General features: G+C 50.2%; 2 protein-coding genes across 2 annotated transcripts; one reads left to right on the top strand and one right to left on the bottom strand.

Annotated features, from left to right (window-relative positions):
• Positions 1–16,458: 16,458 nt before the first annotated feature.
• On the top strand, positions 16,459–27,699 carry SDS (serine dehydratase). Its single transcript, XM_023204069.1, has 8 exons — positions 16,459–16,571; positions 20,425–20,579; positions 20,983–21,022; positions 21,288–21,427; positions 21,519–21,610; positions 22,742–22,969; positions 26,130–26,254; positions 26,992–27,699. Exons 2-8 carry the CDS (start codon positions 20,427–20,429, stop codon positions 27,198–27,200), a joined length of 987 nt encoding a protein of 328 aa, XP_023059837.1. The 5' UTR covers positions 16,459–16,571; positions 20,425–20,426; the 3' UTR covers positions 27,201–27,699.
• Positions 27,700–31,800: 4,101 nt separating this feature from the next.
• Positions 31,801–59,148, bottom strand: PLBD2 (phospholipase B domain containing 2). The gene is made up of 12 exons (XM_023204054.2): positions 58,827–59,148; positions 50,825–50,918; positions 46,931–47,089; positions 45,015–45,115; positions 44,591–44,805; positions 39,070–39,167; positions 36,581–36,741; positions 35,901–35,996; positions 35,563–35,634; positions 34,119–34,271; positions 33,304–33,466; positions 31,801–32,734 (listed from the first exon to the last, which is right to left on the bottom strand). The coding sequence occupies exons 1-12, from the start codon at positions 59,114–59,116 to the stop codon at positions 32,567–32,569; spliced, it is 1,770 nt and encodes a 589-aa protein (XP_023059822.2). The 5' UTR covers positions 59,117–59,148; the 3' UTR covers positions 31,801–32,566.
• Between the last annotated feature and the right edge of the window lie 5,918 nt (positions 59,149–65,066).

Here is a 65,066-nt window from a genome sequence, read left to right as displayed (position 1 = left end):
GTAGGTATATATGTGTGTATACACATGTGTGTATGTATGTAGGTATATATATGTGTGTGTATACATATGTGTGTGTGTATGTATATGTAAAATATCAGACCCATAGTTTCATGGGTATGATGGCTTAGGAAGAAGCTAAGGTAGGTATTAAAGTTTAAAAATGGAGCCTCCTTAAAAAATACATTAATTGGCCAGGCGCGGTGGCTCACGCCTGTAATCCCAGCACTTTGAGATGCCAAGGCGGGTTGGATCACCTGAGGTCACGAGTTCAAGACCAGCATGGCCAACGTGGTGAAACCCCATTTCTACTAAAAAGACAAAAAGTTAGCTGGACGTGGTGACGGGCACCTGTAATCCGAACTACTCAGGAGGCTGAGGCAGGAGAATCACTTGAACCGGGCAGGTGGAGTTTGCAGTGAGCCAAGGTCGTGCCATTGCACTCCAACCTGGGCAACAAGAGCGAAACTTTGTCTTAAAAATATAGATATAAATATGTATTTTTTTATGTAGAGATATAAATATATATAAATTATTAGTAGTAATAATAGTAGTAGTAGTTTCTGGCATGAACAAGCAGCATGCCTAGTAGTTAAAACACAGATCTACAGCCAGGCTCTGATACAAGTACTTGCTCTGCCACATTCTGATTGTGTGACCTTGTGACCTTGAGTAAGTCACTTAACCTCTCTGTGCCTTGTTCCCTCAAATGTAAGATGGAGATAAAATGCTACTTCCCTAGTACAGTCAATGTGAGGATCAAATGCATTAATGCAGGTAAAATATTAGAACAGTAGTTAGTGCTCTGTGTTTGCTGCTCTTGCTTTTGTTTTATTTTGTTTTGTTTTTTGAGACAGAGTCTCACTCTGTCACCCAGGCTGGAGTGCAATGGCGCAATCTCGGCTCACCGCAACCTCCGCCTCACTGGTTCAAGGAATTCTTCTGCCTCAGCCTCCCAAGTAGCTGGGATTACAGGCTTGCACCATCACACCTGGCTAATTTTTGTAATTTTAGTAGAAACAGGGTTTCACCATGTTGGCCAGGCTGCTTTCAAACTCCTGACCTCAAGTGATCTGCCCACCTCGGCCTCCCAGAGTGGTGGGATTATAGGCGTGAGCTACCGCGCCCAGCTGCTATTGTTTTGTATTACTATTATAAAAGAGGTGACGGGACAATATGGCAAAAGTTGCAAAGGTGGTATATGAATGTTCGAAGTACCATGATGTCATTATGTCACAGAATGTTAACAACTCCCTGGAAAAGTAAGTATTATAATAAACCCTCCATTGTGGAAATAGGGCCAGAGAGGCCAAGTGGCTTTTCCAAGGTCACACAGCAGTGGCAGAGCCAGGGCTCAGACCCAGAGGGACCAGGCTCCAGAGATCCTGGCTTGGGTGAGGAAGAGGATGGGCTGCAGAAGCCACATGGCTGCATCAGAGAGCAGATGAGGCTGGAGAGGTGGGCCAGGTCACTGATCCGTCCCCACCAGAGCCATGTTCGTCAGCCAGCCCCTGTCCCTGACACCTTGGGCCGCCAAACACCCACCCTGGCGAGTCTCCTGGGTTATTCATTAAGCTTCATTACACCATCCTCAGCCCCGGCTGACCTTCCTGTTCCCAGGGCAAGGGAATTGCGTGGAGAAGAGGGACGAAGTCTCTGACGCCTGAGATTAGCCTTTCCCGATTTGCGGATTTAACCCTGGACTCTTCGTCATACGCTTCCCAAGGCCGAAGGCTCAGTTCCACTAAATGGCGAAAGAGCTGAAGCTCAGGCAGCCCCAGCTAGTGAGTAATAACTGTGCCAGAATTTGGGTGCAGGTCTCCCAACACCCAATACAACAGAGCATCTCAGCTAAGCTCTCAGACTTATCGACCCTGGCCAAGATGACACATCACTGGAGACCAGAGATGGTCTCACACTGGGAGGTCACACTCCCCTTGGCTGGAGCTGGGGCACACCGTCCTCTGTAGAGGCTCTACATGTCTCACTGTCCTGACCTCTCCCTACTGCAGCCCCATCACCTAACTGCCCCTTGGTCAGCCCCTTGTCAGTGTTTACGTTTGAAACCTTTATACAGAGGAACTTGCCCTCTGTCCTCTTGCCCTTGAAAAGGAAAGGAACCGGTGATCAAGGGAGAAGCTGAGGCACAGAAAGGTTAAGTAACTTGCTCCAGTTTGTCCAGCAAACAGGCCATGGGACCAATCTTCCAGGGACCCCACCTCCAACCTGGATGCTCTTGTCCCAGGAGACAGAAATTCATAGCCACAGCGTCTGAGCTGAAAGAATTCACAGAGGCTGAAACTGCCTTTGCAAAGAGTATGACAGTGAGAAGTCCAGCCCAGCAGACTCCAGCCTGCTTCTAGCCCCACGGGCTGCGGACTCCAGCCTGCTTCTAGCCCCACGGGCTGTGGACTCCAGCCTGCTTCTAGCCTCACAGACTGGCCATCCTCATTCAGGTGTAGGCCAAGCCAACCATGGGAGGAATTCTTTTTCTTCCAGACAGGGTCTCACTCTTTCACCCAGGCTGGAGTGCAGTGGCACGATCCCAGCTCACTGCAGCCTCAATCTCCTGGATTCAAGGAATCCTCCCACCTCAGCCTCCAGAGTGTCTGGGACTACTGGTGCGTGCCAGCTAATTTTATTTTGATTTTTATTTTTTAGAGACAGAGTCTCCCCGCTATGTTGCCCAGGCTGGTCTCGAACTCCTGGCCTCAAGCAGTCCTCCCACCTTGGCCTCCCAAAATGCTGAGATTACAGGCGTGAGCCACCATGCCTGGCCCACCATGAGAATTTAATTTATAGTTTAACTTTGAAGCAAAGTCAGTCACAGTGGTTCACACCTGTAATCCCAGCACTTTGGGAGGCTGAGATGGAAGGATTGCTTGGGCCAGGAGTTCAAGACAAGCCTGGGCAACATAGTGAGACCTTGTCTCTACAAAAAATAAAAATTAGCCAGGCATGATGCACACCTGTAGTCCCAACTCTTAAGGAGGCTAAGGTGGGAGGCTCACTTGAGCCCACAAGGTGGAGGCTACAGTGCGCCGTGATCATGCCACTGCGCTCCAGCCTGGGCAACACAGTAAGACTCTGTCTCAAAAAAAAACAAACAAATAAAAAAAAAAAAAAAACAAGCAAAGTTAACCCCCTCCTTGCTCAGGGACTGAAATTACTTTTGTAAAACTAATAAAAGATCATGAAATGAAGATTATGAAAGGGGCTTGAATTCTGCTAAAATCTAAATGTAATCTCTGTTTAACAGTCATGTGAGGTTGAGAGTGGTGGCTCACGACTATAACTTTAGCACATTGGGAGGCTGAGGTGGGAGGACTGCTTGAGCCCAGGAGTTCAAAGCCAGCCTGGGCACCATACTGAGACTCCATCTCTATTAACAAAAAAAAAAAAACATTAGCCGGGTGTGGCGGCACAGCTGTAGTCCCAGATACTCAGGAGGCTGAGGCAGGAGGATCCTTTGAGCTCAGGACTTCAAGCCTGCGGTGATCTGTGACTGCACCACTGCACTCTAGCCTGGACAACAGAGTGAGACCCTGTCTCAAAAAGAAAAAAAAAAGGGGGGGAGTCATATGACCAGAGGTCACAAGATTTGTGACTTCCCCAATTACTCCCTTAGAAACATTGCTGTTATAGAACCTTAGATTGGTCTTTTGAGATGTTTTTCAGACTTTCGCATTCTGGTAACTGACTGACCCCCGGCCCTCCAGACCCAGGACTCATGACTCTACTGGTATCTGATGACAAGTGCCCCACCTGGAGGTGGACTCACCCCGTATTCCCCAACCTCGGCGCTACTGACATTTGGGGCCAGATCATTCTTTGGTGTGAGGGGCAGTTGTGTGCACTGCAGGAGATCACGTTACATCTTCCAGTCCTGTGCATAGCAGCATCCCTGGCCTCCACCCACCAGATACTAATAGCACCCTCCATCCCAGGTTTGACACCCCAAAATGTCTCCAGACATTGGCCAACACCCACACGCAGGTTGCAAAATTGCCCCACTTTGAGAACCACTGTCCTTGAGTAGGGAGTTTGGGGTGGAGCCTTACTTGCACAGGGACTGGAAAAAGTGGAGTGTGTGCAGAAAGCACAGGTCCTGCAAAAGGAAGGATAGGAGGCAAAAAACATCCCAGGGGCCTTATCAAGCACTGGGTCTTTAGAACATTCAGGATGCTTTTGCATTTAGAATGATGAATGTGTGAAAACTGGGTAGTAAGAAAGCTGAGCAGGTGGTGGAAACAGAGACTGGCTTAGAGCAGGCATGAGGGGCTAGCAGAAAGATATCAGGGGGCCCTTCCTCTGGAAGAGAGGGGCTCTATGCCCGAATACACTTTTTTTTTTTTTTTTTGAGACTGAGTCTCGCTGTGTCACCCAGGTTGGAGTGCAGTGGTGTGATCTCGGCTCACTGCAGCCTCCGCCTCCCGAGTTCAAGCAATTCTCCTGCCTCAGCCTTTTGAGTAGCTGGGATTACAGGCATGTGGCACCACGCCCAGGTAATTTTTGTATTTTTAGTAGAAAAAGATTTTCACCATGTTGGCCAGGCAGGTCTCGAACTCCTGACCTCAGGTGATCCACCTTCCTCCGCCTCCCAAAGTGCTGGGATTACAGGCATGAGCCACCACCCCCAGCCACTGTATGCACTTTGAGCAAGGTCTCCCGGGGCTCATCAGTCACAATCATTACAAGAGCCCACTCTCAGAGCTACTGCAATGCTTCCCAGCCCCATGCCTGCACAGCAGGGGGGATCATTTAGCATTTTCCCTCTTCTTCTTATGCTTCTCAGATATTTTGTTTGTTCATTTCACTTGGTAATGAATTAACCGATGTTTATTGAAGCACTTACCTTATGCCAGGCACTATTCTAGGCACTGGGAATTCAGCAGGAAACAAAACAGGCAAAAACCCTGTCCTCCTGGAGCTCACAGTCCAATGGGGTGCAGCTGGAGGTGGGGAACAGGCACTAACCAGGGAAATGGTAGGTAAGATAATGACAAGTGCTATCGAAAAAAACAAAAACAGGCTGTGTGGTTTTTGATAGAGGGGCCAGGGAAGTCCTCTCTGTGAAAGTGACATGTAAGTAAACATTTACAGGAGGTAAGGAGGTGAGACACCCTGATATCTAGGGGAAGACGGAGACAGGCAGGAAAGGGCAGTTGCAAAGGCCCTGAAGCAGGAGGGTACCCCGAGTGCAGCAGGAACAGCAGAGAGGCCAGTGTGACTGCAGCAGAATGAAGGGAGGGGATGGTCAGGGAGGAAAAAGACAGAGAGAGAATGGAGCCACAGGGCCGGGCGTGGTGGCTCAAGCCTGTAATCCCAGCACTTTGGGAGGCCGAGACGGGCGGATCACGAGGTCAGGAGATCGAGACCATCCTGGCTAACACGGTGAAACTCCGTCTCTACTAAAAAATACAAAAAAAAAAAAAAAAAAAAAAGAAAAAAGAGAATGGAGCCACATCACACGGAGCCTTGGAGGCTACCGTCAGGATATCAGCTTTTTTTCCAAGTAAGGTGGGAGCCATGGGAGGCTCTTGAGCAGAGCAGCAACATGACCCGACTCCAGATGAATAGGATGCCTCCAGCTGCTGTGTGGGGAATCAGCAGCCAGGGACCCCAATGCAGAACCACTGCAAGGGTGCAGGCACAGGACTCAGGGGCTTGAAGCAGGGTGGCAGCAGCTGACCTTGGTGAGAAGTGGTCAGATTCTGGATATTTTGAAGGTCAGGTCACCTGGCCTTCCTGCTGCAGCAGCTGCAGTGCATATGAGAGAGAAAGAGACATCAAGACGTTTGGGGACGGGTACGCTGGCCCACACCTGTAATCCCAGCACTTTGGGAGGCTGAGGTGGGTGGATCACCTGAGGTCAGGAGTTCGAAACCAGCCTGGCCAACATGGTGAAACTTTAATCTCTTAATCTCTACTTAAAATACAAAAATTAGCCGGGTATGGTGGTATGCACCTGTAATTCCCAGCTACTTGGGAGGCTGAGGCAGGAGAATCGCTTGAACCTGGGAGGCAGAGGCTGCAGTGAGCCAAGATCGCGGCACTGCACTCCAGCCTGGGCAACAGACTGAGACTCCATCTCAAAAAAATTAATTAATTAAATTTAATTTTAAAATAGCAGCTGTTATTCTTTGAGTCCTTACTCAGTGCCTGGCCCTAGGCTGCCATTATCTCTAAGCCTCGCAATACCTAGCAGGTATCATCGTTCCCATCTCTCCAGGCAGGAAACTGAGGCTAAGGGAACTTAGGTGACCACCACCCCAAGGTCACACAGGAGGGTGGCAGTTTCAGCCTGAGGTCTGAGACCTTAGTTAACCAGGAGACTCAGGAGCTGGCTGCACTGGCCAGGGAGGCAAACAGAGGTGAGAGCTGCCTGTCCTCCTGAGCTATGAAAACAACCGTCAGAATCCCCACCTCCTGCCACCAAGAACACGCTGATCTGGCCAGCCCCCAGGACACTTCCCTGGACGGCGTGATGTAACTGATCCAGGAAGTGGAAATGACAGGGGCACTTGACAAAGCTCCCTGGCGGGAATCTACCATCCTTCTCCTAGGATTTCAGGTTTGTTTTAGATGGAGCTGGGCCTCAGTTTGTCCATCTGCGAAATGAGAAGAAGGTGACTTGCACTTTCCTTCTTGCTTCCCAAGACTTTTTTCTTTTTCTTTCTTTCTTTTTTTTTTTTTTGAGATGGAGTCTCGCTCTGTCACCCAGGCTGGAGTGCAGTGGTGCGATCTCGGCTCACAGCAACCTCCGCCTCCCAGGTTCAAGGGATTCTCCTGTCTCAGCCTCCTGAGTAGCCGGGACTACAGGCATGAGCCACCACACCCGGCTAATTTTTTGTGTTTTTAGTAGAGATGGGGTTTCAGCATATTGGTCAGGCTCATCCTGAACTCCCAACCTCAGGTGATCCACCCGCCTCAGCCTCCCAAAGTGCTGGGATTACAGGCTCACCCAGTCATCTAAAACCCTTTAAAGGAAAACTAGGTGAGAGAATTGCACCCCTGTGCTCCAGCACCCAGAGCTACAGACATGAATGCCCTAATGCCCTCTTAAGCACTAGAAAATAAAAATGACCATATCTATTTTTTTTTTTTTTTTTTCCGAGACAGAGCCTCTTGCTCTGTTCCCCAGGCTGGAGTGCAGTGGTACAGTTTTAACTCACTGCAGCCTCAACCTCCTGGGCTCAAGCGATCCTCCTACCTCAGCCCCCCAAGTAGCAGGGCTACAGGCACTTGCCACCAAGCCCGGCTAATTTTTTTTGTATTTTTTGTAGAGACAGGGTCTTGCCATGTTGCCAAGTCTGGTCTCCAACTCCTGGGCTCAAGTGATCCACCCGCCTCGGCCTCCCAAAGTGCTGGGATTACAGGCATGAGTTACCGCGCCTGGTCTGGCCATCGCCTCCTGAGTGCTGACTATGTGTTGGGAACTGTCCTTACAGCTTTACATCAATTAAGCTACTCAAGCCTCACAACAGGTGGAAACTACTCTTAGTTGAAGAAACCAAAGCACAGAAAGGTTAAGTGACTTGTCCAAGGTCACACAGCAAGTTGATGGCAGAGGTTGGATTTGAACTTGGGCCTATCTGACTGCACAGCCCATGCTGTTCACCACAAGGTTACACAGCCTCTCAGGAAAGTGACTTGCTTCCTGTCTGGAAATGAACAAGCCTGGGATGCTACAGTCACAGGTATGAACTAATCCCTCTGAGGTTCGAGCCTTTCCCTGAGACCCCTCCAGCAGCTGATGGACTGGTCAGAATGCCCCTGTCACGTGGCCACTCTGGCTGGTGCTGCCCCCATTCTCCCCAGCGTGACCTAGGGCAAGTCCCTAGCCCTCTTAGGTTCTCGATCAGCCCATCCACGTAACGGGACAAAGAAACACATATGTATGGCATGTGTAGGGTTTTTTTGTTGTTATTGTTGTATATGTAAAAATTAAGATGTTTCCAGACTCAGTGGCTCATGCCTGTAATCCCAGCACTTTGGGAGGCCAAGGCAGGTGGATTCGTGGAGCCCAGGAGTTCAAGGCCAGCCTGGGCAACACAGTGAAACCCCGTCTCTACAAAAACAAACAAAAATTAGCCGGGCGTGGTGGTGCGCACCTGTAGTCCCAGCTACTTGAGAGGCTGAGGCAGGAGGATCACTTGAGCCTGGGAAGCTGAGGTTGCAGTGAGCCGTGATCATGCCACTGCACTCCAGCCTGGGGAATAGAGTGACCTTGTCTCAAAAAGAAAAAATTAATATGTACTCAGACAGCAAATGTCCATGAATTGCTAAACAGATAATCAACATGTGGCTTATCCATAGGACGGAATAATATTGATTCAAGAGAAGGAATGGAGGACTGGTACATGCTGCGATGTGGATGAATCGTGAAAACGTGACACCAGTGAAAGCAGCTGGACACAAAAGACCACACATTGTGTGATTCCATTTACACCAAAAAGACAAAAGAACAGGGCAGCTGAGCACGGTGGCTCATGCCTGTAATACCAGCACTTGGGAGGCCAACGTGGAAGGATCACTTGAAGTCAGGAGTTCGAGACCAGCCTGGCCAACATGGTGAAACCCTGTCTCTACCAAAAATAAAAAATTACCTTGGCATGGTGGCGCACACCTGTAATCCCAGCTATTCGGGAGGCTGAGGCAGGAGAATCACTTGAACCTGGGAAGTGGAGGCTGCAGTGGGCCAAGATTGCACCACTGCACTGCAGCCTAGGTGATAGAGCAAGACTCCATTTCAAAAAAAAAAGGAACAGGGCAGATCCACAGAGACAGAAAACAGACTGGTTGCCAGGGTCCTGGGGTGGGGAGAGAAGGATAAGGAGAGACTTTTTGGGGTGATGAAAAAGTTCTGAAATTAATACTCTAAATGGGTGCATTGTATTGGTACATGATTTATATCTCAATCAAGTTGTTATTTTAAAAAGCATATTCTCAGACAGGATATCAAAGATAGTGATATGTATTTTGTCTTTTTCCCCACTTTTGGTCGTTATATCATCCATTTTCTTAATTTGATGTTTTTCAGATCACAACACTGATGCTTTCTCTTTTTTTCTTTTAAGACAGAGTCTTGCTATGTTGCCCAGGTTGATCTTGAACTCCTGAGGTCAAGCGATCCTCCCACCTCAGCCTCCTGAGTAGACAGGCGCACACCACCACACTCAGCTCTGATACTTTTTTTTTAAATTGACACAGGGTCTTGCTCTGTCACCCAGGCTGGAGTACAGTGGTGCAGTCTCGGCTCACTGCAGCCTCCACTTCCCAGGCTCAAGTGATCCTCCCACTTCAGCCTCCCAAGTAGCTGGGACTACAGGTGCACACCACCACACCAGCTAATTTTTGTATTTTTTGTAGAGACAGGGTTTCACATGTTGCCTAAGCTGGTCTCGAACTCCTGGGCACAAATGATCCTCCCACCTTGGCCTCCCACAGTGCTGGGATTATAGGTGTGAGCCACCACGCCCAGCCTGATACATTCTTGATGAAGCAAACGGAACAATATGCAGAGGTCTAGAGAGTTCGTCATCTTGTCCCTGCCACTTGCAACTCCAAATCCATCTCCTCCCCTATATTCAATCATGACACTGGAGTGTAAATTAACGTGGCGTTGTAAGATAGCGAATTGCTGTCTTCCTTCAGTCTGAACTCCCTGACTTTGTGGGTAACCTCATGTGGAGATATCATCAAAACCCTAAATCTGGGACCTCTGAATGTGACCAGGCAGGCAAGCTCTCCCACCCTCTGCCTGCTCAACCCTTTCCACAGGCCCTGTGTCCTCAAAGGACTCAGGATTCCTGAGCTGACCTTCCTGCACTGCCACTCGCCACCTGCTGCTCCCGGGGACACTTTCACCCACCCTCTGAGCCTACTCCTCACCTGACCATGGGAATCAAAATGTCCATTCCCGAGGTTGTCTGGGGCTTATGAGAAACCCCACCTGGGAAACATAAGGCATGGGATCAGGCACTGGCAGGTGCTCCAGCAATGGGAGCGCCAGCTGTATACACTCAGATGCACACCAGGGAGGCTCTGTTTCCACGTGAGCTTCACCATCCCCGCCTCTCCCTAGGTTTGGCACCCCTCATCCCCAAAACTTGCCCATGCATGATGCCCCACTGGGGAGGGAGCCTGGGAGCGCCATGGAAGGTCAGAGGGGGCCAGGGAGAGGGGACAGCTTGTCCCACAGAGGACAACGGCTGAGCAGGCTGTTTGTACCCTGGTTGCCCTCTGTCTCATCAATATTCTCATCCTGGCCAGCCTGACAAGAGAGCTTTGTTGAGGGGGCCAGGGAGAGAGCCAGCCAGACCTCTGTGCGTGTGTATGGTGTGTGTGTGTGGGTGTGTGTGGGTGTGTGCTGCCCTGTGGACAGACAGATCTCCACACAGCTGGGGACAAACAAGAGGCTTGGCATGGGGCATGGAGAGTTTTCAGATGCAAGACCTTCCAGTTCTGTGATGATGAGGATGATAGTGATGACGACGATGGCTGCTAACTTCCCAAACACTCAGTCAATTCCAGGCCCCTCTCACACATGCATTATCAAGTCACCTAAGCCTAGAAGGGAGGTACCAATATCATTCCCATTTCACAGATCAGCAAATTGAGGCTCCAGGAGGCAGAATAGCTTGTCCATTGCCACACAGCTAGGAAACAACAGAGCCAGGATTTGAACCCTGGTCCCCTGGGGTCTTACCCACCCACCCCTTCATGCCAAAGGTCATAAAAGGATGAGGCAGGAAGGCAATACAGAACTGCTCTGCTTGGAGGTTTTTAGTTTTTTTTAATTTTAAAAAATGTTGGTGGGTATGCAGTAGGTGTGTATACTTATGGGGTATATTTACAGGGTAAGAAACTTTTTTTTTTTTTTTTTTTTTTTTTTTGAGACAGAGTCTCACTCCAGTTACCCAGGCTGGAGTGAAGTGGTGCAATCTCAACTCACTGCAACCTCCTCCTCCCGGCTTCAAGCAATTCTCCTGCCTCGGCCTCCTGAGTAGCTGAGATTACAGGTGCCCGTTACCACACTCCACTAATTTTTGTATTTTTAGTAGAGACGAGGTTTCACCATGTTGCCTGCCCAGGCTGGTCTCGAAATCCTGACCTCAAGTGATCCGCTTGCCTCAGCCTCTCAAAGTGCTGGGATTACAGGAGTGAGCCACCACGTCCAGCCTGTTTTGGATTGCAGGTTTGGGAGCAGACTGCCTGGGTTCTGAGGCCAGCTCCTCCCTCTTATTGCCTGGGTTACCTTGGGCAAATGACAATCTCATGTACCTCAGTTTCCCTTTCTGTAAGATGGGGATAATAACAGTACCTGCCTCCTCTGTGGTTTGGTACTTGCTGAGGGCTCAGTGGCTGTTACACATTCTTGCTCTATTACTGTTACTGTTTCTTGGGCACCTACTACGTGAAAAGCACATGCTAGCAACTTTCAGTGTATTATCTCACACAATCCTTTTTCCATTTTCCTAACGGTCCTTGGAAAGTAGATATTGTCCCCATTTGCAAGTGAAGAAACTATAAATCAAGACCTATCAGGCCGGGTCCAGTGACTCACACCTGTAATCCAGCACTTTGGGAGGCCAAGGTGGGCAGATCACTTGAGGTCAGGAGTTCGAGACCAGCCTGGTCAACATGGTGAAACTCCGTCTCCACCAAAAATACAAAAAATTAGCAGGGCATGGTGGTGGGCACCTGTAATCCCAGCTACTCAGGAGGCTGAGGCAGGAGAATTGCTTGAACCCAGGAGGCAGAGGTTGCAGTGAGCCGAGATCTCACCACTGCACTCCAGCCTGGGCAACAGAGTGAGACTCCATCTCAAAAAAGAAAAAAAAAGGGAAGTATCTGAGGCAGTTCTCAATCAATTTAAAAGTTTATTTTGCCAAGGTTAAGGGCAAGGGCGTGACTAGAAGACAGGTCCATGCCTTTCTCCATAGATGATTTTAGGTCTTCAATATTTAAAGGGGAAAAGCAGGCTGGAAACTGGAAGGGGTACGGTCACACTACTGAATCCACATGTTTCAAGAGAAAAGGAGCAGGTAGGGGACTAGTCAGGTCTGTGTTTGTCTCAAGTCAGTAAATCGGCAGTTTACTTAAGATAAGGTGAACATAGAGTAGCTGTGGGGGATATTTAGCCTTCTGCTGTAGCTCTCTACTTAGGAATGAAAGGAAAGGCAGCTTCTTACGTGACTCAGCTTCCAGCTCAATTTTGGCAGAGTGAATTGGTGTCCCAAGTTTTGTGAACCTGAGAAATCATTTGGGCTTAGAGTCTCTATTTTTCTGATAAAGTATCTGATTTAAGTACTTTTTTCTTTAAATCACTTCATTAAAGCTCTTTTTATCTATTTTTAGTAGTAACATTAGATATACAACACATATATATATACATGTATTAGACACAGAGGGAGATCTTATAAAATCATAAGACTTCCTTTTTTTCCTCCTATTTAAGATTTAAGACTTCTAATTTCTTTTTCTTTTTTCTTTTCTTTCTTTTTTTTTTTTTTTTTTTTTTTGAGACAGGGTCTCACTCTGTTGCCCAGGCTGGAGTGCAGTGGTGTGGGCATGGCTTGCTGCAGCCTCAACCACTCAGGCTCAAGTGACCCTCCCACCTCAGCCTTCCAAGTAGCTTGGACTATAGGTGGAGGCCACCACACCCAGCTAATTTGTTATTTTTTGTAGAGATGGGGTCTCACTATGTTGCCCAAGCTGGGGTCGAACTCCTGGGCTCAAGCCATCTTCCCACCTCGGGCTCCCAACGTGCTGGAATTAGTGCTGGTCGCCACGCTCAGTCCAACCTCTAATTTCTGGATAACCTGTTTCATTACCCTAGGCAACTGCCAGCCAGATAGCCCTAAATTTACATACTAAATAAACAACTCTTAAATGAAAATCAGATAGCAAAATATTTATCTCAAAGTACAGAAAGTGAGGAAAGAGAGTCTGGGTGTGTTAGAGAGATTTAAAACGGATGCCACAGCCGGCATGGTGGCTGACACCTGTAATCCCAACACTTTAGGAGGCTGAGATGGGAGGATGGCTTGACCTCCTCCCATCTCAGGCATTCAAGACCAGCTTGGGAGGCTGAGGTGGGAGGATTGTTTGAGCCTGGGAAGTCAAGGTGGCAGTGAGCCATGATCGCACCACTGCACTCCAGCCTGAGCAACAGAGTGTCAAAAAAAAAAAAAAAAAAAAGCAAATCAAACATAAAGTTATAGAAATCTACCAAATAAATCTATTTTATTTAGATAGGTCGTTTTAAATTTAGTTTCTATCTTCTAACTGGAACTCGGAGCTCTGGGCAGAGCCCACAGTGAATCCTGGGTCTCCAAAGAGAATGACATGGTGGACCTAGGCTGCATGATGCTTTTATAGTGCACTTTGTTGCAAAGAAATTTCTCTAAGTGTCTAAATCATACCCTCTCTTATCTTTAAAAAAAATTTTTTTTAATATAACTAGACCCACATCCAGACCCTCTCTTATTTTAAACATCCAAGAGTAGTCCCCGTTGTAATAACGATTTTAGTCAAAAAAGAAATCAGGTAACACACTACAAAAGCAAGCAGTTGAAGATCTGAGAGGAACTTATCTATTTATACTCTTAGGGATCCATAAGGAAAAACAGAGGTTTCTCCCCTAAAAGGAGTCTGGCACCTTCTCTGTTTTCCTTAAGGAATCCCAAGCTGTCAGAAATTATTTTAGGTTCCTCGAGCTGTAGGGGCAGCAAAAGAGAGGAGACAGGCAAAAGTAAACTGGAGAAAACAGAATTCAGTCAACTGAGAAGAAAAAGTAAAACTTTTTCTCAAAACACAAGATCCCGGCCAGGTGTGGTGGCTCTCACCTGTAATCCCAGCACCTTGGAAGCCCAAGGCCGGTGAATAACTTGAGGCCAGGAGTTCAAGACCAGCCTGGCCAACATGGTGAAATCATGTCTCTACTAAAAATACAAAAAATATAGCCCAATGTGGTGGCGTGCGCCTGTAATCCCAGCCACTTGGGAGGCTGAGGCAGGAGAATCACTTGAACCCAGGGAGTGGAGGTTGCAGTGAGCTGAGATCATACCACTACACTCTAGCCTGGGCGACAGAGTAAGACTCCATCTCAAAAAAAAAAAAAAAAAAAAAAAAACAGATCCTAGGAGAGAAAAAAATGCATTAAGGTCCTATAAATAAATAAACAAATACACACACACACACACACACACATATACACATCTTGGATACAGCCTTTAATTAAGCTTTTAACCATTGAGCTCTTTAAAAAATCCTTTTCAATCTCATTACCATATTTTAGCTGGGACAAACTGCTGACATTTCAAAAGTAACATAAATATCAAACCAGAAAGGACTTGATTTAGGAACCAAGCCCAGGCCACGGTGGTGAAAAAGGGACAGAATCTTAGCTACTGAACTAGAGTGAGGTGACAGCCAGTAGCCTCTTTCAGTTTGGCTTCGCTAGCAAAAGATGGCCTTGTTATGTAAATAATGCCCCTCAGGTCATCAAAATCCTTCTCTCTCTTTTTTTTCTTTTTCTGGCTGTTTTTTCTTTTTCCTTTTTTTTTTTTTTCTTTTTCCTAGCTGCGGGAATTTAGCCGATTCATAAGACCTTGTTCACCATAATTTGAAACTTTCCTTCAGATTTGACCAAGTCAAGTGGAGCTGGTCCAATCCGATGAAAAACAGACCGAAACAACAAAAACAACAACAGGAACAAAAACAGTTAAGCAAAGGAAACAGTCGAGCAGTTTATGCAATTACTGAGTTCTCTAAAAGTAGGGCGAAATGAAGACCAGCTGGTTGTTAATCCTGACTTCTAGTCATGGGAGCCAGGCTGAAGACTGCTGCCTACCATCCTAGAAGCGGGGGAAACTCAAACTTGCCTTCCCTGCCGGACACAAGTGAAACTCCAGAAAGGAGTTGCCTGCTTGCCATCATCACGGAAGCCGGAAAACTCACCTTCCTTGTTGAAAACTAGTAAAACGCAGAAAAGGAGCTGTTCAGGGAAATCAACCTTAGATATCAACCAACTCTGGGAGATCAGGAGTTCTCTGGAGGTGGGGAGCTCCCAGGCCTCAGCAAATTGTCTTATTTGGGGGGGTGGGAATTAAGATAGCTCAAGGCCGGCGTGATGGCTCACGCCTGTAATCCCAGCACTCTAGGAGGTCGAGGCAGGTGGATCACTTGAGGTCAGGAGTTCAAGACCAGCCTGGCTAACATAGTGAAACCCCATCTCTACTAAAAATACAAAAAATTAGCCGGGTGTGGTGGCACATGCCTACACTCCCAGTTACTTGGGGGGTTGAAACAGGAGAATCGCTTGAACCCAGGAGATGGAGGTTGCAGTGAGCTGAGATCATGCCATTGCACTCCAGCCTGGGTGACAGAGCAAGACCCTGTCTCAAAGGGGAAAAAAAAAAAAAAAAGCTCAAGCTGGTACCAAGCACCAACAGGAAATTAGTCAAAGGTCAGGGCCACCTCCACCCAGGGTCCCTTTCATGAGTCTCCAATCTATAAGTCAAAAAGAATCACAAAGATTGAGACAGGTCTCAATCCATTTAGAAGTTTGTTTTGCCAAGGTTAAGAACGCACCTGGGAGACAGGTCTGTGCTTTTCTCCAGAGATGACTTTAGGGTGGCAGTATTTAAATGAGAAAAGCAAGCTGGAGGGGAAAGAAGGAAGGTATGGTCACACTACCAAATCCACAGTTTGCAAGAGAAGAGGGGCAGATAGGGAAATAGTCAATTACGTATTTGTCTTGATCTCAATAAATCGACGCTTACATAAGATAAGGTGAACATAGAGTAGCGACCTGTGGGGATATTTAACCTTTTTTGTTGTTGTTGTTACAAAGGCTGGAGTGCAGTGGCAAGATCTCCTCTCACTGCAACCTCTACCTGCCAGGTTCAAGCAATTCTTGTGCCTCAGCCTCCTGAGTAGCACGTGCCACCACACCCCGCTGATTTTTGTATTTTTAGTAGAGATGGAGTTTCACCATGTTGGCCAGGCTAGTCTCGATCTCATGACCTCAGGTGATCCACCCGCCTCGGTCTCCCAAAATGCCGGGCCAATGTTTAACCTTTCATCTGATGCTATCTGCTTAGGAACTAAAGGATAGGCAGTTTCTTGCAAGACTCAGCTTTTAGCTTAATTTTTTTTCTTTTGGTATAGTGAGTTGGGGTCCCAATTTTTTATTTTCCTTTCACAAAACTGAGGACAGAAAGAGGAAGTGGAAAGAGGGAGGAGGAATGGGTTATGGGAAAGGGAGGAGAAAGCTGCCAAAGAAGAAAGCTTGGCCAGATTCCCCCTCCCTTCTGAGAGCCCTAGTGGCCTCGAGCCAGGGGGGTGGATCCTGGCGGTGGGGAGGGAGGGTGTAGCCAGCCCCAGGGCCCCATTGGCTGCCCGGAGGTGCCAGGGGAATAAAGCCCGGGACTGGGTAGCCCCTGGGACCATTCAGAAGACTGCCCACCCGTCCTCACTCTCTTCGTGGGCTATCTACTCAGTTGATCTCTCCCTCCCTGGCTGGCTTGGCTCTGTTTGCTGCTCAGACCCATCACCTTTGTCGGGTAAGTGGCCCCATCCTCAGTCTCACCTCAGGACTGGAGTGTCCTGGGCTAGCCTGTGGTTTCCCAGGGGAACAGGGAGGCATAGAAAGAGTCCATCAAGGCTGGGCATGGTGGCAGATTTCCATAATCCCAACACTTTGGAAGGCTGAGGCAGGAGGGTTGCTTGAGGCCACAAGTTCGAGACTGAGCTGGGCAACAGGGTGAGACCCCCCGTCTCTACAAAAAAAAAAAAAAAATTTTTTTTTTTTTTGAGACAGAGATCTCACTCTGTCGCCCAGGCTGTAGTACAGTGGCACAATCTGGGCTCACTGCAACCTCCGCCTCCTGGGTTCAAGCAATTCTCCTGCCTCAGCCTCCCGAGTAGCTGGGACTACAGGTGTGTGCCACCACGCCTGGCTAATTTTTGTATTTTTAGTAGAGATGGGATTTCACCATGTTGGCCAGGCTGGTCTCAAACTCCTGACCTAAAAAAAGAATTTAATTAGTAGAGTGTGGTGATGCACGCCTATAGTCCCAGCTACTGCGGAGGCTGAGTTGGGAGGATCGCTTGAGGCCAAGAGGTTGAGGCTGCGGCGAGCAATGATTGCACCCCTGCACTCCAGCCTGGGTGACACAGCAAGACCTTGTCTCAATTTTTTTAAAAAGAGCCAGTTGGGCCTAAACACTGTCTGAGTTTGTGTCCAGTTCTGTGCCTCAGCTTCCACATCTGTAGAATGGGGATGAGTGTAGCGCCTTCCTCCTCAGGTGGTTGTGGGGGTGAAAGGATGACCTGCACTTAAGGTGTCTAGCCCAGATTTCATAACAGTTCATACCGACTGAATGCTTGCTGCGAACCAAGTGAGAGGGAAGGCGGCTTCCGACTGCCGAAGTCGGGTGGGCAGACAGCAGCTTCAGGGCCTCCCTCCTCCTCTCCAGGCACAACGTCTTCTGAAGTCTTCCGATCCTTGGGGCAGGGTGGGACTGGCAGGCTGGATGGAGTTAACGGATGATCGCTTCACGGAAAGCCGTGGCAGAGAAGGGGCAGCCTGCAGAGGGAGCCCTGGCCTTTTACCTGAAGACATCCCACGGCACCGCCTGGGACAAATGGTGCCCCAAATCCACCTGAAAAGGGTCTCTGTGGCTGGCTCCTCCGACTCCCACCCCGGTTGTCCCTGACGCCAGGCCTTGGTGACCTACACCAGCCTTTAATGTCAAGTCAGTCAGAACTGGGTCCGGTGGCTCACGCCTGTAATCCCAGCACTTTGGGAGGCTGAGGCAGGTGGATCACTTGAGGTCAGGAGTTTGAGACCAGCCTGGCCAACATGGTGAAACCCTGTCTCCATTAAAAATGCAAAAATTAGTCGGGCGTGGTGGTGCACGTCTGTGATCCCAGCTACTCGGGAGGCTGAGGCAGGAGAACCGCTTGAACCCAGAAGGCGGAGGTTGCAGTGAGCCGAGATCGCACCGCTGCACTCCAGCCTGGGCGACAGAGGGAGATTCTCTACAAATAAATAAATAAAAACTCATTGTTTGGGGATTAAGCTCCAGGAGCTGAAAGTTCATTCCAGTTTGGGGACATCCTGGTTTGAAGTGTGCCCCAGTCGCTGACTTTTATTCAAGAGATCCAGCAGAGAGAGGGTGTCTGTTCAAGTTCCCCTCCCAGGCCCCGAATGTCAGTTAATTCAGATAGACAAGGGGTGACCTAGTTAGGGAATGCTAAGGCTGGTGGGGCAGTTGGGATCCCCACCCCTCATTCTCCCTCTGACCAAGGGATGTCCAGCTCATTCTGGGACGGGGGGATGGATGTCCAGTTCAGGAGCGCCCGGGGCAGGGGGCTGGATGAGGTGGCATTGGAGATGGCTCTCTGGCTAGCCACCCTTGCCTGGCCTTCTGAGATGGTGGCAGGAGGGGGGATGGTGGCGGGAGGGGGAACCAGAACACCCCTCAGCCAATGCCTGCTGATCTCTTCTGGTCAGGCCCAAGTTGAAGAGAATCAAATCCGCCCTGGGACTCTCAGCCGAAGGTGGGGGAGATGGAAAGGCTGGGTGGGTAGATGTGGCTGTGGCTAGACCCCAGGCCACCCCAACTGCTTCATCCCCGAGAGCCCATCCCAGAAGCAGGAGGCTGAGCCACGCCCATGGGTCTCAGAGAGAGCCTGAGCCCTGGAGCCAACTGCTCCTGGGTGAGTTCAAATCCTGCCTCCCCGCCTCACTCACAGTGTGACTTTGGGCAAATTATGTTAATAGTCTGCTTCCTGTTGCTGTGTACCAAACTACCCAAAATGTGACTTAAAACAACAGCAAGCCAGGTGCTGTGGCTCATGCCTGTAATCCCAATGGTTTGGGAGGCTGAGGCGGGCAGATGGCTTGAGACCAGGAGTTGGAGACCAGCCTGGCCAACATAGCAAGACCTCACCTCTACCAGAATGAATAAATAAATAAATAAATAAATAAATAAATAAATAAATAAATAAAATTTAAAAGCTAAGTGATTAGTCAATGATATAATAATTATGACAAAATTAGTAATTATGAAAGAGCTTTTCCTAACTGAATATTGGGCTTCCCAAAAGTTAGGTTTTTTTTTTTTAAATAAATATTTATTGAACATCTACTATGAGTCAGGCATTCTGCTGGGATCGTCCATTTAAGCCAAGATACTTGGAATTGCATGTCAGAAGAGCCAGCTGCCAGGTTTTTTTTTTAATGTATGCATTTAAGTAAGTAATAGAGGCACATGGTAAAATATTCAAACCGTGCAAAAGGTGGGTGCTATGATCCCGAGGGCTAGCTCTCCTCAAAAGCCCCACCCTGGCCAGTCTGTCATGCGTGTTTTCCAAGATGCTCTGTGCACATGGAAACATGTAAACAACAACAACAAAATTCAAATAAAAAAATTTAAAAAATGAAAGGAACATGTGGACTATATGTGTGTGTATGGATGGATTGTGTGTGTGTGGATGGATCGTGTGTGGTGGATGGATCGTGTGTGGTGGATGGATTGTATGTGGGAGTGGATCGTGTGTGTGTGGATGGAGTATGTGTGTGTGGATATGTATGTGGGTGTCCCTGAATTTTCGCATAGATAGATAGACTTTTTTTTTTTTTTTTTTGGAGAAGAAGTCTCACTCTGTTGCCCAGGCTGGAGTGCAGTGGCTTGATCTTGGCTCATTACAACCCACCTCCCGGGTTCAAGTGATGCTCCTGCTTCAGCCTCCTGAGTAGCTGGGATTACAGGTGCCTGCCACTATGCCTGGCTATTTCTTTTTTTTCTTCTTTTTTTTTTTTCTCAAGACAGATTCTTGCTCTGTCGCCCAGGCAGGAATGCAATGGTGCGATCTTGTTCATTGCAACTCCGCCTCCTGGGTTCAAGTAAGTGATACTCCTTTCTCAGCCTCCTAAGGAGCTGGGATGACAGGCACACACCACCATGCCCGGCTAATTTTTTGTATTTTTAGTAGAGATGGGGTTTCACCATGTTGGTTAGGCTAGTCTCGAAATTCTGACCTTGTGACCCACCTACCTCGGCCTCCCTAAGTGCTGGGATTACAGGCATGAGCCACTGTGCCCAGCCTCACCTCATGCATTTTGAAAGCTACAAGGTTTGAATGTTATCTCTTCAGCCTCCCAGCAAATGTGTGAGAAGTCAGGAGTGGAAGGTGATACCTGCCCCCATTTTACAGATGACAGAGCTGAGGCCAAAGCGTGATTACCTGTCTGATGTCACATGGCGAGTAGGTGGCCCACTTGCGATTAGAGCCCAGGTCTCCAGGATGCCGTCTGGTCTGAGCCCTTGCTTGGCTTGCTGGGAAGCGAAGGAAGGGATCACTCTGGCTGGCTCTCCTAACCCTCTGGGTTTCCTTCGTTTCTGCCAGTCATGATGTCCGGAGAACCCCTGCACGTGAGGACCCCCATCCGTGAGAGCATGGCCCTGTCCAAAGTGGCCGGCACCAGCGTCTACCTCAAGATGGACAGTGCCCAGCCCTCTGGCTCCTTCAAGATCCGGGGCATTGGGCACTTCTGCAAGAGGGTACGGGACCGGGTCAGCATCATCTGGACAGGGGTGGCAGGTCCTCCTTTCTCACCAGGGCAGGGCCAGTGCTGTGTGAAATTAAAGTCATTGTGGGATAAGCCTACTGACTCCCCACAATGACTGAGCGTCCACCATTAGGGCTTCCTCTGGTTGAGGGGTGCCCCTCCAGGAGGGTCCCTCAGGACTGATCCCAGAGCCATCAGTCGCCTGTTTTCCTCCACCCCTTCCTGAGCCAGTCTCTTTGGAGAGGGGAGGTGCAGTCTCAGCCGAGGGGAGAACGAAGTCCGAGTGAAGGAAAGGTCTGTGTCCACTGGAATCCTGGCAGGTATCCCAGGTGGACAGGACAGCACAGGCAATGGCTGGGAGGCGGGCCTGAGTGCCTCTCCTGTTGTCTCCACAGTGGGCCAAGCAAGGCTGTGCACATTTTGTCTGCTCCTCGGGTAAGTGACCTGCTTCCCCATCCTGTCCTCTGCTGTGTGTCCTGGGGTCAGGTACTCCGCTTCTCTGAGCCCTGGTTTCCCCAGCAATGTGCCATTGAAAACACTGGCAGCAGCCAGCAGTTTGGAATTCCAGGGGGAGGCCAGCAGTCACCCAGGGTGGGGAGCTGAGGGGGGAACTCCAGAGCCCCCAGTAGAGGGTAAGCAGTCCTGCCTGGGCTCCCAGATGCTCCCGCACTGACACCCTCTCCACCCCCAACCCTGGCAGCGGGAAATGCAGGCATGGCAGCTGCATATGCAGCCAGGCAACTGGGTGTCCCCGCCACCATCGTCGTGCCCAGCACCACACCTGCTCTCACCATTGAGCGCCTCAAGAATGAAGGTGCCACAGTCAAGGTGGTGGGTGAGGTGAGTGCCAACCCAGGGCAGGGCAGAGAGAGGGTACCTGGTGGCTGGTACCTGTGCCTCACCCCCTCCCATCTCCCCTGTGGTTTTGCAGTTATTGGATGAAGCCTTCGAGCTGGCCAAGGCCCTAGCGAAGAACAACCCAGGCTGGGTCTACATTCCCCCCTTTGACGACCCCCTCATCTGGTATGTGGAGTTCACGGTCACTCGGTGGGGGTGGCAGCCACTGCCCTATATCACTGGGCAGGCATTGCTATGATGCACATCATCACATCCTCATGCACAGCAGCTGCACATGTGTGCACACACCACCATGTAGAAGCACACTGAGGCGGGACACAGTGGCTCACACCCGTAATCCCAGACTTTGGGAGGCCAAGGTGGGAGGATCACTTGAGGTCAGCAGTTTGAGACCAGTCTGGCCAACATGGTGAAACCCCATCTCTACTAAAAATACAAAAATTACCCAGGCGTGGTGACACATGCCTGTAATCCCAGTTACCAGGGAGGCTGAGGCAGGAGAATCGCTTGAACCCAGGAGGTGGAGGTTGCAGTGAGCCAAGATCGCACCACTGCACTCCAGCCTGGGTAAGAGAGTGAGACTCCATCTCAAAAAATAAAAAAAAAGAAAGAAAGAAGAAACACACATGTTCACATGTTACACCCAGGTACAGCAGCAGGTGCACACACATGTGCACCAAATGCCCATTCTCCATGTCTGCACACACAACACACCCAAGGCTGAACATGCAAGCACACAGGTGTCCAAGTGTCAGCAGTTGAGTCCTCCTGGAAGCAGACCCAGGGACAAAGGTTTCAGGGAAAGGAGTTTATTTGGGAGGCGACTCAGTGGCGGAGTGGGGAAGTAAGCCAGGGAAGGAAGAGGGCTTGCTTTTTTCTTTTTTCTTTTTCTATCATCCAGCCCAAAATGTCAGGAAGGGGGCTTTCAAGGGCAGGTGGCCACTGTGGGTGGCTGGAGCTTAATCCCCTGGGGACTCTGGGAGCCAGTATAGAAGGTGGGCCACAGTTTCCTTCTCCCTGGGAGAAGGAGCAGGGGAGTTTGTATGCCGACCCATAGCCGTTGGTTGAGGGCTCCTCCAAGGGACTGCCATCTCCTGACTCTGTTTGCAGATAGCTCAGGTGGCCACAGAAAGTCCTCAGGTAGAGACACAGATGCTGGCAGCTGGAAGCCGAGGTGGCGGGTGGGGAGGGAAGTAGCTCCAGGCCCCATCAGCTGGGATGAGGCCAGTGCAAACCTGAGCTGGTGTCTCCAGGAAGCCTAGCCCTGACCCGCCACCCCCTCTCCTCACCCTCCAGGGAAGGCCACGCTTCCATCGTGAAAGAGCTGAAGGAGGCACTGTGGGAAAAGCCGGGGGCCATCGCACTGTCGGTGGGCGGTGGGGGCCTGCTGTGTGGAGTGGTCCAGGGGCTACAGGAGGTGGGCTGGGGGGACGTGCCTGTCATCGCCATGGAGACCTTTGGCGCCCACAGCTTCCACGCCGCCACCACCGCAGGCAAGCTCGTCTCCCTGCCCAAGATCACCAGGTGAGCAGCTGGGGTGCCTCCCTCAGGTGTCCAGCAAGCACTGGGGAGTCCCCTTTAGGTCTGGCTTCGAGATAGATCCTGATGTTAGCCTGTTTTACAGATGAGGAAATGGAGGCTTTGATCACTTGCCCAGGGTCACATCCAGTGAGTGGTACAGCTTGGACTCAAGCCCAAGTCTGTGTGACTCCACCACGTCACACTTCCTCACATGAAAAGCCTCATATGAGGCTGGGCACAGTGACTTGTGCCTGTAATCCCAGCACTTTAGGTGACTGAGGCAGGAAGATCACTTGAGGCGCAGTTCAAGACCAGCCTGAGCAACATAGAGAGATTCCCACCTCTAAAAAAGTTGTGTTTTTGTTTTTGTTTTTTGTTTTGTTTTGTTTTGTTTTTTAACTAACTGGGCATGGTGGCACACACGCATAGTCCCAGGTATTCAGAAGGCTAAGGTGGGAAGATTGCTTAAGCCCAGGAGGCTGATGCTGCAGTGAGCCATGATCATGCCAGTGCACTCCAGCCTGGGTGACACAGCAAGACCCTGTCTAGAAACAAAGAAAAAGGGAGGGAGGGAGGGAGGGAGGGAGGGAGAGAGGGAGAAAGGAAGGAAGGAGGCAAGGAAGGAAGGAAGGAAGGAAGGAAGGAAGGAAGGAAGGAAGGAAGGAAGGAAGGAAGGAAGGAAGGAAGGAAAGGGAAAGGAAAGGAAAAGAAAATAAAAAGAAAGAAGAAAGAGAAAGAAAGAAAGGGAGAGAGAAAGGAAAGAAACAAAAAGAAAGAAAGAGAAAGAAAGAATGAAAGAAAGAAAGAAAAAAGAAAGAAAGAAAAGGAAGGAAGGAAGGACAGAAGGAAAAGAAAGAATAAAAGAAGAGAGGGAGGGAGGGAGGCAGGCAGGCAGGAAGGAAAGAAGGAAGGAAGGAAGGCCGGCCTCATAGGAATCATTTACTGAGTCCTCTGTGGCAAGGTTTTACATACCTCATTACTTTGCCAACCATTTACTGAGCCCCTATTGTGTGCAAGACACTGGCTGATCTGGGGAGAGAGTGGTGCGTAAACCCAAGTCTTGCTCCTAGGGAGTTCATATCCAAGCCCCAAACCTTTGATAGATAGTTTTTGTTTGTTTGTTTGTATGTTTGTTTGTTTGTTTATTTTGAGATGGAGTTTTGCTCTCATTGCCCAAGGTGGAGTGCAATGGCATGTGCAAGTGCCAATTGGAGTGCAAGTGCCATGACACTTGGCTAATTTTGTATTTTTAGTAGAAATGGGGTTTTACTGTGTTAGCCAGGCTAGTCTCAAACTCCTCACCTCAGGTGATCTGCCTACCTCAGCCTCCCAAAGTGCTGGGATTAAAGGCATGAGCCACCACACCTGACCGATAGATAGTATTTAATTAGGATTAGGCTTTGGCCCCATTACACAAAAGCCCCAAATAACAGTGGCTTAGATGAGATTGAACTTTACCATGAAAAGTCAGGGCCCCGGGTCCATTGAGTTTGTTTCCCCATTATCCTTAGCATGTAGCCTTTTGGTCCAAAATGGTTGCCTGAGTGCCAGCTATCACACCCACATTCCATGTGGTAGGGAGGGGGAAGCAAGGGCAGAAGGCTATGCTCCAACCTTCAAAGACAGACACAACACTTCCACTTACCTTTTGTTGGCCTGAACGTAGTCACATGGCCACATTCAGCTGCCAGAGAGGCTGGGAAATGTCTTTATACCAGGTGATCTTATGTGCAGCTAGAAAAGACACCAGGGCAGACAACAGTCTCCACTACAGATAGGGAAGACTGAATCCAGCCAGATAAGAACTTCTTCCGGCTTTCTGAGCCTGGCATCTGGAGCTTCTGTGTCCCACACTGTAGGGACTGAAGACGTCATGGCTGAGTGCCTACTGTAAACCACGTGCTGCTGAGGGTTGAGGTGGCTGAGGCCCTCAGGATGCTCCTGGGGAAGGGAGAGGGGGCAGTTGAGCTGGGAACAGAGCCAGTAGTCACCCCGGGGGGCTGGGGACAGCGCCAACACATTGGTTACCAGCGCAGGTCTTGAAGTTATACAGATCCTGCTTGCAGCCCCAGCTCCAGCACTCCCTAGGTGTGTGACCTTGGGCAAATGACTGTATACTCTCTGCCTCAGTTTCCCCTTCCCAAAATCAAACCAATTAACAACAGCAGGGTTCTTGTATGAATTCAATAATGCCTGTGAAGTGCTTGGCACCTAATGCTTTCTCAAAAAGTAATTGGGGCGCTTGTTACTATAGGGGAGTACCATTTGAGAATTCCACATAGGGCCATAGGACTCAGTACTCTCCCAGGAGGACTCCTTGGAGGAGGTGGCCTTAATCCTGAGCCTTGAAGGACAGAGCAGGATGTGGGCAGGCAGAGTGGTGCTAAGCCTTATAAGGGTTAACCAGGTAGAGGTTGCAACCTGGAGCAAAGGCAGGGAGTCCTATCGGGGAACAACAAGGGTCCTCTTAGGCATTTACTCCTGACTTAGTGTTGATCAGAATATGATGCTCTGCCAAGGCAGGAGGATCACTTGAGCCCAGGAGTTCAAGACCAGCCTGGGGTTGGGCATGGCGGCTCATGCCTGTAATCCCAGCACTTTGGGAGGCCAAGGTGGGTGGATCACCCGAGGTCAGGAGTTTGAAGCCAGCCTGGTCAATATGGTGAAACCCCATCTCTACTAAAAATACAAAAATTAGCCAGGCGTGGTTGGGCACCTGTAGTCCCAGCGACTCGGGAGGCTGAGGCAGGAGAATTGCTTGAACCCGGGAGGCAGAGATTGCAGTGAACCGAGATTGCACCACTACGCACTCCAGCCTGGGCAACAGTGCAAGACTCCATCAAAAAAACAAAACAAAACAAAAAAAACCATCCTGGGCAACATAGTGACACCCCCAGTCTGAAAAAAATTAAAAATAGTGATAATAAAGAATATACTATGTGATGCCAATTCAAACGCTCTCACCTTATTAGAAGACCCCACTTGGTTCGGGGATCCCTGAGGCTTTTCAGGGCTTTGCGGCTGCAGAGGTGACACCTGTCCCCCTTGCCCATGGATTCATTGCCTTCTCCGTCTCACATCCATCTCCTTCTCTCCCTCCCTGCCCCCATCTCTCTCCTGTTTCCCCAACTCCCATCCTCTTCTGGGTTCCCGCTTCTCTCAGTGTTGCCAAGGCCCTGGGTGTGAAGACTGTGGGGGCTCAGGCCCTGAAGCTGTTTCAGGAACACCCCATTTTCTCTGAAGTTATCTCGGACCAGGAGGCTGTGGCCGCCATTGAGAAGTTCGTGGGTATGTGCCAGGTCCTCTCGCGACCTGACCTGCTGACTCAGGAGCTAAGTGGCTGTCCACTTGGTGTGCCACTGGGGATCCCACTCACCCCAAATTTTCTCCACAGTTCTGTCTTCCATCTCTGCCTAGAACCTTCCATTAACGGAAGGTAATACAATGCAATGTAGACATAGAAGAGCAAAAGCCACACATAATAGAAAAATAAATAGAAAAGTAAGCCTGATAACCATAGCAGCAGAAAACAGTAAGTATTTAAAATAATGCTTCTGAGTTTCCTGGTAGCCAGAGTAAAAAAGGAAAACATGGGGCTCAGAGTTGGATTCATTCAGAGGTGGGTCTGTAACTAGGTTGGACTCTTTCTGGGTTCAGTCTAGGGCAGGGATGGCAAAAAAGAGAGAAAAAAATAGTACCATTTATGCTTCTGTACCTGCTGCACACTTGGCTAATCAACCATGGAACTCTTGCTCAGATGATGCCTCAGAATTCTTCTCAACACAGTGCTCACGCAACCGCACTCATTCTATCAGTGTTAGCACTCATAATGAAACCCAGGCCCTGGCTCAGGCTTGGAAGGGCCAATTCGGGGTGATAACGGGATGTTTGGTCCAGGACCTGCGTCTGCAGCCAGGACTGAGAGCTGATTGGCTCAGTATTCCCAAGTCCTGCCAATGACCTGTCAGCTCCTGTGCACCCTGGGAAACTCAGGCCATGCCCCTGTCACTCCCCTTCTCTGGCAGATGATGAGAAGATCCTGGTGGAGCCCGCCTGCGGGGCAGCCCTGGCTGCTGTCTACAGCCACGTGATCCAGAAGCTCCAACGGGAGGGGAATCTCCAAGCCCCGCTGCCATCCCTCGTAGTCATCGTCTGTGGGGGCAGCAACATCAGCCTGGCCCAGCTGCGGGCGCTCAAGGAACAGCTGGGCATGACAAATGGGTTGCCCAAGTGATGACGGACCCCTTACCGACCTGTCCTCTCCTAGCCGAGGAGATCCCTGGAGGGGCTGGAGTTTTATCCAGCACCTCGATGTATGTTTGGTTGAGCGCCTGTGGCCCGGGTGCAGGTTAACTTCTTGTTATCAGGAGCCCACTATACAGATGCCACAGGTCGGCAGTCAATGAGGCTATGAACTGGACCTTTTTGGTATCTGTGTGACTGCTCTGTGCCCATCCTTAGCCAACTTGCTGGCGTGACAAGTGCCCACAAGTAACACACCAGGTCCCCAGAGAAGGGTGGACGGGACAGACCTGAATCACAGCAGGGAGAAATTCCTCGAAGCTGTGACCCTGCCCGAGAACTTGTTCCCAGGGAAGGTAAACAGGGCCACCATCCAGGGTTGAGAAACCATCTCAGCCATCCTCCCAGGAAGCCCACCCCCCTGACCCTTACAAATTTTTCTAATGTGCAAACTTTTTCATTGAAAAAATAAAATATATTTATGAAACAAAGATCCTGTGCGTTTTCCCATCATCAGCTGTCCTCCTTCCTGCTTTCCTTCCTTAGAAGGAAGACCTTGGGGTCTTCTAATAAGCAGACCCCAAGTCTGCTCTCAGCCCCAGTTCTCAACTGGGGCCCCAGAGTTAGGCCAGAAGCCTGACTCCAGCTGGTCTTGTGTGCCAGGAGAGGGGCATCCCTGTACCACAGGAAGCAGGTGTCTAAACAAGAGGGACTTGGGGTAGGACAAAGGCTGCCTCCGCCGAAAGCAGAAGCAGCTGAGGAGGCCAACTTCATTCTGATAGGAAGTCCTTCCTGGTAAGTCAGAATTATTTCATCACAGGCCCAGTGGAGGTAAAGAAGTGAGGCCCCCTCCCCTGGGGGTGTGTGAGCTGACACTGGACAACCCTCTGGGAGAGGGAAGGGGTGGTTGGACTTGAAGTCAATGTCATGCAAACCCTCCTCAAACATGGAACCATCTCTTCCAACGGAAGAATGTGCTGAAGCCCGTATCATAGTTCAAAGAGGAATTACTGGAGCTGGCTCCAGAGCATGGAGGGAACCCCACCCTCAGGGCACTTTTTGGATGACCCCAAGTTCAAACTGAAGTTTAAGGGTCACTCAGAGCCAGGCACAGTGGCTCATGCCCGTAATCGCAGCACTTTGGGAGGCCAAAGCAGACGGATCACTCGAGGCCAGGAGCTCGAGACCAACCTGGCCAACAAGGTGAAACCCCGTCTCTACTAAAAATACAAAAATTAGCCAGGCGTGGTGGTGTCCACCTGTAATCCCAGCTACTCCGGAGGCTGAGACAGGAGAATCGCTTGAACCCACAAGGCAGAGGTTGCAGTGAGTGGGATTGCGCCACTGCACTCCAGCCTGGGCAAAAAAAGTGAGACTCTGTCTTTTAAAAAAAAAAAAAAAAAAAAAAATTCACACAGATCTGAATGATCCAAAGCCCGCCTGGAATAGGACTCCCTCCAGCTTCCACTGTCCAGCCTGGGCACGAAGCCCCCAAAAGGGGTGAGGCAGACACCTCTGCCTGCTAGAGGAGGCACCGGGGCACTGTGGCCAGGGGCTGACCAGCTGGCCAGAGCCTTACCCTTCAGGGAGGCAGCAGCAGTAGAGGTGCCTACAGCGGCCATCTTGAAGCTGAGGATTGTGGGAAACTCACAGTGCTCAGAGTCAAGTGGCACTGCCTTCACAGCCGCCTCTGGAAAGGTGGGTCCCGCCTTTGCTGAGCTAACTGATGTCCCAGTTGGGGACCATCTGCATGACCACCCCACTATGCTCTGTGCAGAGTCAGCCTGGCTTCATGACCACCCCCACCTCCTGGAAAACAGAAAGCAGCCGGAATCATTCTAGGGAATAAGAAAGTGATCCTGGGTGAGCACCACTACCTGGGTCTCCACTCGCTCATCTGTAAAATGGGTCTCCCGGAAGCCCCAGCCTCAGGAGTGGCTGGAGCACAGTAGGTGTGGCCTGTTTCACCAGGGCCTGCACTATCACAAGGAGATGGGGAAGGCAGGCTGGGCTCCAATCCTGGCTCTGATGGGCCCAAGTCTTTAGACTTTGGGCACATTACCTCCCTGCCCCAAGCCTGCTTCCTCATCTGTAAAACATAAATGATAACCCCAGCCTCTCCCAACAGGGCTGTCCTGAGAAGGAAGAGAGACTCAGGTATGAAAACACTCTGAAGAATTGGGAAATGTACCAGCAGAAAGTTAGTTTTTAAAACCACAAGTTGGCCAGGCATGGTGGCTCATGCCTGTAATCCCAGCACTTTGGGAGGCCGAGGCAGGAGGATCGCTTGAGCCCAGGAGTTCAAGACTAGCCTAGTTGGCACAGTGAGACTCTGTCTCTACAAAAAGGAAAAATAACTTGAACCCGGGAGGCAGAGGTTGCAGTGAGCCAGGATTACGCCACTACACTCCAGTCTGGCGACAGAGCGAGACTCCATCTCAAAAAAATAATAAATAAAAAGGAAAATAAAATAAGATAAAACCACAAGTCAATTCCCAACCCCATACCCCATACCCCTTGCTTTATTTTCTCCACGCGTTTACCAGCACTGACACACTGCATATTTCATTATTTTTTTTTACTATCTCCCCAATGTAAACTTCACAAGAGCAGGGACGCTTTTGTCCCTTTTGTTATAAAGTATCCCCTGGACCTCATAACAGTGCCTGGCATGTACTAGGGGTTCAATAAGTGTTTGCTAATGAAGAGATGCTGACTGCATGAGGCCCTGTGTGGGCTGCATCACATCCCCCAGGGAAACGCTACTCACACCATTACCCCATTTCACAGGTGAGGTCATCGAGGCTCAGAGAGGTTGAGTCCATAGCTAGCTAGTAAGAGGTGGAGACAGAATTCAAACCCAAGTCTCTGACTCCAGGGCTGTGTGCTTTCCTCTCTCCAAGCACACAACACTGGGAGAGTCTTGTCTCCAAGGCAGGCTGCATGAGATCAGACAGGCAGACAGCCTTTTTTTGTATCAGCCTGTACACCACAATATGGCTTAGGAAGGTCTTGGTGGTTAACAAGGCTCCCAAATAGGACCCAGAATATAGGTGCTCCATAAACATCTGGATGAATGAATGGACGGATGGATATGAATGAATGGATGGTTATGAATGAATCTGCACAGATGCGTGTGTGGATGAATGGGTGATAAATGAATAGGTAGGTGGATGGATGGGTGGGTGGGTAGATGGATGAATGGATGGATGGATGGATGGATGAGTGAGTGGATGGATGGGTATATAGGTGATAAATGGATAGGTGGATGGATGAGTGAATGGGTGGATGGGTAGATGGATGGAAAATGAACAGATGGAAATGGTTGGATGGGTGGATAAATGGTCGGAAGGATGGATGGATGGATGGGTGAGTGTGTAGATGGATGATAAATGGATAGGTAGGTAGATGGATGAGTGAATGTGTGGGTAGATGGATGGAAAATGAACAGATGGAAATGGTTGGATGGGTGGATAAATGGTTAGAAGGATGGATGGATGGGTGAGTGGGTGGGCGGATGGGTAGACGGGTGATAAATGGATAGGTAGGTGGATGGAGGAGTGAATGGGTGAAAGGGTAGATGGATGGAAAATGAACAGATGAAAATGGTTGGATTGATGGTTGGATGGGTGATTAGATGGATGGGTGGGTGGATGGGTGACAAATAGGTAGGTGGATGGGTGGATAGGTGAGTGGGTAGATGACTGGGTGGGTGGATGGGTGGATGGATAGGTAGTTGGATAGGTGGGTGGATGAATGGGTGGGTAGATAAATAGGTGGGTGGATGGGTAATAAATAGATAGGTAAGAACTTCATAAGCCATGCTGTGGTGTACAGATCAATACATAAAAAGCTCCCTCCCTGTCTGATCTCATTGGTGGATGGATGAGTGAATGGCTGGATGAATAAATGGGTGGGTGGGTAAATGGATGGAAAATGGACAGATGAGGCCAGGCACGGGGGCTCACACCTGTAATCCAAGCACTTTGGGAGGCCGAGATGGGCAGATCACCTGAGGTCAGGAGTTCAAGACCAGCCTGACCAACATGGTGAAACCCCGTCTCTACTAAAAATACAAAATTAGCCAGGCATGGTGGCCCATGCCTGTAACCCCAGCTACTCGGGAAGCTAAGGCAGGAGAATCACTTGAACCCAGGAAGCAGAAGTTGCAGTGAGCAGAGATTGCGCCATTGCACTCCAGCCTGGGCAACAGAGTGAAACTCCCTAAGAAAGAAAAGAAAAAAAGAAAAGAAAAGGAAGGGAAAGGAAAGGAAAGAAAAGAAAGAAAATGGACAGATGGAGATGGCTGAATGGTTGGCTGGATGAATGGATGGTTGGACGGGTGGGTGGATGGTGGGATGGATGACAAATGGATAAGTAGGTGGATGGACGGATGGAAGATGGATGGGTGGGTGGGAGGCTGTGCAGATGGATGACGGGTGAGTATGCTGGCAGATGAGTGAATGGATAGAAGGACAGACAGAGGGCTATACAGGAGGCTGCATGGGGGATGATGGCTCAGAACCCAAACCTGAGAGGAAAAAAGGCGCTGACCCCGGCTTCCCTGCCACCCCAAGAAGCACAGCACGGAGCCAGAGCCACTCTTGTTTAATGGTGGCACAGCCTGCAGTCTGGTTCCTCCATCAGGGCACTGTGGGCATGGCCCTGAGGTGAGGGACAGGCCTGGGGTGGGGTGGGGTGGGGGCCTTAGGCAGAAGCATGGGGGCTGACCCTCTGCCTGACATGGAGAGAGGACATTCAGAACCCTCCAGCCACAGATGGCCAGCAACTTTGGTTTGTGTTTGTTTTCAAGTTTCTGTCCTCAAGGAAGCTGTCCAGAAAGGGAGACGAAGGGACTGCTTCCTGAGGGAGCAGAGGGGCCAGAGCTGGGAGGAGCAACGCCAGCCGGAGACAATGCCCAGACAAAACTCACCAGCTCCAGGGCCACCCGTGGGAATGCAGCTGGGAGGTGCTGGAACAGGCTCCTCCCACCCCATGGGAGCCCCAGAGTCTGACCCCAGGACCTTCCCAAACCCCCAGGAAGGAGAAGCATGAGGAAGGGGCCCCAGAGGTGGGAATGAGATCGAGAGAGCAGCAGCAGGAAACAGAGAAACAGAGAGTGGGAGATGCAGGGCAGGGCAGAGGAGACTCCGCGGTGCCCACCCACCTTGGGGAAGAGAGGGAGTCAGTTCTGAGCCCCATCAGGTTCGTGCCCCACCCTAGGAGGAGATGATTCAGACCCCGTATCAGAGAACAAAGCCCCCAGAAGGGGCTGGGGTTGGAGGTCCGGTGGCCTTGGGACGGGGTGGCCCTGCCGAGGGTCAGCAGGGGCGAAAGCAGCAGAGCAGGGACAGAGCCTCAGTCCCACGAAACCTTGACAGGCGCAAACTTCCAGAGGTCTGGCTGGCCCATGTGCAGCAGGCCGCTGAAGGGCGAAGTACTCCACTGGAACGGGGGCACCTGGTCCCACGTGGGACCGCTGGCCGCCAGCAGGCCCAGGATCCTGGCCAGCGACATGCTGGTCACCTGGGGACAGGGCAGAGCCGCAGCTGAGCAGGGGCCCTGGCTTGCCCCAATCCAGGCGCCCAGCCTCCTACCCTGACCTTGACCCCACAGCCCAATTCGGCACTATCACACTTTTTTTTTTTGAGTCTCTGCTCTGTCACCCAGCCTGGAGTGCAGTGACATGATCTCAGCTCACTGCAACCTCTGCCTCCCGGTTCAAGCAATTCTCATGCCTCAGTCTCCTGAGTAGCTGGCATTACAGATGCCCGCCACCATACCCGGCTAATTTTTGTATTATTAGTAGAGATGGGTTTTCACCATATGGGCCCCAGGCTGATCTCAAACTCCTGACCTCAAGTGATCTGCCCACCTGGGCCTCCCAAAGTGCTGGGATTACAGGTGTGAGCCACCATGCCCAACCCATACTGTCACCTTTACTGTGACCCCAACCACAGCCCAATTCCGACTGTGATTCCTGCCCCGCCATCAGCTTTGCCCCAACCTGTCTCCTCCCCCAAACTGGTGATGGTGACTCCCCCCACCCACGGCCCTCAGGCCCCCAGCCTCCAGGCCTAGGGAGGAGGCAGCACCTTCACGTCGATGCCCCCGTGGGAGCGCTGACGCAGGGCCTGGAAAGGGTAGGAGCCATTGGCCGGGTTGAGGTCGGAGCGGGCAGAGATAGCATTCTCCCCATTGGGCTGTGGGTCGCAGGCTTTGCACAGTGACAGGGGGTCATGGAGGAAGTCATTGTATCTGAATGGGGAAAAGGAGGGAACATCAGTCATCCCAGGAAGGAGAGGCTAAGACAGGGGCCCAAATCGTCATGGGCAGCCCGGTTAACAGCTGCCAGCCTTCAGCCTGATGCGCCCCTCCCACTGCACGTTGGCCCTGACAGTTCCTCTGCCTGGGGCCCGGACCCTTCACCTAAGTCACTCTGCCTCCATTATTCAGCTCTCTGCTCAGGCACCCATCCTCATGGGAGAACTCCATGCCACCGCCCCAGCCAGGTGAGGCACCCGCTTGTCCCCGGATAGCCTCTCTTGGAACACAGCCATCTTTACACATTGACACCAGTGCAAGAACTTGATGGATTTCTGTACCACCCAAGAGACAGGACAGTGGGGCACAGGTTTTCTACCTGTTGTTTCTGGTACCAAGCATAGTGCCCAGCAGTACAGGTCACTCAAGAGTTGTCTAGTATCCTCCCTTAGCTATGGGGACTGTGACAGGACCCAAGTGGAGCACGGCCACCGAGCTGCTGCACTGGTGTCCAACAGCTGACCACCCTCTGCTGGCCCACTGGGGCTGGCGGCAAAGTTTGAATGAGTTGGTACAAAGAGCACACACGAAGTTCTGTGTTCCTGTGGCCTCCCTCTCCCCAACCCACCACCCAACCAGCACCTACCTCATCAGCCTGACCATGGAGTCCATGTCTTGTACCAGTGACTGGTTCCGCCGGAAGATCTGGGCCCGGGGGCTCCCGTCATAAGAAAACCAGTCCCCATACTGGGCCACTAGGGCCTGTAGCCCACTGGCATTGAACACAGTCTCGAAGGACCTGCTGGGGACAAGGATGGTCACTCATGACCCCCACGGGCCTCACTCAGCCAAGGTTGTGGCCAGGGAGGGGAGGGGCAGTCACATCAGGACATTATCACTTACAACTATGACATTCGGACCGAGCATAGTGGCTCACACCTGTAATCCCAACACTTTGGGAGTCCAAGGGGGGGCAGATAACCTGAGGTCAGGAGTTCGAGACTAGCCTGGTCAACATGGTGAAACCGCATCTCCACTAAAAATACAAAAATTAGCCAGGCACAGTGGTATGTGCCTGTAATCCCAGCTACTCGGGAGGCTGAGGTAGGTGACTCACTTGAACCCGGAAGGCAGAGGTTGCAGTGAGCCAAGATTGCACCATTGCACTCCAGCCTGGGTGACAGAGCGAGACTGTCTCAAAAAAAAAAACAAAAACTATGCCATTTGGGATAAGAATAATGTCTTCCATTTGTGCTGGGGGTGGCTTGGTGGAGTGGCCGAGCTTGGGTTCTGGGGCCCAAAAGACAGGGCTTCAAATCGTGCCTTCAGTCTGGGTGCAGTGGCTCACACCTGTAATGCCAGCACTTTGGGAGGCCGAGGCAGGTGGATAACTTGAGTCAGGAGTTTGAGACTAGCCTGGCCAACATGGTGAAACCCTGTCTCTACTGCAAATAGAAAAATTAGCCAAGCATGGTGGCTGGCGACTGTAAGCCCAGCTACTCAGGAGGCTGAGGCAAGAGAATCGCTTGAGCCCAGGAGGCAGAGGTTGCAGTGAGCTGAGATTGTGCCATTGCACTCCAGCCTGGGGGACAGGGCGAGACTCTGTCTCAAAACAAAAAACAAATCCTGCCTTCACCATTCGCCAACAGGGGAAACTTGGGAAAGTGAGGTACTTTCTCAGGGCCTCAGTTTCATCATCTGTGAGATGGGAACAGGAACTCTAGTGACCACATGTGGCAGTTTTAAGAGTCAAATGAGAAAATGCAGGTAAAGTAAGTAAGCCTCAGGAGGTGACGGCTGTCCAGCCCAGTAAGGCAGATCCAGTCAGAGACCCTGGCAGGGGTCAGTCCCTGAGCCTGGCCATCCCACACCACCCTGCTCTGGGTGTTAGAACCAGAGGTCACATGGATGCTGACCTAAGCCACGCAACTACACTGCCAAATTGTCTGGGCTCTCCTGGCCAGAAAAGGGGGTAGGCTGGGATTCTTCGTTCTGTGGGTTTAAAAATATTGCCTAGGAAGGAGCTGGGCAAGGAGTAAGGTGGAGGATGCCCTGGAGGGTGACGGGGAGCGGGGTGAGAAGGCACGCACGGTATGTTGTAGCTGGCCCAGTAGGTCTTCTGGTAGAGTTCCAAGGTTTTGTCGGCCACCACCACCATGCCGCTGAGACCGAGAAGAGAGATGGGGTGGAGGTGATCAGAAGAGGGGCTCCTGTGGGCACTGCCCTGCTCGGGGAGCCCCGATTGCGCCCCATTGGCTGGGGGAAGGATTAAGTCCTGAACTTCAGCCCCCACCAGGGACACCTTCTCTTCCAGCCACAACCTCCTGAGATCGTTCCCTTACTGCACAGTGCCAGCATGGCTCTGGGCCTTCACCCTGGCAGTCCCCTCTGCCCCGAGCCCCCACCCCCTCCCTCCCAGGATACACACGGGATCTGTTCCAGGATGGTGAGCACCCGGCTCCCGGGGCTGGGCCTACCCGGGATGAACGCCTTATAGTCCACAATCATCCACTGGTTGTTATACCTGCCGAGCAAGGGGAAGGAGGATTGAACGGAGCCTGGGGCCACCTCCCCAGCTTTCCCCGCCCCACAGTGTCCCACTCAGCTAGGAATCACAGGAAGTGGGCCTGGGGGTGTCCGGCCATTCAACTGACACCCTGACACTGCAGCATGACCAGGTATCTACAAACTCCTCTCTCGTCATGCTGCTTGACTGTTCCAGAATATTCTATGGCTCCCTAGGTCAGTTGCTCTGCCGGATGCTGTAAGACCTGCACTGCCCAGTTCCAGTATCTCTGGCTCACAGGCCCTGCCACCCACCCACGTCCACCTCCTCAAACAGCCCTCCCGCTGTCCCCTTGAGAGTCTTCAGGTTCCAAGTGCTCTTCCTGTACTGCCACCAAGGCACTCCTTCCTAAGCTGAGGAGCCTGCAGGGGAGGGGCAAATCCTTTCCTTCCCTAGCCTCAGTCTCCCCATGTATGAAACAAAGGAGGGCATGGGGTGTGTGGCCCGGGTGCCACATCTGGTCCCTGGGGGTCTGAGTGTTAAAGGGGAGGTTGGTCTATTTCTTGGTGCAGGGGAAGCCACGGGGCCAGAAGCCCACTCACGTGCCGCTGTTGAACCTCTTGAAGATGTCTGCCCAGGTGGCCCCATCCGAGGCCAGGCGGTTGGCTACAATGTTGCGTATCCACTCCAGCACACAGCCCCTGGGCCGCACATACTTCCATAGGGCTGGGTTCTTGTTGCCAATGGTGGTCTCCAGTGTTACCTGTGGGAAGGTCAAGGGGACCGTTGCATAGCCTAGGCATGCTGCCACCAAGTGGCAGTACTTCATCAGTCATGGCTCATAATTTTTTTTTTTTTTTTTTTTTTGTGATGGAGTCTCACTCTTGCCTAGGCTGGAGTGCCATGGCAATGGCATGGAGTGCCATCCTAGTTACTAGGGAGGCTGAGGCATGAAAATTGCTTGAACCTGGGAGACGGAGGTTGTAGTGGGCTGAGATTGTGCCACCGCACTCCAGCCTGGGCAACAGAGCGCCTATCTAAAACAAAACCCAAAAAACAAAAAAAAAACCCACAAAAAACAACAACAAAAAAAACCGCCACCACCACCAACAACAACAACAAAAAGCTGAAAACAGCTCAAAGATAGCCATATCCATAAATGTGATTTTTTCTTTTCTCTTTAAAGAGAAAAAAAGGGCTGGGCACAGTGGCTCAGGCCTGTAATCCCAGCACTTTGGGAGGCCAAGAGGGGCAGATTGCTTGAGCCCAGGAGGTCGAGACCAGCCTGGGCAACACGGCAAAACCCGTCTCTACAAAAAATAAAAAAATTAGCCAGGCATGGTGGCAGGCACCCATAGTCCCAGCTACTTGGGAGGCTGAAATGGGAGGATCGCTTGAGGCTGGGGAGATAGAGGCTGCAGCGAGCTGTGGTCATGCCACTGCACTCAGGCCTGCATGACAATGTGAGATCCTATCTCTGAAAAAAAAAAAAAAATCCTGAAATTTAGTATTTCCTTCCACTGTTAACGTGACACACCACAATGGTATTAGCAGTCACTGGGACTGTCACTATCAGAAATCACAGGTGTTTTTCCAACAGATTACAAGGCTGTACATGCCTTAAAGTATCATTCATGCACCTTGCTTCTTCTAACTTACGGTATTTATCACACCTGCTACTGGATCTTATTATTCAGTGTGTTAATAAAGCAGCACATATATACTAAAAGCTTACTTATGTTTTGATAACTATATTTCACTATAATTAGTTTCCTCCATAATCCTATACATTTTGGTTTATGCATCTAAAAACACTACTCTGCCAGGCACAGTGGCTCACACCTATCATCCCAGCACTTTGGGAAGCTGAGGCAGGAGGATCCCTTGAACCCAGAAGTTTGAGACTGGCCTGGGAAATATAGTGAGACCTCATCTCTACAAGAAATTTAAAAATTAGCTGAGCATGGTGGCATGTGTCTGTAGTCCCAGCTACTCAGGAGGCTGAGGTGGGAGGATCGCCTGAACCCAGGAGGTGGGAGGTTGCAGTGAGCTGTGATCACACCACTGCATTCCAGCCTGAGTGACAGAGCGAGACCCTATCTCTATGAAAAAAATTAATAAATAATAAAAATTAAAACACTATTCTGAGAAGAGGGTCACCAGCTTCCTGGACTGCCCAAGGGGTTTATGGCACAAAAACGGTTAGGGACCCTGATGGAAGGGAAGTTTCCTGCTTGGACCCTTTCCTGGTAATCAGGTGGAACCATTTCCTGTGTCCCTCCCCAGCTGCCTCAGCCCCCTTCCCCACCTGGGCCACAGCATGGGGGTTACCTCGCCCACTGCCTGGCCCTCTCTTGCCTCATTCCACACTCAGAAAAAAGCAAGGGATCAGACAAGAAGAAGAGTGCCTGCCCCTCCCGTCCCCGCAGGCAGCTGGCGTTCTCTGTGCTAAGGGTGTTTTTCAGAGTGATGTTTTTTCTCCTCTGTAGCGTTGCCCTGGAGATCAAAGGGTTCACTTTCTCAGCGAGGAGTGCCAGGGACAGATTTCTAAACAAGTCTGGACCCCCGCCAGGAAAAAAGATGAAAACAACACACTATAAACAGCCTCTATTCAGCAAACCTGGTCAGGTCAGAGGGGCTCTGAGGAAAGCAAGAGGGAGGCAGGAGGATAAAGAAGCGTTGGGCATGCGGGGGCACAGTTATCCTGAATACATAAAAACAAGGGAGGTCACTGAGGTCAGGGATAGTCCCAAACATCCCCAAGTCCAGCCTTTCCTGACAACCAGGGTTACATGCAGAGTCCCAGGCCATCTGCAGGTTTTGGGGGCCCTGTGTGGGGCCTGGGGGTCTACATTTAAACACGCCCTTGTGGTGGTCCAAGTCCCCAGAACAGGGGAAGGGCGAGTCTGGGCTCTGAATGGCAGGTGGGGCAGCGTCCACCTGGTCCTCTGCTGCACCCCTGGCTCCTACATGGCACCCAGCACTGCGCTGCAGCCTGGTCCCCACTTGCTGCAGGAATCAATCCTGCCGGCTCAGAGCCACTGTGTGACAAACACCCCAGGAACAGAGGAGACGAGAGAAGGGGACTCACCAGCCCGCTGCCCAGGATGTAGAAGTCGTCGCAGGAGAAGATGGTGCCGGGGTAGGAGGAGAAGACCAGCTTGTTGCCGGGAACCAGCGGGGAGTCCCCTGTGCGGGAAGAGCGAGCCAGGGATGCTGGTCAGACAGGCCCAGGTGGAGGCCGCTGCACCCTACCTAACAAGACTCAGGTCTCCAGGTGGGGCACAGGCAGGCCTCTGAGGAAGCCCCCACTGTGTCCTTTTTGACATTTAGCAAATGAGGTCATTGGGCATAGAAAAGTGCATATGTGTGCAAGTAAAAATAAAAGCCAGCAGCAAAACTTCCACAGCTGGCCCTCCATGTCCTTGGGTACCACAGCCTTGGATTCAATGGCCTGAGGACCAAAAACACTAGGAAAAAAACATGATTAAAAAGAAACAACACTAAAAGAGAATATAAATTTTAAAAATACAGTATAACAACTACTAACATAGCATTTACATTGTATTAGGTATTATAAGTAATCTAGAGATGATTATAGGATATGGAGGATATGCATAGGTTATATGTAAACAGTCGGCTGTGTTATAGAAGAGACCTGAGCTTCCACAGGGGCTCCTGGAGCCAACCCCCTCCCCAAAACCAAGGGACAACTCTGTGTGTGTGTGTATGCACGTATGTGCGTGTGTGTTAAATATATACAGTCAGATAGATACATAAACAGATATTTTGTTCACTGGACCTTTTTTTTTTTTTGAGACAGAGTTTCGCTCTCATTGCCCAGGCTAGAGTGCAGTGGGGCGATCTCAGCTCACTGCAACCTCCACTTCCCAGTTGTAAGTGCTTTTCCTGCCTCAACCTCCCGAGTAGCTGGGATTACAGGCCCACCCCCTGCAGGTACCCTCACTCCTGCCCTAGAATTCCTTCTACCCGAAGCCTATCCCTTGACAAGTACTAGTCTGGTTTTACGCACTGTCTCCGGCAGGCCTCCTGTGACCTCACGCTTATGCTGGGAGCTTATTACCCCTGTGATCTTGTAAATTGACTCCTTACAACCGCCCTGCATATGGGGGTAGGGAATTATCATCTCCACTTTGCAGATAAGGAAATCTGAGACTCAGAAAGGCCAAGTAACTTAGCAGAGGCCAAACAGTTAAATGGCTGAAGAGGGATTTACCCAGGCCTCTTCCCTCCAGTGCTCCAGAGTTGTGTGTGTAGCTCTCTGAATTATCCTTTGTGTAATTTTTTTGGTTTATTTTTTGTTTTTCGTGTTTTTTTTTTTTTTTTTTGGAGGCGTAATCTTGCTCTGTTGCCCAGGCTAGAGTGCAGTAGGGGGATCTTGGCTCACTGCAACCTCTGCCTCCTGGGTTCAAGTGATTCTCTTACCTCAGCCTCCTGAGTAGCTGCAATTACAGGCATCCACCATCACGTCCAGCTAATTTTTGTATTTTTAGTAGAGACAGGGTTTTACAATGTTGGGCAGGCTGGTCTCGAACTCTAACCTCAAGTGACCCACCAGCCTCAGCCTCCCAAAGTGCTGCAATTATAGGCATGAGCCACCGTGTCCAGCCTGAATTATCTATTCTATATTAAGTCTTTGCACTTTAAAAGAAAGGGACCACTAGGCCGGGCACGGTGGCTCACGCCTGTAATCCCAGCACTCTGGAAGACCAAGGTCAAGAGGCCAGGAGTTTGAGACCAGCCTCACCAATATGGTGAAACCCTGTATCTAAAATTAGCCAGACAGGGGGGTGCATGCCTGTAGTCCCAGCTACTCAGGAGGCTGAGGTGGGAGAATAGCTTGAACCTGGGAGGTGGAGGTTGAAGTGAGCCAAGATTGTATCACTGCACTCCAGCCTGGGCAACAGAGTGAGACTCTGTCTCAATAAATTAAATAAAAGAAAAGAAAAGAAAAGGAAAAAAGCACAGTGGGACCCAGCACAGTGGCTCACATCTGAAATCCCAGTGCTTTGGGAGACTGAGGCAGGAGTATCACCTGAGGCTGGAAGTTTGTGACCATCCTGGGCAGCACAGCAAGACCTTATCTCAAAATCAATAAATAATTTGAAAAACAAAATGCGTAGTGGACCAAAAGGCAGTACCAGCAACTCTCCAAGGCAGCCTAGTGGTCAAAAGAAGGAAGTCACAAATAATTCACATGGTATAATCTTAACTACGCTTTTTAAAAAACTCAGCAAACATTTTAGAGCAGTGAAACTATTCTGTACAATACTACAATGATGGGTATAGCACCCCATTCCACGCATGAAGCCCACCCTTGCAAAATTTTTTGTTTTTTTGAAATGGAGGCCCACTCTGTTGCCCAGGATGGAGTACAGTGGCACCATCTTGGCTCACTGCAACCTCTGCCTTCACAGTTCAAGCAATTCTGGGGCCTCAGCCTCCCAAGTAGCTGGGATTACAGGTGTGCACCACCACACCAAGCTAATTTTTGTATTTTTAGTAGAGACGGGGTTTTGCCATGTTGGCCAGGCTGGTCTTGAACTCCTGGCCTCAAGTGATCCACCTGCCTCAGTCTCCCAAAGTGCTGGGTTTACAGGCATGAGCCACTGTGCCAGGCAAGGTACATTTTTTAAAGTCTAGGAGAAAACATAACCAAATGTTCACAGAAATTTTCTCTTTCGGGTTGTGGAATGTTCGAGTGATTTTCATTGTGAGAGTGTTTTGGTGGATTCTCCAATGTTCTATAACATACCTGTATGACTTATACAGTTTTTAAAAGCTACTAGAATTTTAATGGATAAATAGCAATGAGAATGATAGATGTACAGCTACACACAGTAATACAGATGAATCTCACAGACATGCAGAACAAATGAGCACACACTACACAATTCCATTCACATGACATTCAAAATCAGGCAAACCTAACCTACACTGTGAGAAAGCAGGATAGGCAGTTGGATCCCTTGACGTTGGCTGTTCAAGACCAGCCTGGCCAACATGGTGAAACCCCATTTCTACTAAAAATACAAAAATTAGCTGGTGTGGTGGTGTGTGCCTGTAATCCCAGCTACTCAGGAGGCTGAGGCAGAAGAATCGCTCGAACCCAGGAGGTGGAGGTTGCAGTGAGCCAAGATTGCACTACTGCCCTCTAGTCTGGGTGACAGAGCAAGACTCTATTTCAAAAAAAAAAACCAGAATTCAGGATAGAGATGATGCTGGGGTGGGGGTGTGTCTGGAAAGGGATATGAGAGAAGCTTCTAGGGGCAGGAATGTTCTGTTTCTCCAGATGGATGCTATATACAGGTGTTCCATATACAAGAAATTCAAGTTGTACACTTACGGTGTACACAATTTCCTGTATAAATGTCAATTTAGAGTTTACTTAAATTTCAATGAATGGACATTAGGTTGTTACCAAACCACTGTGACAGCAGACTTGCTTATACACACTCCCCATGCAGAAGCTGAAATGTCTCTCTAGGGACAGACTGGAGTCGGAGAATTGCTGGATCACTGGAGTGACAGACTTTGAATTTTATTAGATGCCAGCTGGATTCCTCTTAAAAGTAGCTGTGCCAATGCATACTCCCATCAGCAATGAATAAGGCTGGACACTTCCCCACCTCCTGGTCCCATCAAGTTTTTACATTTGGCCAAGAAGGAGGTACTGCAAACATTTGGCAGTGGTATCCCTGGGGTTGAGGCTGGGGCCTGGGATGAAGGATATGGCACTATAGAGGACTTTGACCTTGACTGTAAACTATTTTTTTCTTTATTAGAGACAAGGTCTTGCACTGTCACCCAGGTTGGGGTGTCGTGGCGTGATCACTGTTCACTGCAGCCTCAACCTCCTGGGCTCAAGCAGTCCTCCTGCTTCAAACTCCCAAGGCGCTGGGATTACAGGGATGGGCCGCTGTGCCCAGCCAGTTTTCACATTTAACAGGAAGAATGTATTCATGCACTCCTTGCAATTGGTTGTTTGCAAAAACAGCTCTAATTCTTCCCATGCCTGCATCCAAGCCATGTGCAATGTGACTCTGCAGTTCCTCACAGCAAATGGTGGAGCCTTTTCTCCCATCTCTGGAGTCTAAGCTGGCCACCTGACTTGATTTGGGTAAAGAATGCCGTGTCAGCCAGGCACGGTGGCTCACATCTTTAATCCCAGTACTTTAGGAGGCCGAGGTGGCTGTATCACCTGAGGTCAGGAGTTCAAGACCAGCCTGGCCAACATGGCAAAACCCCATCTCTACTAAAAATACAAAAATTAGCCAGACACAGTGGCACGTTTCTATAATCCCAGCTACTTGGGAGGCTGAGGCAGAGAATCACTTGAACCTGGGAGGCAGAGGTCACAGTGAGCTGAGATTGTGCCACTGCACTCCAGCCTAGGCGACAGAGCAAGACTCTGTCTTAAAAAAAAAAAAAAAAAAGCTGTGTCAAGCCAGGTGTGGTGGCTCACACCTGTAATCCAAGCACTTTGGGAGGCCAAAGTGGGCAGATCACTTGAGGTCAGGAGTTCAAGACCAGCCTGGCCAATATGGGAAAACCCTGTTTCTACTAAAAATACAAAAATTAGCTGGGCATGGTGATGCACGCCTGTAGTCCCAGCTACTCAAGAGGCTAAGGCAGAAGAATTGCCTGAACCCTGGAGGCAGAGGTTGCAGTCAGCTGAGATCACGCCACTGCACTCCAGCCTGGGCACCAGAGCAAGATTCTGTCTCAAAATGAAAAGAAAAGAATGCTGTGTCAGTTTCACCAAGGCCTCAAGAGGCCTTCACCACATCCTGCCCCGATGCCACACGAACAGGCCTGTGTTCACCTGCTGCTGATGAAAGACCACATAGCCCAGCTGTCCCCATCACCCTGGCTGACAATCAACCCCAGACAGGAGAAGAGGCCATCCCAAGCCAGCCAGCCCACCCCAGCTGACCTGCCAGCAGACTGCAGATGCATCAGCGAGCCTAGCCAAGATCAACCTGGCCCAGCCCAGAAAACCAAAACCACCCAGCTGACCCACAGAGGCAGGAGCAAAAAAATACATAGTGGTTATTGAAGCTGTTGTTGTTTAAAATGTTGGGATAACTTGGTAAGCAGCAATAGGTAAAATTAAAAAGGCAATAAACATGTAAAACAAGATGAACTGGTTGGGTGTAGTGGCTCACATAAGTAATCCCAGTACTTTGGGAGGCCAAGTCAAGAGGATTACTTGAGCCCAGGAGTTTGAGACAAACCTGGGCAACATAGTGAGACTCCATCTCTTAAAAATAAAAAAATTAAAAAATTAGCTGAGTGTGGTGCTACACACTTGTAGTTCCAGATACTTGGGAGGCTGAGGCAGGAGGATAACCTGAGCCTGGGAAGTCAAGGCTGCAGTAAGCCACGACTGCCACTGCACTCCAGCCTGGGCAACAGAGCAAGACCCTGACTCAAAAAGAAAAACAACAAAAACAAGATGAACTCTTGGAATGTCCCTACAGTGACTCTGTGTGTTGGGAGGGTTTCCAAGGCCCACAACTCCTAGGACCACTCCCCACGTGCGTGCCCACCCACTCGTTCATCCCCCAGACACACCCACACCCACCTACCCCGGGGGCCTTCCCGGAACTGGAGCCGGTACTTCTTGATGACACGCAGCATGTGCTGGTAGTTGTTCCAGGTATTGTGGGCAACCAGGAGGTCACTCTGGCCAGGGAGCAGCTTGATGAGGGCGGAGCAAGAGCCGGAGCCCAGAGAAGATTTGATCTTGGTCTTGTTCAGGGCTAGCTCCAGGTCTTCCAGGTCCCCAGAGAGCTGTAGCAGGCTGAGGAGGGCCAGGGCACCAGAGGGTTACCATGCCTGCTGTTTTGTACCCATTTTGTAGAGGAGAAAGCTGAGGCTTTAGGAGGTCAGCTGACTGCTCCAAGGCCACAGAGCCAGGGAGTGGCAGGGTTGATGCTGGAACCCAGGTCTGTCCGACTATGACTGTGTGGCCCTTCTTCCCACCCTGTCCACTCTGGGGGTGGCACTTACAGGAACCCCAAGGGTTTGATGGTGAACTTCCCAGCTGGGAAGCTCACACGGCCTTCGTAGCTGTCCTCCAGGCCTTTCAGCTGCAGGAGGGTCAGCCGCACCTAGGGGAGGGGGCAGGGGCAGAGGGAGGGTGAGGCCTCTCCTCCAGGCTCACACCTTCTCCTTCAATGGGAGGGGCTCTGGCCTGGGGGTTCAGACAGAGCAGGAGGCCCAGGGATACCCTCCAGACTCCAGCCAGCCTTGACTCCCCCAAACTACCACCCACCCCTCCATGATGAGCACTCTCCTGCTTTCAAGGAATTAACTCTATGTCTCTGCCCTGTGTTAACCCCAAATCAGCCCCACTTAAGAGCCTAGTTTAAAAGCCATCTCTTCTGGGACGCCTCCAAGCCTAGCCTGGCCTCTGGCCAACTGCTCCTATTCTGAGTTCAGTACTGATGGTATTGTTGCCTTGGGCACCTGTCTCATGCATCTGACTTCTCCCTATTGTCATTCTTTTGCCTCAACACCCTATAACCACGAAGTATTATCAGTGTGTCCCTCATGGGGCCTTGGCCAGGCACACTGAGCACTTAGCAAGCATCTGCAAGATGGATGGGTGGGTTGTTGGATGGATGGGTAGGTGAACGGACGGATGGGTAAGTGGGTGGGTTGACAGGCGGGAGGTGGATGAGTGGGTGGATAGATGGATGATGGATGGACAGATGGGTGAATGGATAGATGAATGGGTGGGTAAATGGATGGATGGATGAGTGAGTGAATGGATAGATATGTAGATGAGTGGGTGGGTAGGTGGATGGATGGATGGATGGGTGGGTAAATGAATGGATGGATGAGTGAGTGAACAGATGGATAGGTAGATGGGTGAGTGGGTGGATGGGTGGATGAATGGATGCATGGAAGGATGGATGGATGGATGGATGGATGGATGGATGGATGCATGGATGGATGGATGCATGGATGGATGTATGGATGGATGGATGCATGGATGGATGGATGCATGGATGCATGGATGGATGGATGGATGGATGGATGGATGGATGGATGGATGCATGGATGCATGGATGCATGGATGCATGGATGGATGGATGGATGGATGGATGGATGCATGGATGGATGGATGGATGGATGGATGCATGGGTGGATGCATGGGTGGATGCATGGATGGATGCATGGGTGGTGGATGTGCGGAAAGGACAAGTAGATGGGTTGGTGGTAGAAAAGCCTGTCTTACAGTGTGAGTAGGTGGGTGGGCACACCGTGAGAAGTTCTACAGAGGAAAATGGTGCAAACCTGGCCTAGGCTAGGCAGACATGCTAACAGGCATTGATGGCCACTTTACAGAGACAGTCTGTCGTGTGTACTTCACAGTAAACACCTGACATTTTCCAGGGAATCCATAAATAACTGACCGTTCCAGTGAAGGCCTAGCCAGTGGCCCAAAGGCAGAGCGCCTGCCTTGGCCTCTCCGTTAGCTGCCAGCTGATCAGCAGCTCGCTCAAGGAAAGAAAAACAAAATTTACCGTGTCCAGACTTTCGGGGATTTTCTGGTTTTCCCCTTCCCCTCTTTCTCATACCGTCTTTACCTACATCCAATGTAATCAATCTACCAAGCAAGTATACAAGTAAAACGCCATGTGTATGCAAGTAAAACACCGTGCTAACAATTGACTATTTGTTTTTGGTCATTCTTTGACAGTAGGTAGGCTAGGATGGATGGATGGAGTTCCAGCAAGTGGACAGATGGAGACTGGGCAGATGGATGAGTGGTAGGTCGGCTAGAAGGGATGGAGATGGTGATGGACACAGGGGCGGTTGGGCAGCTGGACATGCCACAAGGCTGGCCAGGACAGCAGGGGACAGGATGGCTGGCCAGCTGGAAGGCCCCTCCCACCGAGCATGGCAGCTGGGCTCACCTGGTGCCAGTAAGCTGAGTCTGGATTGGACTCCATCTCTTCCTGCATCCACTCTAGGTTGGCCTCCAGGAAGCTCTTCAGCCTCTCACAGTAGCCAACTTCGTACTCAAAGGGGCCGCAGTAATTCACCACCGTGTTCATCCAGTGCATGTAGATGAGCTGCGGGGTAGGGGGTGGGCAAGGTGGGGGTGGGCAGCTGGGGTGCTCTCTTCCCTGAGAGCCCCACACCCAGGCTGCCCCAGAGTGGAGGCTGCTGGTGTGGCCACCTGAGCCCTTGCTCACGCTGTCCTGTCCCTGGAGGCTCCTCTCCCTGCCCTGCTCTGCCCCCGCTAGGGACCCCAGACCCCTGGAAGTTGCCCTGAGAGCCTTTAGCCTGCAAAGCCTATAACTGATGGCACTACCTGTGCTACTGGGGACCCCAATCTATATGCATGTTCAGTTAGTCAATCCATGAATGTTTTATCTGAGCACCTATTATGTTCCATTCTAAGCACTGAGGACACAGCAGGGAACAAAACAGCAATACCCCTGCGGACTCCACTGGGCAAGAGAATGCCGTGCCAGTTTCACCCAGACCTCATGCGGCCCTCTGCACTTCCCACCGAGATGCCACCTGCATGAGTCCAGGCTCGCCTGCTGGGGGACCAAAGACCACATAGCCTGGTCATCCCTGTGAGTGAGTGGCAGCACTCACCGTCTCAGGATTGATGGCTTCATGACCGCTGCTCCATCACCATCTCACTGAAACACATCCAAATCCTGTTCATCCTTCAAGGCCCACTAAAACACCACCTCCTCCATGCAGGCCTGCATGACTTCCACAGCATTTCCCCACTGCCTGTTCTATACCACGTTCTGGGCTGGGATCAGGGGACATAGCTGGGGACAAGACATATTACACCCACAAGAAGCCCACAGGCTGGAGGGGGAGGCAGCAGGGCACACCAGTTAGGAGCGAGACATGGGTTAGACAGAGCTGAGGTTGAATGGTGCCTCCTCTGCAGACAGGCTGGCTGACCTTGGGAAAGTAGCTTCACCTCTCTGGGCCCAAGCCTGCCCATCCATCCAGGGAGGTACACATGCTTCCCTCAGAGGTTTAGGGTGAAGGCTCAGTGAGACATTGTGGGCAAAGTGCCTGGCACATGGGCCTGGGATTCCTGACATGAGAGCCACTTGTGCCCTTGCCTCAGTGTCCCCAGGAGGCTGTGAGCCCCTTGAGAGACTGAACCATGTCTCATTCACCACTGAGCACCCAAAACAGCCCTGGCCCAGCATCTGACCACTTCCTCAGACACGAAGGACCCAGCGGGCCACCCACAGCTGTGACTGGGTGTCAGAAGGAGCAGTGTGAGTTTTATAAAACGGTGTCCCACTGGACACTGTCCTCCGTGACGTGCTCTTTCCCCTTCACCTCCAGGCATCTCAGATTCATTCATTTCCACTGCTCTGTCATGCTGCGCTGTGCACCTCCACCCGGTTAGCCATTCACCTGCCTGTGGTGTTTTAAGGACTCCCACTTTGGGGCTGCTTTGAGCACCTCATGCACATCCGTGGGTCACCTCTAGGGTATACACCCAAGTAGCAGGGCTGCTGGGTCCTAGGGCACATGCAGGTTCAACTCCACAAGTTGATGTCAAATTATTTTCCAACTTGGGTGACCCAATGCATGCCTCCATCTGCAGCATGGGAGAGAGCTGTCACTCCACAGCTTTGCCTATTTCTTTTGTTTTTTGTGTGGTTTTGTTTTGTTTTTTTGAGACAAGGTCTCATTCTGTCACAAGGCTGGAGTACAGTGGTACAATCCTAGCTCACTGCAGCCTCCAACTCCTGGGCTCAAGCAATCCTCCCTCCTCAGTCTCCCAACGTCCTGGGATTACAGGCAGGTACTCTGCCTTTGGGCTGCTGGTTAGGCCATCAATGGAAAAGTCAGTAATTTATGCATTCCCTGGAAAATGTCAGGTGTTTACTGTGAGGTACACACGACAGGCTGTTTCTGTAAAGTCATCAGTGCCAGTTAGCAAGTCTAGCTAGCCTAGGCCAGGTGGCTCGTACCTGTAGTCCCAACACTCTGGGAAGCCGAGGCAGGCAAATCACTTGAGGTCAGGAGTTTGAGACCAGCCTGGCCAACATGCTGAAACCCCATTTCTACTGGAAATGTAAAAACTAGGCAGGCATGGTGGTGCATGCCTGTAATTCCAGCTACTCCAGAGGCTGAGGCATGAGAATCATTTGAACCCAGGGAGGCAGAGATTGCAGTGAGCTGAGATTGCGCCACTGTACTCCAGCCTAGGTGACAGAGCGAGACCATGTCTCAAAAAAAAAAAAAGAAAAGAAAAAGAAAATTACACTAGGTACTATCTGATACACAGAAAAAATATATAACATATTCTAAGTTATGAAGCATGATAATAAAATGAACATCCAGACTAAAACCTAGAATGTTACTGATACCATTGAGCATCCCCTAAGCCCCTGCCTCCTCTACCCCTAGAGGCACCCATCACCCTAAATGTGGTAGCTATCATACCCTTTCATTCATTCATTTATATTGAGATATAGTCAGCATGCCATAAAATTCACCATTTAAAAATGCACAATTTGAGGCCGGGCGCGGTGGCTCAAGCCTGTAATCCCAGCACTTTGGGAGGCCGAGACGGGCGGATCACGAGGTCAGGAGATTGAGACCATCCTGGCTAACACGGCAAAGCCCCTTCTCTACTAAAAAATATAAAAAACTAGCCAGGCGAGGTGGGGGGCGCCTGTAGTCCCAGCTACTTGGGAGGCTGAGGTAGGAGAATGGCGTAAACCCGGGAGGCGGAGCTTGCAGTGAGCTGAGATCCGGCCACTGCACTCCAGCCTGGGCAACAGAGCGAGACTCCATCTCAAAAAAAAAAAAATGCACAATTTGGCTGGGCACAGTGTCTCATGCCTGTAATCCCAGAACTTTGGGAGGCCGAGGTGGGCAGATCACCTAAGGTCAGGAGTTTGAGACCAGCCTGGCCAACATGGCGAAAGCCTACCTCTACTAAAAATGCAAAAATTAGGTGGGCATGGTGGTGCGCATCTGTAATCCCAGCTACTCGGGAGGCTGAGGCAGGAAAATCACTTGAACCTGGGAAGCAGAGGTTGCAGTGAGCTGCGATCATACCACTGCACTCCAGCCTGGGTGACAGAGGAAGACTTTTGTCTCAAAAAAAAAAAAGGTACAATTCATGGTTTGTAATGTATTCATAAAGTTGTGCAACCATCACCACTCTCTAACTCCAGAACCTCTTCATCATCCCAGAAAGAAACCCCATATCCATCAGCAGTCACTCCCCACTCCCCACAAGTCCCTGGCACCCACTAGTCGGCTTTCTGTCTCTGTAGATTTGCTTATTCTGAACATTTTATATAAATAGAATCATACAGTATGTGCCCTTTTGTGGCTGACTTTTTTCGTTTAGCATGTTTTCAAGGTTCTTTCATGTACTGGTATGTGTCAGTCCTTCATTCCCTTTTACAGCCGAATAATGTTGCATTGTATGATAGATCACATTCCATGTATCCATTCATTGGCAGCTGGGCATTCCAGTTGTTCTCACTCCCTTACTTTTGTTAAGCTACTTTTACTGCATGCGAGGAGTCCCTGAATAACGTATTATTTTGCTTTACTTGTTATTGAGCTTTATAAGAAATCAGACAATAACAGAAGTGGGTGAGAGCCAGGCGCAGTGGCCGGCCCCCTAATGTAATTTTCTCAAGAATACGTGTCCACTTTTTTTCCCCAAATAGATGGAGGGCTATGGCAGGAGTTGGGGGGCCTACTCTGCACACATCTCAAAAGCACGCTGGGGAACACGCTGGTGGGGGTGGGGGAGGGTGGGAGCCCCATGTCCCCACCTTGGCCCTTACCTCCTCCGACACAGCAGCCTCCACCACGCCGGCTGCGTAGGCCTGCAAGCTGTCATTGTATCCACCACTCGTGCCCAGCTCCAGAAAGGCCCACCTGGAGGGGAAGGAGGGGACAATCAGTGAGTGGCAGAGGCCCCTAGCTAGACACACGGCATCTCCAGGCTTACACCATGAAAACTACACAGTGGTCAGTAGACGCTCACGTGAATGTCTGCCTGTCCATCTGTGTGAGCTTGCAGGATTAAATCCCTCCAAGAGGAACTGCTGGCTCAAAGGGCACATGTATTTTTGATTTTTGTAGATATTGACAAACAGCCTCCCCCAAAAATGCAGGACCCATCTACATTCCCTCACCCACAATAACACCAGCTAACATCCACTGAGGATGAGATGTTAGCTCTGTGCCAAGCCATGTTCTAGTCACTTTCATGTCCATTAACTCATTGAGTCTCTGTGATAATCCTATAATCCTAGAAGGTGGGCAGGGTTATCGTCCCCATCTTGTCCCTCTTGCAGAAGAAGAGGAAATTAACACACAGACTTACGTCACATGCCACCCCCACCCCTATGTCCATGCCCTTTGCCACGAGACTACAGTCCTCCACCAATGGCCAAGTATCCTTCTCTGCTCCTTCATTTGGGCTTGATTGTGTCACGTGACCTGCTTTGGCCAATGGGATGTGGATGGAAGTGACAGCGTGCTGGTTATAAGATTAGCCTTCAGGAAGCCTCACTTGCCCCTTTGTGCCTCTGCCATCACCATGGGAAGAACAAGCCCCAGCCAGCCCACTGGTCCCAGGGATATGAGAGCCACACAAGCACACCCGGTCTGTAGAGCTGCAGCGTGAAGTAGAGCTGCCCCAGCAGCCCCACGAATCCATGAGGATTAATGTTGTTGGTTTAAGCCCTTGGGTTGGGGCTGGTTTATCACACAGCACTGCTGCCCAATACTAGCGGATACACCTGAAAGGTCACAGAGTTGGCAGGGGCAGGATTCACTTCCAGGCATGCTGGCTCCCACTCCTCTGAAGGAGCGCTTCTCAACCTCTGCTGTATATGCAGGTCACCTGAAGGCCTGGTTAGAAGGCAGATTCTGATCAGTTCTGCGATGGGGTCTGAGACTACATTTTGTTTTTTTTCCTGAGACAGAGTCTGGCTGTTCCCCAGGCTGGAGGACACTGGCATGATCTCAGTTCACTGCAACCTCTGCCTCCTTGATTCAATTGATTCTCCTGCCTCAGTCTCCGGAGTAGCTGGGATTACAGGTGTGAGTTACCACACCCAGCTAATTTGTGTATTTTTAGTAGAGACAGGGTTTCATCGTGTTAGCCAGGCTGGTCTTGAACTCCTGGCCACAAGAGATCCGCCCACCTCAGCCTCCCAAAGTGCTAGGATTATAGGCACTATGTTAAGCTACTTTACAGTAGCTTAAGGCCACTGCGCCACGGTTGTTTTTTTTTTTTTTTTTTTTTTTTTTGAGACAGCATCTTGCTCTGTCACCCAGGCTGGAGTGCAGTGACATGATCTTGGCTCACTGCAGCCTCCAGCCTCCCAGGCTGGGTGTGGTGGTGCGTGCCTGTAGTCCCAGCTACTCTGGTGGCTGAGGCATGAATCGCTTGAACCTGGGAGGTTACAGTAAGCTAAGATTGTGCTACTATACTCCAGCCGGGGTGACAGAGTAAGACTCTGTCAAAAACAAAAAAATTATTCCAACAACCCTATGACATGGGTTTTATTCTCCCCCTTTTACAGATGTAGGGAACCGAGGCTCCCACATAACACAGTGAGATGAAGTGATTTGCCCAAGGTCACACAGAGGTAAGCAGCAGAGCTGAGACTACCATTCTTGAGTGCATGCTCTGCGCCTCTAACTCAACTCAGGTTTGTGGGGGAGTGTTGGGGGCAAGGAGGTATGGTTCTTATCAAATGCAGATGACAGCCATGAACTTCAGGCTAATGATTCACATATCACAGATAAGGACAGAAAAAAACTAAGACTTTAAATTTCAAGGACAATGGAAGACAAAGAGTTTGGGTTTGGGGTCCCTCCAACTTGGTCTGAATCCCTGGGTAGATCCCTTCTTGGTTGTGTACCTTTGGGCAAACTGCTTTACCTCTCGGGGCCTCAGTTTTCTCATCTGTAAAACGGGCAGAGTGACTCCCCCTTCAGAGGACTGCTGTGGCATATGCCAGGAGAGAACACACATTATGCACTCACTAAGTATTTGTCTCATCAAGAATCTGAGAGGTGATGGCGCAGTGGCTCATGCCTGTAATCCTAGTGCTTTGGGAGGCCGACGTGGGAGAATCACTCGAGGCCAGGAGTATGAGACCAGCCTGGACAACAAAGTGAGACCCCCCTCTCTACAAAAAATACAAAATAAATTAACCAGGTGTGGTGGTGCTCGCCTATAGTCACAGGAGGCTGGGGCTAAGGTGGGAGGATTGCGTAAGCCCAGGAGGTCGAGGCTGCAGTGAGCTATGATCGTACCACTGTACTCCAGTCCAAGCAGTAGAGCAAGATGCTATCTCATTAAAAAAAAAAAAAAAAAAAAAAATCTGAGAGGGTAGGAGTTTGAGGAGACCCGATGAATGTGATGATGGGAGGAAGATTATAACAGGGCACAATATGCAGATCCCTCATGATAAAAGCTGGCAGTGGATCAAAGGAGACCTTGGACAAACTGCATAAAACCAAAAAAACCGCAGTCACTAGCCCCAGTAGCACCTGAGTGGCCAGTGGCCTCCTCCAGGGCACACCTTCTAGCAAGGGTAGGCTCAGCCAAGGCCTTGGCACTGAGGTCCCGGAGACAGGCAGCGGTTAGGAACCCATTCCCTGGCCGGATGCTCATACAGCCCTGCAGAGATGGGCATAAGGGCCCTTCTTCACAGCAGGACTTTTCTCCAAAGCCAGAAAAGATGGGCCTTCCAGAAACGCCCACCGTTAGGGGCCTGATACAATAATCACACACGCCGTGGCAGACTGATGTGCTGATGAGCAAAGAGGTCAGAGATGAAGTTCAAACAAAAGTAGAGAAGTCCAAATGGTAGCCACAGGCTAAGCCCATATGTAAATGCATCACACACCACATATGCCTATACATTTATATGTATGGAAGAAGGTTTAAGCCTCTTTATGCATAGAAATTTCTGGAAGAACGAGCTAAAAGGCCAGGCACGGTGGCTCATGCCTGTAATCCCAGAACTTTGGGAGGCCGAGGCGGGTGGATCACGAGGTCAGGAGATCGAGACCATCCTGGCTAACACGGTGAAACCCCGTCTCTACTAAAAATACAAAAAATTAGCCAGGTACGGTGGCCGGTGTCTGTAGTCCCAGCTACGCGGGAGGCTGAGGCAGGAGAATGGCGTGAACCCAGGAGGTGGAGCTTGCAGTGACCTGAGATCGCACCACTGACTCCAGCCTGGGCAACAGAGCGAGACTCCACCTCAAAAAAAAAAAGAAAAAAAAAGCTAAAAATGTTTATATCTAGGAAGAACGGTAGGGAGAGGTTTTTACTTCCCATATCCCATCCCCTCTTTCTAAACAGCTAGAAATTTGTTTTGTTTTCTTTTGTTTTGTTTTGTTTGAGATAGGGTCTCACTCTGTCACCTAGGCTGGAATGCAGTGGCGTGATCACAGCTTACTATAGCCTCACCTGGACTCAAGCAATCCTCCCACCTCAGCTTCTGAGAGGCTGGAACTACAGGCAGGCACCACCACGCCCAGCTAATTTTTTATATTTTTTGCAGAGACAGGGTCTCACCAGGTTGCCCAGGCTGGTCTCAAACTCTGGGCTCAAGCAATCCTCCTGCCTCGGCCTCCCAAAGTGCTGGCATTACAGGTACAAGCCACCGCGCCTGGTCAGAACACTTTAGAGTGCATCTATAATTAGATGTACTTATTAAAGACTACTCTTCGGCCAGGCACAGTAGCTCACACCTGTAATCCCAGCACTTTGGGAGGCTGAGGTGGGCAGATCACTTGAGGTTAGGAGTTCAAGACCAGCGTGGCCAACATGGTGAGACCCCGTCTCTATTAAAATTACCAAAAGAAAAAAAAAAATAGCCGGGTATAGTGGCGCACACCTGTAATCCCAGCTACCAGGGAGGCTGAGGCAGGAAGATCACTTGAACCTGGGAAGCGGAGGTTGCAGTGAGCCAAGATCATGCCACTGCACTCCAGCTTGGGTAACAGAGCAGCCTATCTCAAAAAAAAATAAATCAAATGAAGACTACTCCTTATTCAGAGACTATGTCCTTTCTGCTTGTTTGCTCTAAAATTGCCAGTCTTTTATGAGATAAACACTGACAGGGGTTGACAAACATTGCTCTGCTTTGTTTTTAATGCACTTGCTTGACAAAAAGTTGGCAGCAGTAGATCTGTCTCCTCAATCTTTTTTTTTTTTTCCTGGAAAATCTATGGGCTGCGATTTCATGCCGGGGCAGCTAATGTCTCGAAGATGACTCAAGAGTCTAATCAAGGTGCCTCTTGAAAGAAGCCACATTTGAAAAAGTCGGACCACTGATATGAGCAGGGTGCCACAAATATCTCACAAATATCAGCACCCCACTTCCTCAGTGTAGTATGGCCTTGGACGCTCTCCATTATGTGGGATGCCCCCTGTATCTGTGTCTATCACTCCTATCTCAGCCTAAGTTTTCTTTTCTTTTTTTTTTTTTTTTTTTTTGAGACAGGGTCTCACTCTGTTGCCCAAGCTGGAGTGCAGTAGCACAATCACAGCTGGCTGCAGCCTCAACTTCCCAGGCTCAAACGAGTAGCTGGGACCACAGGCATGCGCCACCATACCCAGCTACTTTTTTAATTTTTTGCAGAGATAGGATTTCACCATGTTGCCCAAGCTGGTCTCAAAATCCTGGCCTCTCGCCATCCTCCTGTCTTGGTCTCCCAAAACATTGGGATTACAGGCGTGAGCCTCAGCGCCCGGCCTCCTTTCTCATTCTCGATGGTATAGATTCATCTCTTGTGATTGTTCAAAGAAACAGTTGGGCCTTATTTATCCATTTTACTGGACTGGTTTTGCCTGCTGGTTGGTGGATTTGGGATGCTTTCCCATTTACTAATTTGTTAATTCCCTCTTATTTTGATTCACTGCCTCTCTCGATGGGATGGTGATTTACTTTAAGCAACCCCATTGAAAAGGTGCTGGTCAGTGGGATCAGATCAGGGAAGGAAGACAAAGCAAGGTTGGAGGATACAGCTTCCCCAGGACCAAAGCCAGAGCTAGGCTGAGGCAGGTTCTGCTCCTAGTGACATCTCTGATCTCCAAGCACCAAATCCTAAATGTTTCCAGGCTGTGTGGGGGTGTTGGCCCAAAGTCAGATATGGCACAACTGAAAGAAGGTACCGAGCACAGTGGCTCACATCTGTAATTCCAGCATTTGGGGATGCTAAGGTGAGAGGATCACTTGAGCCCAGGAGTTCAAGACCAGGCTAGGCAACATGACAAGACCCCTGTTTCTACAAAAAAAATTTTTTTTAATTAGCCAGGCATGGGGGTGCGTATCTATAGTCTGAGCTACTTGGGAGGCCGAGGTGGGAGGATTTCTTAAGCCCGGGAGTTCAAGGCTGCAGTAGTGAGCTGTGATCACACCACCACACTCCAGCCTGGACAACAGAGTGAGACCCTGTCTCAAAAAAAAAGAAAAACAACAACAACAACAAACCTTTTTTAAAAAATAAAAAGACAAAGGATTATGGAGTAGGGAGAATTTATCCTGATAATCCCAGGATCCCCAGTGGCAAAATTTGGGGATTTCACCAGGAAGGAGGAGGGATCCCAATTCTGAGTGAACAGAGGCATCAAATCCCTGACCCCCACCCTCCAAAATAAGACACAGACTTCCCCACAGATCAGAGATTCTGCTGATCAGGAGCCAGGACAACCCCTATGACTTTCTTTCATCTGACCCTGATTCCTCAAGCAGCTGTCTCTGAGGACTTCAGTTTCCTGCCTATAAAATGGGGCTCGCTGTATGGTTTTCCCCACATCAGAGCCTCAAGTGCTGGCAAACTCAAAGGGACAGGGGCATGTGAGCGTAAGAGGAGGGGACGAGAGAGGGTGCCGAAAACAAGCCAGAAAGGCCGAGATGGGCAGATCACCTGAGGTCAGGAGTTCGAGATCAGCCTGGCCAACATAGTGAAACCCCATCTCTACTAATAATACAAAAATTAGCCAGGCGTGGTGGCACACATCTGTAATTCCAGCTACTTGGGAGGCTGAGACACAGGAATCGCTTGAACCCAGGGGGCGGAGGTTGCAGTGAGCCAAGACTGTGTCCCTGTACTCCAGCTGGGCAACACAGTGAAACTATGTCTCAAAAAATAAAATACAAATAAAAATAAACAAACAGTGCTTTCTGTGACCCCAGTGAATTTCCATGACCCTTTTGGCCCTACCTTGAGATGAAGGAACAGGCTCAGAGAGGTGAAGGGATTTGCCCAAGGTCACACAGCAGAAGGGCTGAGGCTGGAAGAACTTTCCATCCAGCACAATCAAGGAAGCCTTCTCTCCACTTCCATGTTTACCATAGTCAAGAGCAACACAGCCCAGCAGGGGCCTCCAGAGGCCAAAGCCCCCTGCCCATGCTGGGCCTCGCTCCTGCCCCTCCTCTCCTGCACAGTTCTGTCATGCCCTCTTGATTCTACTATGCAGGGCCAAAAACATGAGTGAGTCAGCAAATAATGGGTCACCAGATCCCAGAGTCCCGGCGGCCCCCAAGGCCAGCCATAAAGCTTCAGTTCCCTCCACAGATGCCAGCTCACTCTGTGGCCTCCTCTCTCTGGGAGCCTTCCCAGATTGACCCCCACCCAGCGCCTCTGTGTCTGCAGCTAATATCTCCCCCAAATCTCACATCTGTTTGATGTACCCCCCAAGTGCCACCAGAATGAGGGTGTCCTCGGCATCCTGTGTCTCCCCAAAACCTGCAGAGGTCAATGCATGCCAGCAAAATGGATAGGGGCTGCAGTGAGAGGAGGCCCTTTCTGCTGCAGGGGGCACAGTGGTCTGAGCACAGACCACATCCTGCGCATATCCTAGTGCTAAGGTTCCCTAGCATCATCTGGGCACTAGGATATGACAGATGTACACTGGGTTCCCTAAGATCCCCCAGCACAGCCTGGATCCAGCATCTGGGCCCTGCTGACAAGGCTTTGAAGCTGATCCTTCCCACTCCCACTGACTCTGATTTCCCTTCTGCTGCTGTCTTTCCCACTGAGTAGGGACCCCCACCTTGCTCAGTTGTGTCCCTAAGGCCAACCATCAGGATAATGAATAAATGAAAGGGCACAAGCCCTTGTACAGAACTTACAGCACATGATCACCCAACTAGAGCGCATCCTCAAAATCTGGGCCACAGATGGGGAAACGGGAGCCCAGACAGGCGGAGGAGTTAGGTGAGACTCACACATCAGAATTGCCTGCAGCCCAGCAATAAAGATGGTGAGCATGGCTGCCAAACAAACTGGAACCCAGGTTCAGTCCTGCTGTCCTGGCACTGGAAGGGAGGCAGGGGGCTGGCACCCACGAGCAAGCCACAGCCAAGCAGGTGAGAGTTAGCCTCCTGCTGAGTTCTCACCATCCCTCAGGCCTGGGGACAGGGGCTGGCCTCCATGGGGTGAGGGGGCAAAGTCTGGGGAAAGGAGCTGGTACCCGTGGGGATAGAAGTTACCCACCAGCCATGGACCTGGTCCAGATGCAGGCACTGCGACCTCGGTGGTGGGAAACTGGCCTCTTGGGGACAGAAGTACTGTCACCACTAGCTGAAGGCAAGGACAGGCCCCATGAGGTGAGGGATGCCGCAGTGGCCCCCTCCCAAATAGGGGACCTGGTCCACAGGGCGGTGCTGCAGCCTCGGGAGTAGCTGGCCCCCAGAGAAACAGGCGCTCCCACCTGGCAAGAGGCCGGTCCTGGGAACAGGAGAGGTCTGGCGCCACGCACCCCCCTCCCCCGATGGCCCCGCGTGAGGACAGGCCAACCCTTACCCGGTCTCGCGGATGGCGTTGGTGAGGTTGGCCCAGGCCACGGCGTCAGGGTGGCGGCCGTCCACCAGAAGCAGGTGGCCTGTTGCGGCGTCCAGGAGCATCGAGCGGCTGCGGGAGGCTGGAGTGACCGGCCCATCGTGCGCCCAGCGGCCCCCTGGCGCCGGGATTGCCCCCGCCAGGCCGCTCAGGAACAGCCCTACCAGCAGGGCCAGCACCAGGGCCAGCGCCAGCGCCCGCGTCAGCGCCCGGGCCAGGGGGCTGCCGGAGGAGCAGCACATCTGGCCCACCATGACGGCTCAATGCTGCGCGCCGCAGCCTGGGTCACGTGACTGCGCCCTGCCGTGGGCGGGGCCGAGGGTGGGCCGGGCTTGGGCCGAGTCTTTCCGGGGTGGGAGGGGCTGGGGCGAGGGGAGGCCTACGGGGCGGGAGCCACCTTAAAGGGCCCGGCCGCCCCTTCCACCTACGCAAACCCAGTTTAGCACACTTCCCTCAACTTTTTTTTTTTTGAAACAAGACAAAATCTCCATCTGCCGCCCAGGCTGGAGTGCAGTGACACGATCTCGGCTCACTGCAACCTCCGCCTCCCTGGTTCAAGCGATTCTCCTGCCTCATCCTTCTTAAGTAGCTGGGATGACAGGCGCGCACCACCATGCCCAGCTAATTTTTGTATTTTCAGTAGAGACGGGCTTTCGCCATGTTGGCCAGGCTGGTCTTGAACTCCTGACCTCAGGTGATCCGCCCGCTTCAGCCTCCCAGAGTTCTGGGATTACAGGCGTGAGCCACCGCATTTGGCCAGATTTATTTAATGGTGTTTGCCATTTATTTAATACAGTTATCTAATGCAGAGTCTTTATTCCAACTTTTCCTATTGTCCTTCAAGTGCCCTTTTTGTTTTTTTGTTTTTGTTTTTTGAGATGGAGTCTTGCTCTGTTGCCCAGGCTGGAGTGCAGTGGCCGGATCTCAGCTCACTGCAAGCTCCGCCTTCCGGGTTCACACCATTCTCCTGCCTCAGCCTCCCGAGTAGCTGGGACTACAGGCGCCCGCCACCTCGCCCGGCTAGTTTTTTTGTATTTCTTAGTAGAGACAGGGTTTCACTGTGTTAGCCAGGATGGTCTTGATCTCCTGACCTCGTGATCCGCCCGTCTCGGCCTCCCAAAGTGCTGGGATTACAGGCTCGAGCCACCGCGCCCGGCCCTCAAGTGCCCTTTTTTACATGTGTGTGGGAAAAAGCTGTCTAACTACTACTGAAAACCTAGATGCCGTCGGGCGCGGTGTAATCCCAACACTCTGGGAGGCCAAGGTGGGCAGATTACTTGAGTTCAGGAATTCAAGACCAGCCTGGGCAATATGGTGAAACCCTGTCTCTACTAAAAATACAAAAAATTAGCTGGACGCGGTGAGGCGTGCATATAGTCCCAGCTACTCGGGAGACTGAGATAGGAAAATCACCCGAGCCCTGGAGGTCGAGGCTGCAGAGTCCAGATTGCACCACTGAACTCCAACCTGAGCAACCAGAATGAGACCCTGCCTGTCTCAAAAAAAAAAAAAAAAAAAAAACCTAGATGCAATGAAAGATTAATGCATTTGACTGTATAATTTTTTAACTTTTTCGTGTCGAAAAACTCAATAAGTCAAAAGACATCTGACAGACTGGGAGAAAGTATTTGCAACATATATCATATCCCTAATATATCAGGAACTCTTAAAATTTGAGAGGGAAGGCCAGATGAGTGGCTCATGCCTGTAATCACAGCATTTTGGGTGGCCAACGTGGGAGGAATGCCTGAGCCCAGCAGTGTGAGACCAGCCTAGGAAACCTGCCAAGACTCTATCTGTATAAAATATAAAAATTAGCTGAGCTTGGTGGTGCACACCTGTAGTCCTGTTGCGGGAAACTGAGGAATGGAGAGACCAATATGAGAGAACAGGAGGATGTTTATTTTAAGGTACACACTGGCTCAGCGGATTCACATCCAGAAAGCTGAGCCTGGAACGAAGATATTGTGGGGCTTTTATAAGCAGACTTACAAAAGTAGTTAATCATATAGTGCGTAACATATGGTCTTGCATAGCTGGTGGCCTCGTAGCTGCGTTAAAAGAAAAACAAGAGCCGGCTAAATAGAGACATTTGTAAAACATAGTCATGCTTAAGAGACCAAGGAAAGGAATAACAATAAAAGAATTTGTCTTTCTCTCTTTTTTTTCCTTCAACCTTGCTCCAGAAGCAGGTGGCAGGGTGCAGGGGCGGTGTCTGGAGTCCATTCCTCTGGTCTTGGCTTTTCGGACAGCTTGTTCTTCTTTTTTAACCCCTGCCTTGCCACATTCTGGGCCTTAGCTCTTACTTCTCTTGGAGTGAATACATGTAGTACTTCTCCTTCTCCTTCTTCTCCTGCTTATTATTTTAATTCCTGCCTCAGTCCCAGCTACTGGGAGGCTGAGCGGGGAGGACTGCTTGAGTCTGGGAAGTCGAGGCTACAGTGAGTTGCACTCTAGCCTCTAGCCTGGGCAACAGAGCAAGATGTTGTCAGAGAAAGTAAGGAAGGAAGGAAGGAAAGAAGAAGGAAGGAAGGAAGGAAAAAGGTTTGAGAGGGAAAATGTGAAAACCAGATAGAAAACATTGGCAAAAAGCATCAGCAAATAATTCATGAACAAAGATGTAGAAGTGACCATTATATTTATGAAAAATGCTTGCTTCATTCACTATAGGAGAAATGCAAATTAAAGCTACACTGAAAATAAACATTCAGAGAAATATATGATGAGACAGCATGTACCATTCAGGGTAACAAGAAGCGATGCTCCTGAGTGCCCAACCTCAAGCTTCGGATGAAAACAAACTCTACACTTAACCATTAAAAAAAGAAGAGGCCAGGTGCGGTGGCTCATGTTTGCAATCCCAGCATTTTGGGAAGCCGAGGTAGTCAGATCACGTGAGGTCAGGGGTTCAAGACCAGCCTGACCAACATGGTGAAACCACATCTCTACTAAAAATACAAAATAATTTGCCGGGTGGTGGCATGTTCCTGTGGTCCCAGTTACTGGGGAGGCTGAGGCAGGAAATTCACTTGAACCCGGGAGGTGGAGGTTGCAGTGACCCGAGATCATGCCACTGCACTCCAGCCTAGGTGACAGAGCAAGACTCTGCCCAGAAGAAGAAGGAGAAGTAAGAAATATACAGTGAAAACAGAGTGCACGTAAAGACTGCTGAAATCTGTATAAGGTCTGCAATTTAGTTTTTTTATTTTTGTTTTCTTGGGTTTGAGACAGGGTCTCACTTTGTCATCCAGGCTGGGATGCAGTGGTGCAATCATAGCTCACTGCAGCCTCAATCTTTCAGGCTCAAGTGAGTCTCTCACCTAAGTCTCCCAGGTAGCTGGGCTACAGGCATGCACCACCACACCTGGCTAATTTTTTTTTTTTTAGTTTTTGAAGAGATGGAGTCTTGCTTTGCTGCTTGGCTGGTCTCAAACTCCTGGGCTCAAGCGATCCTCCCGCCATGGTCTCCCAAACTGCTGGGATTTGTAATTTAAACTACCATATCAGGCCAGGTTCAGTGGCTCATGCCTGTAATCCTGACACTTTGGGAGGCCATGGTAGGAGGATCACTTGAGCTCAGGAGTTCAAGACCAGCCTGAGCAAGACGGTGAAACCCCATCTCTACTAAAAATCCAAAAAAAATTTAGCTGGGCATGGTGGCACATGCCTGTAATCCCAGCTACTCGGGAGGCTGAGGCACGAGAATTGCTTGAACCTGGGAGGCAGAGGTTGCAGTGAGCTGAGACTGCACCACTGCACTCCAGCCTAGGTAACAGAGTGAGACCCTGTCTCAAAAAATTTTTTTAAAGTTAAAAAAAAAAAAATTCCGTATCAATTTCCTGATTTTGATGTTTAAACTCTGGTTACATAAGTTGTTATCACTGGGAGAAACTAGATAAAGAGTACATGTTTTCAGAAACAAAAACTTTAAATAAATTACACTGAGATATTTCTTCCTATGAGATTAGAAAAAAAGTTTAGAAGCTTGACAACATACTCTGTTGGTGAGCCTGGAGAAACAGGCACATGCACGTTGCTAGTGGGTATGCAAAAGGGAGGAATAGTAATGTCTAACAAAACACCATGGGCATCTACCTCTGACCCAGCAATCCTTTATCCATAAGGTTATTTATTGCAGCATTGTTTGTAACGTTAAACTATTGGAAACACTCTCAAGCCCATACATAGAAGCTTCATGAAATAAACCACACTACAGCTGGGAAATGGAATACTATGCAGCTGTAAAAAAAGAATGAGGCCAGACACAGTTTTACACGCCTGTAATTACATGCCTGTAATCACAGCACTTTGGGAGGCCAAAGCTGGCCAATCACAAGGTCAGGAGTTCAAGACCAGCCCGGCCAATATGAGGAAACCCCGTTTCTACTAAAAATACAAAAATTAGCCGGGCATGGTGGTGGGCACCTGTAGTCCCAGCTACTCGGGAGGCTGAGGAAGGAGGATCACTTGAACACGGGAGGCAGAAGTTGCAGTGAGCCGAGATCACACCACTGAACTCCAACCTGGGGGACAGAGCGAGACTCTATCTGAAAAAAAAAAAAAAAAAAAAAAAGAATGAAGAGGCTAGGCGCAGTGACTCATGCCTGTAATCTCAGCACTTTGGGAGTCTGAGGCAAGACGATCACTTGATCCCAGGAGTTCAAGACCAGCCTGGGCAACATAGTGAGACCCTGTCTCTAAAAACAAACAAAAAAATCCATTCAAATCAACAGAATGGAGAAAACCCCTAAAGATGAATATAAAGAGAAACAAATAAACCTGACTGTATTTAAATAAACATAAACAAACACATTAAAAGGGATGGGGGTTCTGGGGAGAAATAACCCAACTATCTTTTTTTAAGACTGATCTTGGCTCACCGCAACCTTCGCCTCCCAGGTTCAAGCAATTCTCCTGCCTCCACATCCCGAGTAGCTGGGATTACAGACATGTGTCACCATGCCTGGCTAATTTTTGTATTTTTAGTAGAGACAGGGTTTCACCATATTGGTCAGGCTGGTCTCGACCTCCTGACCTCAGGTGATCCACCCGCCTTGGCCTCCCAAAGTGCTGGGATTACAGGTGTGAGCCACCGCACCTGGCCCCAAGTGACTTTTTAACACAGTTCTTCATCTGCATACTTTCAATCTAAGGTAGGAAGGAGGAGTGGAGGGAGGGACAAAGGGAAGGAAGGAAGGAGAAAGGGAGGAAGGAAGGACAACTGAATCTTAAATTCTTTTTTTTTTTTTTTTTTTTTTTTTGAGATGGAGTATCGCTCTGTCACCCAGGCTAAAGTGCAGTGGTGCAATCTTGGCTCACTGCAACCTCTGCCTCCTGAGTTCAAGCAATTTTCCTGCCTCAGCCTCCCAAGTAGCTGGGATTACAGGTGGCCGCCACTAATTTTGTATTTTTAGTAGAGACGAGGTTTCAGCACGTTAGCCAGGCTGGTCTTGAACTCCTGACCTCAAGTGATCTGCCTGCCTCAGCCTCCCAATGTTCTGGGATTACAGGTGTGAGCACCATGCCCAGCCTGAATCTTAAATTTTATATCATAGGTTTGTTTTTTCCACAGTAGTATAACAAGTTTGAAACCACTCTCTTGTATTTTAGGATTAAGCAAATTAATAAATATAGTGCTGATTTGGGATCCAGGTATATCACCATAGGAAAAGAAAAATACAAACATGGAAAGCTACAAGCCCAGGAAGAATACTGTGATATTAGGCTGGAATTGGAGGTATCAGTAGGAACTCATGACCTTTCATATTTACATGTGAAAATCTGGAAACATATCTGTCATTCCTGGCTCTGTCCACTGAGAGACACCAGGGGCAATGATACCCCAGAAACAATGAGTGTAGGCTGGGTGCAGTGGCTCACACCTGTAATCCCAGAACTTTGGGAGGCTGAGGCAGGAGGATGACTTGAGGTCAGTAACTTGAGACTAATCTGGGCAACATAGTGAGACCTTGTCTCTACCAAAAAAAAAAATCAGCCAGTGTTGCGGCATGCACCTGTAGTCTCAGCCTCTCAGAAGGCTGAAGTAAGAGAATCACTTGGGTCTGGGAAGTCATGTCTGCAGTGAACCGTGGTTGCACCACCACACTCCACCCTGGACAGCAGAGTAAGACACTGTTTCGGAAGAAAGAGAAAGAAAGAGGAAGGAAGGAAGGAAGGAAGGAAGGAAGGAAGGAAGGAAGGAAG

This window comes from Piliocolobus tephrosceles, chromosome 10, assembly GCF_002776525.5.
Source record: "Piliocolobus tephrosceles isolate RC106 chromosome 10, ASM277652v3, whole genome shotgun sequence".
Taxonomy (NCBI): Eukaryota; Metazoa; Chordata; class Mammalia; order Primates; family Cercopithecidae; genus Piliocolobus; species Piliocolobus tephrosceles.
This window is presented reverse-complemented; position numbering and strand designations above follow the sequence as displayed.

Excerpts from the sequence above, each read along its gene's own strand:
- SDS (XM_023204069.1), top strand. The coding sequence starts at position 20,427 with ATGATGTCCGGAGAACCCCTGCACGTGAGGACCCCCATCCGTGAGAGC. Across the intron at positions 20,580-20,982 it reads TTGGGCACTTCTGCAAGAGG|TGGGCCAAGCAAGGCTGTGC; the intron begins GTACGGGACCGG and ends TTGTCTCCACAG. Across the intron at positions 21,611-22,741 it reads TTTGACGACCCCCTCATCTG|GGAAGGCCACGCTTCCATCG; the intron begins GTATGTGGAGTT and ends CTCACCCTCCAG.
- PLBD2 (XM_023204054.2), bottom strand. The coding sequence starts at position 59,116 with ATGGTGGGCCAGATGTGCTGCTCCTCCGGCAGCCCCCTGGCCCGGGCG. Across the intron at positions 44,806-45,014 it reads ATCAAACCCTTGGGGTTCCT|CCTGCTACAGCTCTCTGGGG; the intron begins GTAAGTGCCACC and ends GGCCCTCCTCAG. Across the intron at positions 33,467-34,118 it reads TCCATGGTCAGGCTGATGAG|ATACAATGACTTCCTCCATG; the intron begins GTAGGTGCTGGT and ends TTCCCCATTCAG.